This window comes from Thunnus albacares, chromosome 14, assembly GCF_914725855.1.
Source record: "Thunnus albacares chromosome 14, fThuAlb1.1, whole genome shotgun sequence".
Classification (NCBI taxonomy): Eukaryota; Metazoa; Chordata; class Actinopteri; order Scombriformes; family Scombridae; genus Thunnus; species Thunnus albacares.
The window spans coordinates 28,392,375-28,464,463 of NC_058119.1; the positions used below are offsets into that span (position 1 = coordinate 28,392,375).

General features: G+C 36.9%; 3 protein-coding genes across 3 annotated transcripts; all 3 read left to right on the plus strand.

The window, feature by feature from the left end:
• Positions 1–5,641: 5,641 nt before the first annotated feature.
• On the plus strand, positions 5,642–29,839 carry LOC122996496 (G-protein coupled receptor 4-like; the record flags this gene model as incomplete). The annotated part of the gene is made up of 4 exons (XM_044371966.1): positions 5,642–5,707; positions 14,938–15,122; positions 15,257–15,775; positions 29,479–29,839. Coding segments are annotated over 3 exons (759 nt in total), but the record flags the coding sequence as incomplete, so codon positions are not given.
• LOC122997389 lies at positions 27,632–31,745 on the plus strand. The gene is made up of 5 exons (XM_044373486.1): positions 27,632–28,008; positions 28,663–28,850; positions 28,985–29,218; positions 29,791–29,833; positions 31,509–31,745. The coding sequence occupies exons 1-5, from the start codon at positions 27,979–27,981 to the stop codon at positions 31,743–31,745; spliced, it is 732 nt and encodes a 243-aa protein (XP_044229421.1). The 5' UTR covers positions 27,632–27,978.
• Positions 31,746–54,942: 23,197 nt separating this feature from the next.
• On the plus strand, positions 54,943–60,889 carry LOC122996559 (5-hydroxytryptamine receptor 7-like). The gene is made up of 2 exons (XM_044372063.1): positions 54,943–55,959; positions 57,026–60,889. Exons 1-2 carry the CDS (start codon positions 55,379–55,381, stop codon positions 57,921–57,923), a joined length of 1,479 nt encoding a protein of 492 aa, XP_044227998.1. The 5' UTR covers positions 54,943–55,378; the 3' UTR covers positions 57,924–60,889.
• The last annotated feature ends 11,200 nt before the right edge of the window (positions 60,890–72,089 follow it).

Consider the following 72,089-nt stretch of genomic DNA (forward strand, 5'->3'; position numbering starts at 1 on the left):
GCCTTCTCAGCCTGACTCACCAACGGATTCACCGGCTACAAAGCAGGACACCACAAAGCATCTCTTCCTTCATGGACTGGTAACAACTGGGCATAGCCTAGCAACACAGTGAAGCATAGTACGGCTAAGCAAGAATATTTAACTCAAACAATGTACTGTACGTGTATTGATTTGGTTAAGGTTATACATTGAACTGTTGTTGTGATGTCCTTGTTGCTTATAGTCAGGTTACTGCATAGCCACACCGCTAGGTTAATGTTAGCATGCTTAACACATGTTACAGCCAGTAACTAGGCCTTGCATGCAACTAACCTCATCTTAACCTGGCACCTTTAGCATACACCAATTGGCCTTGAATAGAGAACCACACAGTTAAGAGGTTAAAACCTAGTTTGGCGAACTTTGGTTCAGGCAGCACATGTGGTTCAAGACACCACATGGTCTGGCCTTTTATCTCTGCAGTTCCCTTTATCAGCCAAATTGTCGGCATGCCATGTGCTCAGTCACCAGGTGACTGCAGCCATCTTGCTATTGTCTTCCCTACACACACACACACACACACACACACACTTGTATATAGGTACACTTAGCTAGATTAGTATTGTGTGTTGCTTTTACCCTTTGTTAAATAAATGCTTTTGGATATACCTGTTGTCTGTTTTAATGTTGCACAAGAATGAGTTTTGCCAACCTCTGCTCTGTGAAGAACTCCAAATCCTTCAACCATAACTAGCTATTGATATGGTGATTTTGTTTATAGTTATTAAATTAATTATTAATCAAAGTCCCAAATTCATAGATTAGTACACTTTGAGACTGAATTGGCTATCTTTTTCCCTGAGTCCAGGGTGGTGCCCCATTATTATTAATTCTTATTAATAATTTTATTGATTTTAATAATTAACGATTATCTTTGATAATCGTTAATTATTGCTGACAGCCAAACTTGTAGCCATGGCCCAACAATAAGCTGTTTATTCTGACTGAATTAACATCATTACATTCAGTCTTTAACCTTTCTAATTTAGTGTCCGCAGGTCAAATTTGACCCGTGTTTGAAGTCATGAACAAGCCCTGAAAAAAACATTAATCATCATCCAGTAAAATGTTGTATCTGCTGAGTGACTTGCGGTGAGATGTGAAGCATGAGATATATACTGCTATACAGCTGGGGAACAGGAGATGTGTATCTGTGTCTGAAACAAGCCCTGAAAGAAACACTTATTATCATCCAGTAAAATGTTGTATCTGCTGAGTGACGTATTATTCATCAATAACCATAATATATATATACTTACTTTGATATTTTATGTACCTTAGACCACCTTTAACTTACAATGTACAAATCATTTTTAGTCTAAAATAGGCACAATTTATCTATTTTATTGCTTATGATGAACAGAACAGGCAAACAAGACCATGAGATGATCTGATAAACAAAATAATTCCCCAAATAACTTGTTTATATTTTCTTACATGTTAAAAATGTGCATGCTGTGCCAGGTGTGCGGTGAGATGTGAGAAATAAAGCATGAGATATATACTGCTATACAGCTGGGGAACAGGAGATGTGTATCTGTGTCTGTGTGTGTTTGTCTGTCAAAGGCTACTTTTGGGGACAAATTTCAGATTAATTTTATTTTGAAGTCTGATTAACCAGACTGAACGGCATAAAATACTAACGACTCATTCATTACTTATCAGCTACTCTGCAGCTCTCCTCAGCTTTACGGAGCTTTATAGAGAGTTTCAGCTCATTGTTTATCTGTCACCCTCTTGGTTCACTCTCTGCGCTCTTATAGCTTCATTTTCAGCCACAGCAGGCAGCTGTTATCAGAGGAAAAGCCCTAAAAACCCACTGTACACTAGCTGCTCAGCACCAACAGACAGTTAGCTGTAGACTAGCTGGTGAACATAGTGGAGCATTTAGCAGCTAAAGAGCCAGATATTTCCCTCAGGAGTTGGTAGAGAACAAAAACAGAACTAAAAGAGAGTGAATATTGGACTTACATTCACCAGGTGAATGAGAATAACCTTTGTCCTAATATTCATGTCTTTTTAATTGCTCCTGCATGCTTTATAACAAGAATGCCAATAAAACAATCTTGAAATAGTACAACTTCTCTCTTCTTTAGAAGTCTAAGTAGAGGAACCTCCTGTGTCTCATACTCACCACTCAATCAGGTTGAGATCCTGCAGCTTTCAAAAGTAAATTTTGTGCGTTTCCTTTGTACTTTTTTTGTTTTACTGTCATACAGTGTAGAAGCAATAATGGTGTCACTCTATATATAATGTAGCACCTAAAAACTGTGAATTTAGTGATGCAAAACAAGAAAACCAACATGCAAACAGTGACAGTTTACTGCTGTCCAACCAGTAAGTTTCTCCCTCTCTTCCCTTCTATACAAATTTGACATGTGAGAAAAACAAGTATTTGTGTGTCATAAAATATACAGTAAAATATACAGTATTTGCAATAATAAAACTGTGGGACAGTAAGACGAGTAGAAATAGAGAAGAAGTGATGAAAGCTGAGTTTTGTAATATTTTCATTTGAAATGTTGAAATCTTTCTGAGTTACTTTCACAACAAAGTTCCAACTCTCAGAGGAAGATAAGACCACAACCCTGTATGTGACATCTTTGAGGATGTTACATATGCAGTGTGGTTTTGGCCAATCGGCCACATTCAAGGTGAACTCCTTTTATGAGACCACCTTGTTTGGTTATTGGTCCCGGTTTCCGGGTGGTGCCCCGTATTTGTTATTTCATATTAATAATTCTATTAATTGTCATAATTAGTTAATTATCCTTGATAAGTGATCATTATTGCAAATAATCAACTGTGTTCCTCACAGATCCAACAGTTGGTGCCCGAATTATTGATTAAGGTTAACAATATCTTATTTTCATAATTCATAATTATCTATGATAATTGTGAATTATTGCTAATAACCAACTACTGCTCGTCCATTTATATATACATATATGTACATTACATATTTATCATTACTTATATATAGCTAAAAACATACTCCTGCTGCTTTTCATTATGTGTTCACAGTACTTTTATTTGAGTTGAGTTTTTCATGATCAGGTTTTGCGTTCCTCTCTATGCCTCCATGTTTTCTCCAGTTCCATTTTGTGCATTGTCGGCATGTTTGTGTGAAACTTTGGGGAACATTGTAATAGTGGAAATAATGGTTTTGGTAGGAACAGAGATTAGTAGATGCTAACAAACCTGCTGCCTTTTGTTATTACAAACAACAGGTTGCACTGTGAAGAACGGCACCGTTCTACAGCGACTACATCTTTGACTACAATGACAACCTGTATGACTACGTGTTTGAAGAGTTTGTCTTTCTATAAAATGATTTTCCAACATTCTTACATGTGATTACATGGACTGTGATCTCAATACGTTTTCCTTTGACCTTACTGGCTATCTACACATTGTATTCACTAGTACGTAAAGAATTATCAAGTTTTCCTGTATGTAGAGATACAATAGTTCTGAGAGGAATTTAACTAATTAAACTAATAAATTTATAATAAATCAAATGATACACCAATTTTGGACCCCCAAGAAACGCTATCTCCTCCTAGGGCGTTAATGGTATCGGCTTCAAACTTGAATACATGACTTATCACACTGTGCTGAACAAAAGTTGTTTGTAAGAACTCAAACAGTTTAGATATTGTTAGCCCTGAAAGTTGTCGTGCCACATCACACCTTACAATGTAAACCTATGGGGAGGCCATCTCTAGGCATGGACTTTGTGTCAAACAAATGGTTCTGATGTCTAAACTATAAGTCTGACCACTTTGAAACCTGTATCAATGGATTCCCGACGAAATTTCCTACAAAAAATGTCATTTTTAATGTAAGATTTGGCCAAAGTCATGGGATTTATGAGGATATTTCACAAGAAGAGTGACATTCTCCTCTCCAACTGAGAGGGAGAGAGAGAGAATAGGAGGGGGAGGGGGGGTGGGTGTGGGGGCTGAATGGAGCTCATTGAGTGAGAGTGACAGTTTAGTGATAAAGTGCTGCAGAAAAATAAAATCAAAACTAAAATTTGTAGCTCTGTACTGCAGTTTTTCCTTTATTAGGGCCCAAGCACCTGCGGTTCACTCACACTCTCCATTCAAATATATGAGTATTTTTCTGTGTCCAGCTGCAGTTACTTATTGTCTCTACACACCTGACAGTACACATGTCAATCAAACTTTGACTAGGTCATGTGGGTTAAAAGTCTTTACTTTTCTAAAAATAAACTTGATGAAAATTAGGAAATAAATTTGTTTTACACACAAACTCATCAAAAGTTTTGTTTACCAATTGAAATTCAAGTGAATGGGCCCAAAACTTGCATAATTTTGATGCCACAGGTGTGAGCAAGACAGACATGTCTCACCCTGCAGAAAATTCTCATCCTCGCACCATTGAGATTTGATGCTTCACCATGACAGAGGAAGTTGCTATAATTTTATTGTAAATGCTCCAGTCTGCACCAAACTTTACATGTTTGATAAGAGTCCCGGCCTGAACACGTCTACATGACAATATTCCATCAGTGATGCAAACTGGCTGAATAGTGCCCCCTACGAAATTTCAGCAAAGCAGCCCCAGCAGCAGGCAAAACAGTGGACAAAGGAAGTGATGTTTATCTCCTTCTTGCATTTTCTGAAAACAGCCTGGGTCTGAAAACATCTACATGCCCGTGACAGAAGACCTTCGATTGCGTCATGGCCTGATGTGCATGGAGGCGCGAGGGCCCATTCAACGCTGCTTGCAGCTTTAATTTATTATTGACCTCATTGGAAAATGTTCTTTGGAGCCACGTCTCATATAGATGGCTACAAACTTTCTAAGAAAAACCTGTTTTCTTTTTCTTTTTCAAGGAATTTGAACATTATATTAAAAATACTGAATAATGTAGTAACCAGACACAAAATTGTCTATAAGTATTTGAAGTAAACAGGAAAAAGGGGAAGAGGTTAGATGTGCAATAAGTTTCCTGAAACTGCTGTACAGGGGCTTTTAAGAAACAGATAACAATCTGTGGTCGCTGATACATTTAACACATCATAGTGGTGGAACAGCAGCACGTAACCAGGAAGCTTTGAAGTATTTTACTATTTAGCATAAATACAATTTTAAGCAGGAACTTCTTGAACATGTTTATATATTCATATGTTAGTCCTGCTGTATTTCCCTACTTTAATTATCATTATTATTTGTAGTAGTAGTAGTAATGATAGCAGTAGTTGTACTCCTGCAGCTTTTCATTCTGTGTTCACAGTACTTTTATTTGTAAGTTGAGTTTTCATGATCAGGTTTTGCGTTCCTCTCCATGCCTCCATGTTTTCTCCAGTTCCATTTTGTGCATTGTCGGCATGTTTGTGTGAAACTTTGGGGAACATTGTAATAGTGGAAATAATGGTTTTGGTAGGAACAGAGATTATTAGATGCTAACAAACCTGCTGCCTTTTGTTATTACAAACAACAGGTTGCACTGTGAAGAACGGCACCGTTCTACAGCGACTACATCTTTGACTACAATGACACCCTGTATGACTACGTGTTTGAAGAGTTTGTCTTTCTATAAAATGATTTTCCAACATGCTTACACGTGATTACGTCGACTGTGATCTCAATAGGTTTTCCACTGACCTTACTGGCTATCTACACACTGTATTTACTGGTACGTAAAGAATTATTCCTGTATGTAGAGATACAATAGCCCTGAGAGGCATTTAACTAATTTAACTAATACATTTATAACAAATCAAATGATACATCTGAAGCTGAAAAAAATGACACTGCTGACATTAACATTCAATAATAAACTTTTTATTCTGACTGAATTAACATTATTACATTCAGTCTTTAACCTTCCTAATTTAGTTTTAGGTCAAATTTGACCTGTGTTTGAATTCATTAACAAGCCCTGAAAAAAACACTAATCATCATCCAGTAAAATGTTGTATCTGCTAAGTGACTTATTACTCATCAATAACCATAATATATATATACTAACTTTGATATTTTATGTACCTTAGACCACCTTTAACTTACAATGTACAAATCATTTTTAGTTTAAAATAGGCACAATTTATCTATTTTATTGCTTATGATGAACAGAACAGGAAAATAAGACCATGAGATGATCTGATAAACAAAATAATTCCCCAAATAACTTGTTTATATTTTCTTACATGTTAAAAATGTGCATGCTGTGCCAGGTGTGCAGTGAAATGTGAGAAATAAAGCATGAGATATATACTGCTATACAGCTGGGGAACAGGAGATGGGTATCTGTGTGTATGTGTGTGTGTTCATGTGTGTGTGTGTGTGTGTGTGTGTGTCTGTCAAAGGCTACTTTTGGGGACAAATTTCAGATTAATTTTATTTTGAAGTCTGATTAACCAAACTCTGAATGGCACAAAATACTAACGACTCATTCATTACTTATCAGCTACTCTGCAGCTCTCCTCGGCTTTACGGAGCTTTATAGAGAGTTTCAGCTCATTGTTTATCTGTCACCCTCTTGGTTTACTCTCTGCACTCTTATAGCTTCATTTTCAGCAACAGCAGGCAGCTGTTTTCAGAGAAAAAGCTCTAAAAACCCACTGTACACTACCTGCTCAGCACCAACAGACAGTTAGCTATAGACTAGCTGGTGAACATAGTGGAGCATTTAGCAGTCAAAGATCCAGATATTTCCCTCAGGAGTTGGTAGAGAACAAAAACAGAGCTAAAAGAGAGTGAATATTGGACTTACGTTCACCAGGTGAATGAGACTAACCTTTGTCCTAATGTTCATGCCTTTTTTAATGCTCCTGCATGCTTTATAGCAAGAATGCCAATAAAACAATCTTGAAATAGTACAACTTCTCTATTCTTTAGAAGTCTAAGTAGAGGAACCTCCTGTGTCTCATACTCACCACTCAATCAGGTTGAGATCCTGCAGCTTTCAAAAGTAAATTTTGTGCGTTTCCTTTGTACTTTTTTTGTTTTACTGTCATACAGTGTAGAAGCAATAATGGTGTCACTCTATATATAATGTAGCACATAAAAACTGTGAATTTAGTGATGCAAAACAAGGAAAAAAGAGATGCAAACAGTCATGAAAATGAACATGCAAACAGTAACAGTTTACTGCTGTCCAACCAGTAAGTTTCTCCCTCTCTTCCCTTCTATACAAATTTCACATGTCATGTCATTTTACTCTCCCCAGCCCAAAATACCTGTTTGGTTAGTCCACAGATACCTTTGTAACTGAAATATTGTATTTTAAGGTTTTCTCTCTGACTTTTTAGGCATTACTGTGACTGAATTTCATCAACTCTGCACACTTTATGTGCATAGCAATGACAGAACTGAAAAGGTTTTGGCTAACCTCAATCAATCAATCAATCAATCTTTATTTATATAGCGCCATATCACAACAGAAGTCATCTCAAGGCACTTTTCACATAGAGCAGGTCAAGACCGTACTCTTTAATTTACAGAGACCCAACAGTTCCCCCATGAGCAAGCACTTGGCGACAGCGGTAAGGAAAAACTCCCCTTTAACGGGTAGAAACCTCAAGCAGACCCCGGCTCTTGGTGGGCGGCCATCTGCTTTGACCGGTTGGGTTGAGAGAGAGAAAGGGAGAGGGAAAGGGGGAGGGGGGACAGAAGAAAAACAATAACCTGAAGAATAAAAACTCATTTACAGCAACAAACAGTCCTGATTGTCTGCTCGTACGAAAAAAAAAAAATCTAAAAAGCCACAAGCAGAACAGACTAATATGAGCTACATGACATATTTCCATCCAGCCTGAATGATACCTTCATATAACTGATTAGATGTATAGGTTAAAAGGTTATGGAGTGAGTTGTCCTATGACCAGCTTCTGTAATATTACACTGTATAAAATATTGCTCAGTAGGTCCAAGTGGACGAGATAAGACTTGTATCTGTACCAGTTTTGTTTGAGTATCTCTTGTAGTTTACATTCAGATTTGCATTTATTCATGTGGGAGACACTTTTATCCAAAGTGAGATACAAATGAGGTACATGGAAAAGTTCACCCCTACATGCTTTTCACAGTCTGTACAGTGAAAAACAGGAAATTGCTGCAGTAACTGAGTGTCAGCTTAACAAGATCTGCAAAACTTTGAGGGTGTTAACCAACAGCTTTTACAGATATGGACATGATGAAACCAAATATCAACTTCAAGGTGGGTCATATCTTACAAGTACAAGTTGTTATCTGTTCAGAGTGAGATTTAGATTAACAAGCAGCTAATGTGCATCATTAAGAGAAAAATAAGGTAACCACAATGTCCCGACATGTCAGTGACATGAGTCCATATATCTAGAAAATACTGTCTGAGGTTTTTATTAAAAGTTGTTCTTTCTGTTATGTCCTCAACAGCCTCTTTGGTAACAGCTAAGGCTATTAAAAAGAGTTGGTTGTGATGTGATAATATGTTTATTGATGAAAGGTTTCCTATTAGCAAAAGTATAGAGATGCTATGTCACCCATAAGTTATGATGAACAGCATCTGTGTTTATCAGTCCTTTATGAAACTTATAACATTTATTCTAAATAGTAATATATGGATAGTGTTAGTAAGACATGGTGAATGTGTCAGTACACATTCTACTCTACTCTTTTTAAACTTACATGTCAGGGTTTATTAATGATTGTTAATAACCTGTGTATCTTGAATGTCATTTTGTATCAGAACCAAAACATTTGTAACAGTTTTTAGCAGTTTCAGCTTGTTGTGTGTGACACTATTGCTACTGAGTAAAGTTAACATAATGTTGTATTGGTGCGATATTGAACCAAACTGGGTAAAATTTTGCCACAGTGATGTTTAGTGTGTAAAATCAATCTTATAAAAGTTCTTAAGCAACATAACTTAAGACAGGAGAAGGTGATATGATGAAAATGAACCTATAGAGGAGCTGATGGCGTTTTTTGTTGTTGTTTTTTAAAATTATGTTGATGTTTACATTTATACGTATTAGCCATAGCTTATATTTTTAACAACTGATATCATAAGAAATATAAATTATAAGAAATGACATTACAAAAAGTCATTTGTCAAATGAAAGAACTTAAAACGAAAACATCTCGTACTATTTACAACCTAAACAGAATATAAAAACAACAACATAAGAAATATCAAGTGTCACTTCTTCCTACCATCACCCAGCAGGTTTTCACTCCTGTAATACGTTGTGAAACACTTCATGGTCCTTTTTTCTCTTTCTTATCACACAACAAACTATTATTGACTTAATTATTTATCATTGACCTCATTGGAAAGAATTATTCTCTGTATTACCCAAATATGTTCTTTGGAGCCACGTTCCATATAGACGGTTACAAACTTTCTAAGATAAAACTGTTTTCTTTTTTTTTTTTCAAGGAAATTGAACATTATATTTGGAATTATTGAATAATGTAGTAACCAGACACAAAATTGTCTGACAGTAACACTTCTAATTTCATTATTTTGTTTTATTAACTATCATTATTTGTATTACCCCCACATGTTCTGCATTTTTTTCAAATTAAGCAAAAAAAAAAAAAGGGGGAAGAGGTTAAATTGTGCAATAACTTCTCCTGAAACTGATATAGTCGATGATATATTTAACACATCATAGTGGTGGAACAGCAGCACGTAACCAGGAAGCTTTGTGGTATTTTACTATTTAGCATGAATACAATTTTAAGCAGGAACTTCTTGAACATGTTTATATTTTCCTGTTAGGCCTTCTGTGTTTCCCTACTTTAATTATCATTATTATTTGTAATAGTAGTAGTAGTAATGATAGCAGTAGTAGTACTCCGGCTGCTTTTCATTATGTGTTCACAGTACTTTTATTTGTGAGTTGAGTTTTCATGATCAGGTTTTGCGTTCCTCTCCATGCCTCCATGTTTTCTCCAGTTCCATTTTGTGCATTCTCAGCATGTTTGTGCTAAACTTTTGGGAACATTGTAATCATGGAAATAATGGTTTTGGTAGGAACAGAGATTATTACATGCTAAAAAACCGTGTGAAATGTGAGAAATAAAGCACGAGATATATACTGCTATACAGCTGGGGAACAGGAGATGTGTATCTGTGTCTGTGTGTGTGTGTGTCTGTGTGTCTGTCAAAGGCTACTTTTGAGGACAAATTTCAGATTAATTTTATTTTGAAGTCTGATTAACCAGACTGAACGGCATAAAATACACAGGCAGATATGTTTTATGAAATCTTGATGTGAATAAACGTACTGAAACTTTGATTACGCTATACAGATATTGTGAATATCTGAAAAAAAACACTAATTATCATCCAGTAAAATGTTGTATCTGCTAAGTGACTTATTATTCATCAATAACCATAATATATATATACTTACTTTGATATTTTATGTACCTTAGACCACCTTTAACTTACAATGTACGAATCATTTTTAGTTTAAAATAGGCACAATTTATCTATTTTATTACTTATGATGAACAGAACAGGCAAACAAGACCATGATCTGATAAACAAAATAATAAAATAATTATAATTCCCAAAATAACTTGTTTATATTTTCTTACATGTTAAAAATGTGCATGCTGTGCCAGGTGTGCAGTGAAATGTGAGAAATAAAGCATGAGATATATACTGCTATACAGCTGGGGAACAGGAGATGTGTATCTGTGTCTGTGTGTGCATGCGTGTCTGTCAAAGGCTACTTTTGGGGACAAATTTCAGATTAATTTTATTTTGAAGTCTGATTAACCAGACTGAACGGCACAAAATGCTAACGACTCATTCATTACTTATCAGTTACTCTGCAGCTCTCCTCAGCTTTACGGAGCTTTATAGAGAGTTTCAGCTCATTGTTTATCTGTCACCCTCTTGGTTCACTCTCTGTGCTCTTGTAGCTTCATTTTCAGCCACAGCAGGCAGCTGTTATCAGAGGAAAAGCTCTAAAAACCCACTGTACACTACCTGCTCAGCACCAACAGACAGTTAGCTGTAGATTAGCTGGTGAACATAATGGAGCATTTAGCAGCTAAAGAGCCAGATATTTCCCTCAGGAGTTGGTAGAGAACAAAAACAGAGCTAAAAGAGAGTGAATATTGGACTTACATTCACCAAGTGAATGAGACTAACCTTTGTCCTAATATTCATGTCTTTTTTAATCCTCCTGCATGCTTTATAGCAAGAATGCCAATAAAACAATCTTGAAATAGTACAACTTCTCTCTTCTTTAGAAGTCTAAGTAGAGGAACCTCCTGTGTCTCATACTCACCACTCAATCAGGTTGAGATCCTGCAGCTTTCAAAAGTAAATTTTGTGCGTTTCCTTTGTACTTTTTTTGTTTTACTGTCATACAGTGTAGAAGCAATAATGGTGTCACTCTATATATAATGTAACACATAAAAACTGTGAATTTAGTGATGCAAAACAAGAAAACAGAGATGCAAACAGTCATGAAAATGAACATGCAAACGGTGACAGTTTACTGCTGTCCAACCAGTAAGTTTCTCCCTCTCTTCCCTTCTATACAAATTTGACAAGTGAGAAAAACAAGTATTTGTGTGTCATAAAATATACAGTAAAATATACAGTATTTGCAATAATAAAACTGTGGGAAAGTAAGACGAGTAGAAATAGAGAAGAAGTGATGAAAGCTGAGTTTTGTAATATTTTCATTTGAAATGTTGAAATTTTTCTGAGTTACTTTCACAACAAAGTTCAAACTCTCAAAGGAAGATAAAACCACAACCCTGTATGTGACATCTTTGAGGATGTTACATATTCTGTGTGGTTTTGGCCAATCAGAGAGTGATGTTATCTGAGATCAGTTGATTACAAATGTGTTTCAGTGCTTTCACTCACCATATTTACTGTAGACTGTTTGGATGCAGAGGACCAAACATCAACCTCTGTGTAGGGAACTCATCCAGGTGTGGTCTTGCAGCTTTCAAAAAGGTAAGAAAATGACTAAAAAGATAATAACATTCAGAACTTTTCACTATTTTGAATGAAATAAAATGAGCTAAATAAAGAAGAATGAAGAAACAAATGTTCATTATTATATTTCTGTATTTCTTGTATTTACTGTATGTTCTGAGCCAAAATTGATCCACATAGAGGTATTTATAGTGATATTTGCAGTTTTGATGACAGCTGAGATATAAAAGAGTTTCCTCTGCTGTGACGATATGAAAAGAAATAAAATAAGATAAAAAATAAAAGTCTAACAGAGGGATAGAGTTACACAAACCAAGATAGATTACAGTCAATTAATGATTCCATCCCATAAGTGTTTCTTTTGTTTGTTTGTTTTATTTGTTGGTTATTTTTGGTGATTTGGTACATTTTATCCTTTATTGAGAGGAGACAGTAGAGTCAGACAGGAAATGAGGAGAGAGAGAGAGAGATGGGGATGACATGCAACTAAGATCTGCTGGAATCAAACTGGGCATAAATGTTGTAGTTTTGTGGTATGAGTCTTAACCAGTACGCTACAGGGATGACCAGTATGTTAGTGTCGTTAAACATGGTGAATGTACCAGCCTGCAGTTGTTTCCTCTAATTTATTTTCATGCTAACTCCAAAACATAGTCAGAGTGCACAATTTATAAACAAAATATAAAATATGCAGATGATTCATAAAATGGTTTGGTCAGACATGCAAACCTCCTTGTCCAAAAACAGAGAGCACAGAGTTATTCAACTGGTGGGATGTCAAGTGCAGAAGACAAACCATCCTACACCAATGTCTCTGTACCTTAAATTACTGAAATAACTGTATGAAGTTCTGTAGTAATGACCTCACATCATCATGTAAAAATATTTATATACATCACAAGGACTTGTATTATCTGACAAGTTATTTTTTGATGAAATATAGAACTTCAGTGATTAGTCGATTATTCTCATTGCTACTTTATTGCTTTATTGTTTTTTCAAATTATTGTTTCAATCATTCTTCAAGCAAAAATATTAAATATTCTCTGGTTTCAACTTTTTAAACATTATGATTTGCTCCTTTTATTTGTCATATGCAACAGTACATTAAAAAATCTTTAGGATTTGGATTGTTGGTCAGAAAAAAATAGTAAACTGAAGACATCCCCGCAGGCTCAAAGAAATCACGAGTGCCATTTTTACAGTTTATAAAACACTACATTTTATAAACTAAAAGGTTAATCATTTAATCGGGAAAATAATCGTCAGCTTAATCAATGATGAAAATAATTTGTAGTTGCAGCCCTGAAGAAATATTATTAGGAGAAAATGTAACAAAGACACCTTTTTTATGGTTATAATATACACTGTATTTATGTGAACTTGCACCTCAAGACTTTAGTGATGTCACTTAACAATGTTATGTAGATATTAAAAAACTTCCATAACCTGATCTCTCATACAACAGGAAGAAGAAGAAGATTTCTACATCAACACCTCACAGATGAAAAGCAATAATTACAGCAATGTCACATCCCAATATAATGGTCATAACTGCACTGACTATGATTATAGGAATGAAACCTACTCCTATTATTTTTACCCATATACTGAGTATGTGATGACATACGTAATCATTAGTATCAGCATTCCTTTGACTCTAGTGGCCATCTACTCTCTTTATTCTCAGGTGAGTACTTTATGACCAAGATTTATTAATTTTAGGTCATGTGTCTGTCATACAGTCTGTCTGTAAAGAATCTTCATCCTGTTACAAACCTGGCTCAGGGCTTGCAACAAAGGAGAGAGTCCACACACTGATGAACGGTGCAAAACGATATTTATTTAACTAAACATAACAATTCATACTTAAATATGGGAATGTTAGGCATCAGTGGTGTAAAATGGGTGTATGGATGCATGAAATGTTCGCTGTAAAAGTAAAGAAACAGAAGTTCAACACAAATAATCTAAAGTGAAAGCCATGTGGACGGGGTGCTGCTGTTCAGCTGAAAAGAAAGAGAGAGACTCCTGGGCCAGCAGTCCTTTTATATCCTTTGGGCCACTCCCTCATCAGGTGCAGCCGATCAGCTATGACAGATCTCTTAGCCTACCACTCCTGGAAGAAAATAACAAGAGTGTAACTGGAGAGAACTAGAGGCAGATGAATAAAGAGAGAAAGAGAGAAAAAGAGAGAGGGCTGTCACAATCCTGCGTGGGGGCTGGAAGGAAGTCTTGTAATGACCTATAAATTTAAGCTACTTGGACCTTAAACACATGCAGTTAACATGTGTAGCTTCATTCCAGCTTCTCTTAAAGTGAAGTTAACAGCATCATTAACTTGTAGAGAAGAAATTGTCATCAGGTTTATCAGAATTTTTCACTCTGCTCCCATCTGGTTGCATATAAAGGACAACAAAGCGGTTTTAAATTCCATTGCAGACTAATCATCAGATTACGATATATATAAGTATTTTCCTCTGCTTGAAATCGTTGTATGTATGTGTATGTATGCATCTATATGTCTATGTTTTAGAGACACATATAATGCACAGTTTAAACAAATTTTCCCGTGAGGACAATCGATATCTATCACTCTGTCTTTAGCATGCTAACACGCTAAACTAAGATGGTCATTGTCATTGTGAGCATATTAGCATTTAGCTCAATGGACCACTGTGCCTAAGTACAGCCTCACAGAGCAGTTAGCATAGCTGTAGACTCTTGAGGTTGTTGAGTCTTGTAACATTTATTGGCCAATGTGTCATATTTGATGACACATTGGTCAATGCATGAATGTTTCTGACTGCAATTGTTGTGCAGAGCAAAATGACATATATGTCACTACGCAGAATTACATCCACTTGTATTTTTGCACATTTTGTGCAAAGGTTCTAAATGAAAATTAAAAAAAAAAGAAAATGTTTCCAGCTGCTTTTTATATTACTACCATTGTTTTCTTGCAGGTGCAAAATAACAATGTTGCTCCAATCTACATCATCAACCTCCTCATCTCTGACATCATTCAGCTCTGCTGCATGATCGTCAAAGTGGCAAAACTTAATGGCTGTATCAGATTTATCTTCTCAATAATTTACTGCTTTGGTTTGATGGTCAGTGTTGGCTTCATGGTCTGTATCGCCCTGGAAAGGTAGCTATCTGTCTATCATGTATGTTTTTAGCTACTTCCATGTGTATGACCATTATATTACCATATAAATCTGAAGCTCCTCAAAGTCATTAATATTCTGTATCTGATGATAGACTGTGTATCTTGTGTTTCAGGTATTTGATCATTGCATGGCCACTGTGGTACCGCTTCAGAAGAACCGCCAAGTTCTCTCTTGCAGTCTGTATTGTGGTCTGGACCCTTCCTCTTGTTCTTTTCCTTCTTTCCTCTTTCTTTTTTTTTTATATATCTCCATTGATCATTTACGGCATCTTCTTCCTCGTTCCTTTCCCGCTGCTCATATTCTTCCTGGGTGGGACCCTCAAATCGCTGTCTGCTGCCATCTCGGTCTCCTCTGATGAAAAACAACGAATTGTGGGAATTTTGGTCCTGGTGCTGCTCATCTACACGCTGCTGTTTCTACCCACCATCATCATTTGCCTGGTAAAGAAAGCCGAATATAATCAGATCTTCAGCTACCTGACTGTCATGTTTCTTCAGCTCAGTCCTCTTGCAGACTTGATTCTATATGTTTTCATGAGGAAAGGGGCCATAGACAAGCTTTTGGCCTCTCTGTGTTGTTGCAGAATGGACAGTGATGATAACAGCAGATCATCAGCATGAAAGACAACAACATGAGTTGGAAACATGGAACATGGAAACATTGTTTTGATTATGTTGTGAGAGAAGTGGTTAGTGGGAAATGTTTGTCCATGCAGGTTAACTTTTTCTGGTTCATTGTTAGGGCTTCAACAAATGTGCATTAAGTTGACGTCTATCATTAATTATCCTTTGAAAGGGACATAACATGCTTTTTGTGATTTTCTGTCATGTATATTCATAATTTAAGTCTACCAAGGGGCAGCTTCCTGGAGCTGGCCAATCAGAACGGAGGGGGCTCATCAGGAGGGGGGCCTTAAGGAGACAGGAGCTAAAACGACCTGATCAGACAGAGGCTGAACTGAGGGGCTGCATAAAGCGGCAGTATTAGATAAATAAGGAGTTTTTTGAACTGTAAGTCATGAAAAATATTCCAGTAGAGCCCCAGAATAAAAATATAGACCTAGAAATGTGCATGTTATGTCCCCTTTAATCAAGGAAGCAAACAAGATATTACTTGTTGATCAACTGAGCTATTCAACACCCTGATCACCCTGTTATTATAGCTGCCACTCCGTCTTATTTCTTCACGGAGAGCATCATATCATGTCTATAGACTTTTTTTTCTTTGGCCTCTCATTTACAGTATAATATGTTACTTTTTTCCTACCTATAACTGTGTATGTCTATTATTGTGTGGGGGGGGGTATTTTTATGCACACAAGTTAAACAACATATGATTTACTTCTTTTTCTTTAATATTAGTTATATTTTGAGGGGTTCTGTGGTTGGCATGCTATGGCTTGACAATACTGATAACATCTTATATTATTATATGCAGTACTTTTATAAGAAATTGTAAATTTTTTGGAAATTCTATAAAAATATGTTTCTAGAAAAAGATGAGAATGTTTCCTTTTTACTAATTATGTGAATTAAACCCTACAAATCAACAAAATCTCTGCTGATTGTTTCTTGTATATATTATCATATAGCACAACTGTACTGTTGTGTAATACCATGGAGGCATTTTGCTTTTTTTCAAATTACCAACGTATGTTTATTCATGTTAAGTTCTCATACTTTTTTAGATAATAATGTGGAGCAGAAATTATATCATATATTTCACTATAAGTTGCAGTAGTGAGGCCTACTGTACATTTCCCCCTTCTTAAACTTGTTGATTACCAACTGTTGCACTAATCAGCTGACACTGCAACAGCAGAGATCCAACAAAAACATATTTCCCACAATCTCTTTAAATACTTTGGCTTTCTGCAGGGTGACACTTTATAGAGAAAAATATGCATTTTCAGAAGATAACGTATGATTGCTAAGAGCTTAAGGTTACTACTTGATTAGTTATACAGTGTACACAAAAGATGATAAATTACAGTAGTTGTAATGTATTTAATCATATGTGATTAAAGAACAGTTTAAAAAACAAGTACTGAGTCATTTCAACTCCAGTCAGAGCACACATCTGTCATTTTATTCTCTCCAGCCCAAAATACCTGTTTGATTAGTCCACAGATACCTTTGGAACTGAAATCTTGTATTTTTAAGTTTTCTCTCTGACTTTTTAGGCATAACTGTGACTGAATTTCTCTGCACATATTATGTGCATTGCAATGGCAGAACTGAAAAAGTTTTGGTTAACCTGAAGGATAAAAACTCATTTAGAGCAACAAACAGTCCTGATTGTCTGCTCAAATGAAAAAAAACAACAACTAAAAAGCCACAAGCACAACAGACTAATGTGAGCTACATGACATATTTCCATCCAGCCTGAATGGTACCTTCATACACCTGATTAGATGTATAGGTTAAATGGCCATGGAGTGAGTTATCCTAAGTGATGTACAAATAAGGTACATGGGAAAGTTCAACCCTAAAAAGGCAGCTGTCTCATGCCATTGTTTAAGTGTATGCAGCAGCTGTTTCCTCCTGTCATGAGAGTTTTGGCTATAGACCTGTCTCTGCCCCCCAGTGGAATGTGCCGGTGGTGCACAAGGCCCTAGTGAGTGATCCCTATGAGCCTCTGGAGCGCTCTTCTCTGAAGGCGTTGTCATTCAAAACAGCTTTGCTGCTTGCGCTGACCTCAGCTATGAGAGTGAGCGAACTGTGCGCTCTGTCGGTTCACCCTAGCTGTTTCGTGGTGACCACAGCGGGGCTACTCAAAAACAAGAATTTAACTTAGATATGACAAGAATTAATTATCATTTATTATGCATGCTATTGTTATGCTAATATGTATCAAACCTGCTTTGACCCCTGAAGTGATGAAATGTATGGAAATAACTATGGTGAGCAACCTGCAGTCTGAGGAAGGCCCACAGTTAGACCCATTCCAATTTGCATACAGACACCACAGAGGAACTGATGATGTAATCACTAGTATAGTGCACATGGTCACTAAACACCTGGAGAATCCCAGGGCCTATGCCAGACTATTGTTTGTTGATTTTAGTTCAGCATGTAACATTTAATAACCCCATATATTACTTAAAGGATATGTTCACATTTTTTCAAGTCTTAAAACAACAGTCAGTTGCTCAAATGAACATTGAAATAGCTCGCTGTAATCATTCCTCCTGTTCACACTGACCATTAGAAGATCCCTTCCTAATGTGCTTTCAATGTAAGTAATGGGGGACAAAATCTACAGTCATTGATTTCTGCATGTTTTGTGCAAAAATGGATTCAAATGTTTATCTGAACCTACAGAGAGGTGCCAGCCATCCAAATTAATCAAATTGAGGGGATATCTTCATTTTAATATAAAGTTCCCTTGTTGTGTTTCCCTAGACTTTGACTCCCTTATGTTAAATAACTCTGATGTCCAGGACCAGATGTATAAGTCTAAAATACAGAACTTTTTACAGTGGTGTGATGAACATCATCTCACCCTCAACACAAAAAGTTGGACTTTTTCAAGTACCTGGGCATCCACATGGATAATAAACCAGTATGAAATGTATCTATCAGAGACATGAACTGTCTGATCTAGAGCACTCAGGGAGCAGAACTATGCACTCTAAAGCGGTTAGAGACTTTAATCATCCAATGTAGAGCCTGCATGGAGTGAAAACATGCCCTTTGAAGCAGTCATAGACATGAACTGTCATAAGTGTCATAGACATAATGCAGAAGAGGAGTGAGATGGTTAGGGTTAGGGTAAGAATATCAGGGTCAGAGCCAATCAGAGGCACAGTCGGGGCGGGTCTTCACAGAATGAGGGTGGGAAAAAAAATAACACAAACTAGAAAATTGTTTGAACTCTCTTCCTGGTTCTTTATTCCAAGAACTACAGTGGCCCCTAAGGACAAACCATATACAAGAGTGAAAACACAAACAATAAGAAGAACACGCTCCAAATCCTCCTAGCAGCCTGGAGCACTTCAGGTGTAGCGATTAGCTTTGTAGCATTTTTCTTGTTTCATGTGTTTTTCCTTTTTTAGATGTATTTTGGTATTTGTAGCATTTCTTGATTTGGAACATGCTTTTTTATTGTTTGTGCATTCACTCTTGTATGTGCTTTGTCCTCAGGGGCCACCGTACAAAACCCTTTCTAATGAATCAGGAGTCAAACCTGTTATTGTTGTTAGTTTGGAGGTGAGTGGATGAAGCCAGTGCAGCACTGCACTATCAGCAATGTGGCTTGGCAGCTTGCCAGTTATTCCATATGTAGGAGGTTATACAGATGGTTTTATGTTTGGCCACTAGATGGTAACATGAAACATGAAATGACACAGTGGTTACATGAGTCAGTGCTGAAACATCAATGTTGAGGTGCAGATGAAATGAAGATCACACTCAATGTCGGGAGTTCATCAGTTTAAATATGACAAAAGTTACAATTATCACCAAACACATTTAATGCCACTTAAAACTTAACAAACTACAAGATAATCTTAAACTGGACTGATATACTGTATATGCTTGGGAGTATATTATTGGCAGAAAGAATATTCCTGTTGATGTCAGTTGTTTTCTGCCTTATTCTCTTTGTTTATTTTTACCAGGCTGTGACTCAAATGTAATGCTAATAAATGAGAAGCACAAACTGTTAAGTTTGGTCATAACATTTATATTGAATAAGTTATGTGTTAATGTTGTTAGAAATGGAGACGTGTCAGCCTGCAGTTGTTTCTTCCAACCAACACTTTACAATATGGTACACAAAATTTAGTTACTAAGGGTGTGCCAGAATACAAATACCTTATTCAGCAAAGCACAAATAGTGATTTTTTAATTTTTTAATTTTTTTTTTTTTACGAATATTTGTTTCATAAAAATATTTTAAAACTATTGGTTTTTGGGAAGAGAAAAAACATGTCAAATATCAGCGTGCAGGTCGGTTACATCACTAGTGCCATCGTCCCATTTTAGCTTCCCCAAATTTGTAAATGGAACCACGTTCCAGCTAGTTGTACTAATGTACTTTACATATTCATGTCTGTCTACTTTTTCCTCTCTTCCGTAGTATCAGGAACCTACTGCATGTTATCACTCACCATATTTACTGTAGACTGTTTGGATGCAGAGGACCAAACATCAAACTTGGTGTAGGGAACTCATCCAGGTGTGGTCTTGCAACTTTCAGGGTAAATTTTGTGACATTATTTTTCACTTAAGAAGGAAGGGAGTGTAAAAATGACATTAGAACTGCAAACAGTCATGATAATGAGTATGCAAACTGTGACAAGCAGACAGCTTTAGACTGTAGGTGTACAGAATGCTGTGGTTAAACCAACTGTGTTTTATTTCATTTGCATTTTTTTCACCTAAGTGTAATTTTGATGTGGTTGTGGTTTCATCTTCTCTTTGAGAGTTTGAATTTTGTCATTAAAGTAACTCAGAAAATTTTGAACATTTCAAATGAAAATAGTATAAAACTCAGCTTTGCATACATAGTTGTTTGTTGTTTATTTTTTGGTGTTTAGTACATTTTATCCTTTATTGAGAGGAGACAGTAGAGTCAGGCAGGAAATGAGGAGAGAGAGAGAGAGATGGGGATGACATGCAACTAAGATCTGCTGGAATCAAACTGGAAACAAATGTTACAATTTTGTGGTATGAGTCTTAACCAGTACGCTACAGGGATGACCAGTATGTTAGTGTTGTTACACATGGTGAATGTACCAGCCTGCAGTTGTTTCCTCTAATTTATTTTCATGCTAACTCAAAAAGTTAGTCAGAGTGCACAATCTATAAACAAAATATAAAATATGTAGATGATTCAGCAGAGAGAGCACAGAGTTATTCAACTGGTGGGATGTCAAGTGCAGAAGACAAACCATCCTAGACCAATGTCTCTGAAATTCTGTAGTAATGACCTCAAATCATCATGGAAAATTATTTATATATAGTACATCACAAGGTCTTGTATTATATGAAAAAATATCATTTGATGAAATATAGATCTGCAACGATTAGTCAATTATATTTGCTTTAAAAAAAAGATGATAAATTAAAGTAGCTGTAATTTATTTAATTATAGGTGATTGAATAAAAAACAAGTATTGAGTCATTTCAACTCCACTGTGACTGAATTTCATCAACTCTTCATGTGCTTTGCAATGACAAAAATCACTGCTGAAACCAAGCTTTTGCAGAAAATGGTGGTTTGTTCACTTTGGGTTGGGAAAGACTTGTATAAGTAATAATGCAGACACATGACTGTATGAAGGGAGAAAATAAATAAATAAATAAATAAATAGATACCTGAACCATAAATCCATTGTCTAATTTCATGTAATACTGAACCTCAATCAAAGCATTTTGCATTCTTCTACCTGCCATTCCAACTGGCAACCTTTATCTAGACATACTTCTACTCTTTTAAGTTCCTACAAAATTACAGTCAGTTATGCTTCCATTATTAAATATCAGGGCTGATCTACTTTCCCTTCTCTAGTAGATCAAAATGTTTCAGCTCATTGTTTAGCTGTCACTCTCTTGGTTCACTGTCAGTACTCTAATAGCATCATTTTCATCCACATCAGGTAGCTGTTTACAGTGAAAAAGATCTAGAAATCCACTGTACACTACCTGCTCAGCACCAACAGACACAGTTAGCTGTAGACTAGCTGGTGAACATAGTGGAGCATTTATCAGCCAAAGATCCAGATATTTCCCTCAGGAGTTGGTAGAGAGCAAAAACAGAGCTAAAAGAGAGTGAATATTGGACTTACATTCACCAAGTGAATGAGACTAACCTTTGTCCTAATATTCATGCCTTTTTCAATGCTCCTGCATGCTTTATAGCAAGAATGCCAATTAAACAATCTACACAAAGTACAACTTCTCTCTTCTTTAGAAGACTAAGTAGAGGAACCTCCTGTGTCTCATTCTCACCACATTACTGCAGATTGCAGAGGACAAAGCATTCTCCGGTGTAAGGAACTCATTCAGCTTGGGATCTGCAGCTTTCAAAGGTAAATTTTGTGTATTTTGTATGTACTTTTTTGTTTTATCAACATCCAGTGTTGAGGCAATAATGGTGTCACTCTATGTTTAATGTAGCACATAAAATTGTAAATGTAGTGATACAAAACAAGGAAAACAGAGATGCAAACAGTCATGTAAATAAACATGCAAACAGTGACAGTTTACTGCTGTCCAACCAGTAAGTTTCTCCCTCTCTTCCCTTCTACACAAATTTGAAATGTGAGAAATACAAGTATCTGTCTGTGTCATAAACAAATAATATGAAAAACATGTGATGACAACACAGGAAATATACAGTATTTTAAAAAAACAAAAACAGGGAAGTAAAACGAATATAAACAGAGACGAATGAGAATAAAGGTTGTGGCACTGTCTGGAAATTCTTCCAAGAATTACTGAAAGTGATGAAAGCTGGTTTATAATATAATAAATATATAATATATAATTTTCATTTGATTTGTTCAAAATTTTCTAAAATACTTTCATGACAGAGTTCAGACTCTTAAAGAGAAGATAAAACTATAACTGGATGGAAAATCCTTGAGGGTGTTACATATTCTGTGTGGTTTTGGCCAAACAGAGAGTAATGTGATCTGTAATCAGTTCATTTTAAATGTGTTTCTCAGTGTTTTACAAGAAAAGTTACAATCCTCTACAGCCAGTGTGTCCTGGGCTTAGTCAAGCTGGCGCACATTGTACTGATGTACTCTACATATTCATGTCTGTCTACTTTTTCCTCTCTTCCTCTTTCTGCTTGTTACGCACACACAGACGCACAGCAGTGCACAAACATGCAAAAGATTACAAACAAAAAGATTACAATGTGAAAGATCATTATTTTGTAGTCTACATTAACATATTTTAAAAGATACGTATAACGGTAAGTCATATTATTTATCAGAATTAACTAATCGCAGTAATGATGGATGAAATTGTCAAATAATTTGACCAAATCGTGACAATACATGAAGGTAATTAAACAGACTCTTCAGGTTGTCTGTCAAGACCCAACAAACAGATATCAACAACAGATCAGACACGGATTGACTTTCCAGCTACATCAATACATGAGGACATGAGGAACACATGAGGAAATAAATAAGGAGAAAACAATTAAACTAAAGAAGGAAATAAATCTGCACAGCTTCTAGCTGCTGCCAACAGCAGGATCAGCACCTTGGAGAGCTGATCAAGTCCTGACAACTGTGTACGACGATTTTTTGCATGATTAAAATTAATGATTTAATTTTTGAACAATATTTAACAAATAATATTATTTTGAGATTACAGTGATCAGGTTTCCATACTTTCAGCAGTTAAAATCCCACTGACTTTACCTGTTACTCCCTGACTGAACAAAATGATTTTAAAGAGAACCACAGTTGAATTTTAAAAAAAGAAGAAAAAAAAACCCTTTTCAAAAAAAAAAAACATAAAGAAATTTGCACCAAAATAATGAGCAGAATCTTAAATTGATGGTCTGGGGGTGGCCACAGGAGGGTCCACGAGCATCAGAGGCCAGTGTGCTTGTAATAGATTGTGTGCTTTCACTTCCTGCACAAGCAGATCTGTTTCCTCTGCAGAGAGGCACTCCTTCTTACTACTTAGCAAATGTGCCATTATAATAGCAATTGGCCAAGGTGCAAGTGCACTGGCCTTTTAAAGGGAATGGGAGATGACACTATGATTGATTTATTGCATGTTACACCAAAAACAAACCAATGATTAATTAAGAGACTAAGGACAACCCTTTTGAACCATGCGTCTGGTGCTGCAACCATTTTCTTCACCATTAAATTATCAAAAATGGATTTGGACAGGACTTAGATACACTTGCACCATGCGCTTCAGACCATGTGCTTAAGTTTGTTAAAATAGGGCCCTCAGTGTTTTTCAGGATAGGTTACAATCCTCTACAGCCAGCGTGTCCTCGGCGTAGTCAAGGCTGTTGGCATGTCAAACACAAATTCACACACACAGCCAGCTAATTGTAAATACTGGAGCATCTGTATCTATTTAACTACAAGAAGTTTTCCTAAAGCATTATGCAAAATTCCCTCTCCCAGAAACTAAAGTAAGCATGTATACAAAAGTTGTTTTTTGTGGTAGCTTACCAGCTGCCGTACTAGACCAAGCCAATAGGTCCAAGTCACCTTCTACACAGTTAAAGCTGGTTCACCCCTGCTTGAATTGCACCTGAATAATGCTCTAAATATTAGCATTGAAGGATCGGAGGACCAAGGATGATGATGATAATGTGGCTTCTGCAATCAGCAAAAAGACCACTGATTTTCACTTTATTAGATCTGGATTTCTCATTAAACCCCATATCTCCAAATTGGGGTTTAATGATGATATAAGTAGCTAGAGACCATTTTTAGTGTGTGCTAGAGCCGAATGATTTTAATGTCTACACTTGAAATCTGTGTGGAATAGCTCACCATGGTGTAGAAGAGCAGAGAAGGTCAGATACCATTAAATAGCAGTGCCAAGTGGGAATATTTCAGTAATGAATGAATGGAACATCTCCTCATTTTTGTAGAGATCTTATAGAGTCAGTATGCTTCCACTTAAGTGTTTGTCAGATGGTCAAACAGTATTTGAAACCACTGGGTTGCAACTTTCCAAAATTGGTCATGCCAACTTAATGCTACAGGCCAGTGATGCAGAAGTGAGAAAGTATGTAAAACACCATAAATTCTTTCAAGGAGAGATTGTTTGAAAGTGTGCCCCATTATCCCCAAGATAATCTCAGCTAGCCCCTCCAGCTTTTCACCAAAGGTTGAGTGTGGTTGTTTAGAACAGCTATAAAAACTTTGACACACTGTACAAACTATTGTTTGTTTAAAGCATACCCCTGATTTCAATGCATCAATCTCAGATGGTGGTAATGTAAATGAACACAATTTAAAACTCAGAGGGCTCTTTTGTCTTCTAGTGTTGATTTTTTATTTGTTATTGTCAATTATTTATTTTTCCCGCGTCGATGGGCCCTACATTACCCTGGAGCTCCTGGCTTTTGCCTATACTGCCTATGCCAGCAGCCAAACTGAGTCTATTTTATTTCAGGGCCTGTTTGACAAAAGCGATTTGTGAGCACTGCTTACACACAGATGGTAAATAGTGTTACCATCCTGTTTCAGCTTCCCCTGGCCTGAACCCCTTCTTCACCCTCACCTGTCAATAAATACCTTATTTACCTTACCCCTGTCTCTTTGTCTGAGTCTGCACTTGTGTTCACCTGCTCCGCCCCATGTAACAGGTGGTGATATGTATCAAAACAAGCAAGCAAAGTTGTAAAGGGAACCACGTTCCTGCGTGTTGTACTGATGTACTTTGCATATTCATGTCTGTCTACTTTTTCCTCTCTTCCATAGTATCAGGAACCTACTGCATGTTATCACTCACCATATTTACTGTAGACTGTTTGGATGCAGAGGACAAAACATCAAACTTGGTGTAGGGAACTCATCCAGGTGTGGTCATGCAGCTTTTGAGGTAAATTTTGTGACATTACTTTTCACTTGCGTATGTAGAGATTGTAAAAGCGACATTAGAACTGCAAACAGTCATGATAATGAGTATGCAAACTGTGACAAGTGGACAGCTTTGGACTGTAGGTGTACAGAATACTGTGGTTAAACCAACTGTGTTTTATTTCATTTGCATTTTTTCACCTAAGTGTAATTTTGATGTTTAAAAGTTGCGTAACAAAGACAAAACAAAGGGTGAGAAAATAGCTAAAAAGATAATAACATTCAAAAAAAGTTGCACTATTTTGAATTAAATGAGCTGAATAAAGAAGAATGAAGAAACAAATGTTCTTTATTATATTTATGTATTTCTTGTATTTACTGTATGTTCTGAGCCAACATTGATCCACATAGAGGTATTTATAGTGATATTTGCAGTTTTGATGACAGCTGAGATATGAAAGAGTTTCCTGTGCTGTGACAATATGTTACTGATGAAAAGTCAAACAGAGGGATAGAGTTATACAACCCAAGATAGGTTAAAGTCAATTAATGATTCCATCCCAGAAGGAATAAGTGTTTCCCAGCTCTGTTGTTTTGGACAAATGTTGCAGTTTCGTCGTATGAGTCTTAACCAGTACGCTGCAGGGATGACCAGTATGTTAGTGTCGTTAAACATGGTGAATTTACCAGCCTGCAGTTGTTTCCTCCAATTAATTTTCATGTTAACTCCAAAAGATAGTCAGATTGCACAATCTGTAAACAAAATATAAAATATGCAGATGATTCATAAAATGGTTTGGTCAGACATGCAAACGTCCTTGTCCAAAATCAGAGAGCACAGAGTTATTCAACTGGTGGGATGTCAAGTGCAGAAGACAAACCATCCTAGACCAATGTCTCTGTACCTTAAATTACTGAAATAACTGTATGAAATTCTGTAGTAATGACCTCATATCATCATGGAAAAATATTTATATACATCACAAGGACTTGTATTATCTTTATTGCTCATTTTTTCAAATTATTGTTTCAATCATTCTTCAAGCAAAAAGGCCAAATATTCTCTGGTTTCAGCTTCTTAAATGTTGTGATTTACTCCTTTTCTTTGTCATATGCAACAGTACATTGAAAAATCTTTAGGATTTGGATTGTTGGTCAGAAAAAAATAGCAAACTGAAGACATCCCCGCAGGCTCAAAGATATTGTGAGTGTCATTTTTTTACAGTGTATAAAACACTACATTTTATAAACACAAAGGTTAATCATTTAATCGGGAAAATAATTGGCAGCTTAATCAATGATGAAAATAATTTTTAGTTGCAGCCCTGAAGAAATATTATTAGGAGAAAATGTAACAAAGACACTTTTTTTATGGCTATAATATACACTGTATTTGTGTGAACTTGCACCTCAAGACTTTAGTGATGTCACTTAACAATGTTATGTAGATATTAAAAAACTTCCATAACCTGATCTCTCATACAACAGGAAGAAGAAGAAGATTTCTACATCAACACCTCACAGATGAAAAGCAATAATTACAGCAATGTCACATCCCAATATAATGGTCATAACTGCACTGGCTATGATTATAGGAATGAAACCTACTCCTATTATTTTAACTCATATACTGAGTATGTGATGACATACGTAATCATTAGTATCAGCATTCCTTTGACTCTAGTGGCCATCTACTCTCTTTATTCTCAGGTGAGTACTTTATGACCAAGATTTATTAATTTTAGGTCATGTGTCTGTCATACAGTCTGTCTGTAAAGAATCTTCATCCTGTTACAAACCTGGCTCAGGGCTTGCAACAAAGGAGAGAGTCCACACACTGATGAACGGTGCAAAACGATATTTATTTAACTAAACATAACAATTCATACTTAAATATGGGAATGTTAGGCATCAGTGGTGTAAAGTGGGTGTGTGGATGCATGAAATGTTCGCTGCAAAAGTAAAGAAACAGAAGTTCAACACAAACTAATCTAAAGTGAAAGCCATGTGGACGGGGTGCTGCTGTTCAGCCGAAAAGAAAGAGAGAGACTCCTGGGCCAGCAGTCCTTTTATATCCTTTGGGCCACTCCCTCCTCAGGTGCAGCTGATCAGCTATGACAGACCTCTTAGCCTACCACTCCTGGAAGAAAATAACAAGAGTGTAACTGGAGAGAACTAGAGGCAGATAAATAAAGAGAGAAAGAGAGAAAAAGAGAGAGGGCTGTCACAATCCTGCTTGGGGGCTGGAAGGAAGTCTTGTAATGACCTATAAATTTAAGCTACTTGGACCTTAAACACATGCAGTTAACATGTGTAGCTCCATTCCAGCTTCTCTTAAGGTGAAGTTAACAGCATTATTAACTTGTAGAGAAGAAATTGTCATCAGGTTTTTCAGAATTTTTCACTCCGCTCCCATCTGGTTGCATATAAAGGACAAAAAAGCGGTTTTAAATTCCATTGCAGACTAATCATCAGATTACGATATATATATAAGTATTTTCCTCTGCTTGAAATCGTTGTATGTATGTGTATGTATGCATCTATATGTCTATGTTTTAGAGGCACATATAATGCACAGTTTAAACAAATTTCCTCATGAGGACAATCAATATCTATCACTCTGTCTTTAGCATGCTAACACGCTAGACTAAGATGGTCATTGTCATTGTGAGCATATTAGCATTTAGCTCAATGGACCCTTGTGCCTAAGTACAGCCTCACAGAGCAGTTAGCATAGCTGTAGACTCTTGAGGTTGTTGAGTCTTGTAACATTGATTGGCCAGTGTGTCATATTTGATGACACATTGGCCAGTTCATGAATATTTCTGACTGCAATTGCTGTGCAGAGCAAAATGACATATTTATCACTACGCAGAATTCAATCCACTTGTATTTTTGCACATTTTGTTCAGAGATCCTAAATGAAAACACCAGAAAATTGAAAAAAAATGTTTCCAGCTGCTTTGTTTATTTCTACCATTGTTTTCTTGCAGGTGCAAAAGAACAATGTTGCTCCAATCTACATCATCAACCTCCTCATCTCTGAAATCATTCAGCTCTGCTGCATGATCGTCGAAGTGGCAAATCCTGTGGACTGGAAGATCTGTAAAATCTTATATTATATTTACTCCTTTGGTGTGGTTACCAGTGTTGGCTTCATGGTCTGTGTCGCCCTGGAAAGGTAGCTATTTGTCTATCTTGTATGTTTTTAGCTACTTCCATGTGCATGACCTTTATATTACCATATAAATCTGAAGCTCCTCAAAGTCAGGAATATTCTGTATCTGATGATAGACTGTGTATCTTGTGTTTCAGGTATTTGCTCATCGCATGGCCACTGTGGTACCGCTTCAGAAGAACCATCAAGATCTCTCTTGCAGTCTGTGTCGTGGTCTGGACCCTTCCTCTTGTTTTTGTCCTTCCTTTCTATTTCCAGGTTGAAATTAAGGTCTTAAAAACCATTGCCGCTGGCTGTCTCCTTGTTCCTTTACCACTGCTCATATTCTGTCTTCTGCCATCTCGGTCTCCTCTGATGAAAAACGACGAATTGTGGGAATGTTGGTCCTGGTGGTGCTCATCTACACACTGCTGTTTCTACCCAGCATCATCTGCTACCTGGTAGAAGAAGCCAGAGATAATTATACCTTCAGAAACCTGACTTTCATGCTTCTTAGATTCAGTCCTTTTGCAGACTTGATTCTGTATTTTTTCATGAGGAAAGGGGTCATAGACAAGCTTTTGGCCTCTCTGTGTTGTTGCAGAATGGACAGTGATGATAACAGCAGATCATCAGCATGAAAGACAACAACATGTACACAGTCAGCTCCATGCAGGCAGAGAAAGAGGGAGAAAGAAAAAGGAAAAGACAACAAAACTAATAACGCTGTTTGTTGTCAGCCAGTGGTGTGACCATCACAAGTAGATGAAAAGAAATCATTGTTTTGATTATGTTGTGAGAGAAGTGGTTAGTGGGAAATGTTTGTCCATGTAGGTTAACTTTTTCTGGCTCATTGTTAGGGCTTCAACAAATGTGCATTAAATTGATGTCTATCATTATTATCCTTTGAAGGGGACATAGCATGCTTTTTGTGATTTTCTGTCATTTATATTCATAATTTAAGTCTGCCAAGGAGCAGCTTCCTGGAGCTGGCCAATCAGAACAGAGTGGGCTCATCAAGGGGGGGCTTTAAAGAGACAGAAGCTAAAACGACCTGTTTCAGTCAGAGGCTGAACTGAGAGGCTGCATAAAGGGGCAGTATTAGATAAATAAGGAGTTTTTTGAACTGTAAGTCATGCAGAAATATTCCAGTAGAGCCCCAGAATAAAACTATAGACCTGGAAATGTGCATGTTATGTCCCCTTTAATCAAAGAAGCAAACCAGATATTACTTGTTGATCAACTGAGCTGTTCAACACCATGATCACCCTGTTATTATAGCTGCCACTCCGTCTTATTTCTACAGGGAGATCATCATATCAAGTCTATTGACTTTTTTTTTTCTTTGGCCTCTCACACACATTATAATTTGTTACTTTTTAAAAACTTTTTTCCTACTTATAATTATGTATGTCTATTATTGTGTGTGGGGGGTATTTTTATGCACACAAGTTAAACAACATATGATTTACTTCTTTTTATCTAATGTAAGTTATATTTTGGGGGGGTTTGTCGTCGGCATGCTATAGCTTGACAATATAGATACAATCTTATATCACAGTACTTTTATAAGAAATTGTAAATTTCCTGGAAATTCAATAAAAACATGTTTCCAGACAAAAATATTTGCTTTTGATTAACTCTGTGAATTAAACCTGACAAATCATCAAAATATCTGCTGGTTGTCTCTGGTATATATCATCATATAGCACAACTCTACTGTGTAATACTATGGAGGCATTTTGTTTTCTTTTTTTTTTCCAAATTACTGAATTATGTTCTCATATTTTTTTCGATAATAATTTGGGGCAGAAATTATATCATATTTTTCACTGTAAGTTGCAGTAGTGAGGCCTTCTGTACATTTCCCCCTTCTCAAACTTGTTGATTACCAACTTTTGCACTAATCAGCTGACACTGCAACAGCAGAGATCCAACAAAAACATATTTCCCACAATCTCCTTAAATACTTTGGCTTTCTGCAGGGTGACACTTTATAAAGAAGAACCTGCATTTTCAGAAGATAATGTATGATTGCTAAGAGCTTAAGGTTACTACTTGATAAGTTGTGTAATGTACAAAAAAAGATGATTAATTATAGTTGTTGTAATGTATTTAATCACATGTGATTAAAGAACAAGTATTGAGTCATTTCAACTCCATTCAGAGCACAAATCTGTCATTTTACTCTCTCCAGCCCAAAATACTTGTTTGATTAGTCCACAGATACCTTTGGAACTGAAATCTTGTATTTTAAAGTTTTCTCTCTGACTTTTTAGGCATTACTGTGACTGAATTTCTCTGCACAATTTATGTGCATTGCAATGGCAGAACTGAAAAAGTTTTGGCTAACCTGAAGGATAAAAACTCATTTAGAGGAACAAACAGTCCTGATTGTCTGCTCATACGAAAAAAACAACAACTAAAAAGCCACAAGCACAGCAGACTAATGTGAGCTACATGACATATTTCCATCCAGCCTGAATGATACCTTCATATAACTGATTAGATGTATAGGTTAAATGGCCATGGAGTGAGTTATCCTAAGTGATGTACAAATGAGGTACATGGAAAAGTTCAACCCTAAAAAGGCAGCTGTCTCATGCCATTGTTAAAGTGTATGCAGCAGCTGTTTCCTCCTGTCATGAGAGTTTTGGCTATAGACCTGTCTCTGCCCCCCAGTGGAATGTGCCGGTGGTGCACGAGGCCCTAGTGATTGATCCCTATGAGCCTCTGGAGCGCTCCTCTCTGAAGGCGTTGTCATTCAAAACAGCTTTGCCGCTTGCGCTGACCTCAGCTATGAGAGTGAGCGAACTGTGCACCCTGTCGGTTCACCCTAGCTGTTTCGTGGTGACCACAGCGGGGCTACTCTCAGACCGCCTGACTGATTTTTATAACTATCAGATTTATAGTTTCTAACCCTCTGACACTGCAGAGATCCAACAGGACACTCATACAAGTCAAGAGGTTATTTTGAAAGCCATGATCGTGTAAAAGGCCACAAGGCTGCTAAATGTCAGTTTTATTCCTTTTCAGTGTCTAATACAGATATCCAGCGTCCATTGTTGGCTTTCATCGTACTCTTCCAATATCAAACTAACAAGTGGCAGTTTTTGCTCTGAGCAAAATATTGTGAGGTTTATTTGAGTGATATTCCTGTCTGCTAACATCAGTGTTGAGCTGAATATTAAAAGAAAAAACAAGAATTTAACTTAGATATGACAAGAATTAATTATCATCTTTTATGCATGCTATTGTTATGCTAATATGTATCAAACCTGCTTTGACCCCCAAAGTGATGAAATGTATGGAAATAACTATGGTGAGCAACCTGCAGTCTGAGGAAGGCCCATAGTAAAAAAAAATAACACAAACTGGAAAATTGTTTGAACTCTCTTCGTGGTTCTGTAGTCCAAAACTATGGTTGCCCCTAAGGACAAAGCATAAACAAGAGTGAAAGCACAAACATTAAGAAGAACACGCTCCAAATCCTCCTAGCAGCCTGGAGCACTTCAGGTGTAGCGATTAGCTTTGTAGCATTTTTCTTGTTTCATGTGTTTTTCCTTTCTTATATGTATTTGTAGCATTTCTTGATTTGGAGCATGCTTTTTTATTAATGTTTGTTTGCATTCACACTTGTGTGTGCTTTGTCCTCAGGGGCCACCGTACAAAACCCTTTCTAATGAATCAGGAGTCAAACCTGTTATTGTTGTTAGTTTGGAGATGAGTAGATAAAGCCAGTGCAGCACTGCACCATCAGCAATGTGGCTTGGCAGCTTGCCAGTTATTCCATATGTAAGAGATTGTACAGATGGTTTTATGTTTGGCCACTAGATGGTAGCATGAAACATGAAATGACACAGTGGTTGCATGAGTCAGTGCTGAGACATCAATGTTGAGGTGCAGATAAAATAAAGATCACACTCAATGTCGGGAGTTCATCAATTTAAATATGACAAAAGTTAAATTAGGTAATTACCAAACACATTTAATGCCACTTAAAACTTAACAAACTACATAATAATCTTAAACTGGACTGATATACTGTATATGCTTGGGAGTATATTATTGGCAGAAAGAATATTCCTGTTGATGTCAGTTGTTTTCTGCCTTATTCTCTTTGTTTATTATTACCAGACTGTGACTCGAATGTAATGCTAATAAATGAGAAGCACAAACTGGGTCTAAGTTTGGTCATAACATTTATATTGAAGAAGTTATGTGTTAATGTTGTTGGAAATGGAGATGTGTCAGCCTGCAGTTGTTTCTTCCAACCAACACTTTACAATACAGTACACAAAATGTAACTAAGTTACTAGGGGTGTGCCCAAATACAAATATCTTATTCAGCAAAGCACAAATATATATATATGTTTTTATATTTATATTTGTTTCATACAAATATTTTAAAAATTATTTGTTTTCGGGGAAAAAAAACAAAAAATCCCCAACATGTCAAATACCAGCGTGCAGGTCGGCTACATCGCTATCTCAGTCTCTCTCCTCTGCTCTGCTGTTACATCTGTCAGCAGGTCTCAACGAGGGGAGTCACATCCACCTGCTACAGGAAGCACATTTTCTTATATGGACATCACTCCTGGAGTTGGAGGTGTTCCCCAGAGATAAAGCTGAGCTGCTGACACACACAAAGTGCTCCCAAGGACTCAACAAATACAGATGCAAATACAAATACTGAGCCCTCTACACATCCCTAGTGGGTACCCATCTACCCTGTCTATGAGCATTCATTGGTTTCGAGCCTTTCGATTATCATTACTCAATATTTAGTCAGAGCAGACCATACTCATGCTCTTAGATTCTTCCTCGTAGCAAACATTTTAGTAACTTTGCATAATTTTGAGTCTGCATATTTTTGGAGCATCCCAATACGATGTCTTTGCAGTGGACTTTGACTAGCTGCCTATCGTGATTACTACAACTAAGGAGGACAGTTTACTAGTTTCTCAATAAGCAAACTCATCAGTCAAATGTATCAGCACGTTCATCAGTACATGACTGCATCACTGTCAGTGTATTAACTACGCTCATCAGCAGTGAATGCATCATTCTTCATATGGTCTGACACTGTCAGCTCACTCTGTCTCAGCAATAGCTATGTTAAGTATTGTGCTTCAAGAGCTGTACATTCAGTCATATCAAAGCTTTCTCATATTAGCATTGCTCATAGGGTAATAGCTCAGCAGCTGTATTTGTACAGAGTTGGGAGTATGATTATTCCGTAGCTGGAGTCTTTAATATGCTTTTATCAAGGGAGCTATGTACTGCTAACTGTGTTTCTCTTCCACATTATGGGGAGCTATACTTCTACAAACTGTTTTGTCAGTGACAATGGTGTCTGGGTTTAGTCTTTCAGCTAATATCTGTTTATTAGATTCATTCATACATGTTAACACCTCGTTTTATCGACCTTAATGAGTCTAAGGTGGGTGTTTTGTCAACTCTAATTCATTCAATCCCGAAATTTCAGTGTTATTTCTGTCTTACATTTAATTTCATATTCTGCAGTCCCTAAGCAATTTAAACAAAAGTACTCTTCATATATTAAACTATGACTCAGTATTGTTAGTTTTGCAGGTCAGTGCTGACCTAGTCAATACAGGGGGTGTTTGTCTCTGTTGATTTTAATCTCTTTAGCTGAAAAGAATTTATTTCTTGTGTCATGTCCAATATTATGTTTCATCTCTTAGCAAAATATACCATCTTCATGATTAAATGTGGCCCATTTCTCTCCTGCTTGGTAAGTAGGCATTCTGTAAGGGAAAACATTAAGCTGTGTATTTCTTTTAACGATGGGGGCTTGCGCTCTTTATTTTTGGGGATTTGTGTTGCTGCTGCTCAGGGCGACGCCCCTCGCCTCAAAATCTCCTGTAGCATCTATTACTTCAATACTTAATCATCTCTTATCATCCGGTAGAATAAACATTATCTTTGCTTCATTCACTTGTTGTTCTCCTATGTATGGAGCTTTAGATAAGTTCAGTCAGGAAGACTATCTTTGCACGCGTAGGCCATAGTTTTATATCTCATATCATTCTGCATTCACATCTCACACATTTTTACTCATTATTCCTTGGTTGTCTTTGCCAGGGCTGTCAATCGAGATATCAGTTGCTTACATCAGCTAGTCACATCTGTCCAATAGCAGTAGCAGCACACCTTCATCATAGTCTATCATCTGCTGCTGTCTTTCATGTAAGTTAGCATTATTCAGGGCATTCTTTTAGGATAGGTACAGCTGCTTCTGCTGCCAACAAGGCATTTCATCTGCCTCCCTGCAACAACTGGGATGGTAGTCGACCTCCGCCTACACTTCCTACATTCAGCACAGTTCTCACAATCAAAGTTCTCTGAAGCCTTAATCTTGGTAAGTCATGCATATAACTGGTGGTGGTGTCCCGGTGTATGGGTGTCTCTCAGCTACTATCATTGCTGATCATGGCTAGTATATTCGCACTTCTTATAACATCAAAGACTTTCACATTCTCATCATATGTGCGTGACAAAAGACATGGCACGTGTGTGTATAGCCTATTGGGCATCATGTCACTCTGCTTTCAGTCTATCATGACCTCTCACTTTTCTCTTCACATGCACGTGCAAAACAGGGTCTTCAGAACCTCACACATAGGCTCATGGTCTTCGGGACCTCTAGTCACCCACCACATAGTAATGGTGATCCCAAGCTCACTCTTGGTCTTTCAGCTCATTTATCTCATATATTAAATATATAACAGTATAACTTATTATTAATACTGCTATTCCTTGTCTAATTTTTCCATTGCATATTTTACTAGAAATCCATTGTCATCTGGTCTAAGTATTTAAAGACATTCTGGGAAATATGTTTTTATTGGATCTTTGCTGTTGCAGTGTCAGCTGATAAAAGAAGAATATGAGCAGTGGGAAAGGAACAAGGAGGAGGACGCCAAAACTGGCGTTGTGGACATCAAAGTCAACCAAGAAATGCTCAGAAAGGACACGTACAAGAGAAAGAGTCCAGACCACGACACAGACCACAAGAGAGCTCTTGATGGTTCTTCTGACGTGGTACCACAGTGGCCATGCGATGACCAAATACCTGAAACACAAGATACACAGTCTATTATCAGATACAGAATGTTCCTGACTTTAAGGAGTTTCAGATTTATATGGTAATATAATGGTCATACACATGGAATTAGCTAAAAGCATACAGTATAGCCAGATAGCTACCTTTCCAGGGTGATACAGACCATGAAGCCAACACTGGCCAGCACACCAAAGCAGTAAATATAATAGAAGATTCGATAGATCTTCAAATCCACAGGTTCTGTCACTTTTACGATCATGTAGCAGAGCTGAATGATGTCAGAGATGAGGAGGTTGATGATGTAGATTGGAGCAACATTGTTATTTTGCACCTGCAAGAAATCAATGGTAGAAATAAAAAAAGCAGCTGGAAACATTTTTTTTTCAGTTGTCATTTAGGACCTTTGCACAAAATGTGCAAAAATACAAGTGGGTGGAATTCTAAGTAATGATAAATATGTCATCTTGCTCTGCTCAGCAATTGCAGTCAGAAACATTCGTGCATCTATATATATATATATATATATATATATATAGATGCTATATATATATATATATATATATATATAGATGCATGAATGTCTGAATGAATGCATGTCTTTGTAATTCGTTGTGAAACACTTCTTGGTCCTTTTTTCTCTTTCTTGTCACACAAGAAACTATTATTGACTTAATTATTTATTATTGACCACATTATTCAGAATTATTCTCTGTATTACCCAAATATGTTCTTTGGAGCCACGTTTCATATAGACGGTTACAAACTTTCTAAAAAAAAGCTGTTTTCTTTTTTTTTTTTTTTTTTCCCAAGGAATTTGAACATTATATTAGAATTATTGAATAATGTAGTAACCAGACACTAAATTGTCCGACAGTAACACTTCTAATTTCATTATTTTGTTTTATTAATTATCATTTTTTGTATTACCCCCACATTTTCTGCATTTTTGCAAATTAAGGAAAAAAAAAAGGGGGAAGAAGTTAGATGTGCAATAAGTTTCCTTGAAACTGCTGTACAGGGGCTGTTCAGAAGCAGATAACAATCTGTGGTCACTGATACATTTAACACATCATAGTGGTGGAACAGCAGCACGTAACCAGGAAGCTTTGTGGTATTTTACTATTTAGCATGAATACTATTTTAAGCAGGAACTTCTTGAACATGTTTATATTTTCCTGTTAGGCCTTCTGTGTTTCCCTACTTTAATTATCATTATTATTTGTAGTAGTGGTAGTAATGATAGCAGTAGTTGTACTCCTGCTGCTTTTCATTATGTGCTCACAGTACTTTTATTTGTGAGTTGAGTTTTCATGATCAGGTTTTGCGTTCCTCTCCATGCCTCCATGTTTTCTTCAGTTCCATTTTGCGCATTGTCGGCATGTTTGTGTGAAACATTGTAATAGTGGAAATAATTGCATTGTTATGAACAGAGATTAGTAGATGCTAAAAACCATGTGAAATGTGAGAAATAAAGCATGAGATATATACTGATATACAGCTGGAGAACAGGAGATGTGTATCTGTGTGTGTGTGTGTGTGTGTGTGTGTGCGTGTCTGTCAAAGGCTACTTTTGGGGACAAATTTCAGATTAATTTTATTTTGAAGTCTGATTAACCAGACTGAACGGCATAAAATACTAACGACTCATTCATTACTTATCAGCTACTCTGCAGCTCTCCTCTGCTTTATGGAGCTTTATAGAGAGTTTCAGCTCATTGTTTATCTGTCACCCTCTTGGTTCACTCTCTGCACTCTTATAGCTTCATTTTCAGCCACAGCAGGCAGCTGTTTCAGAGGAAAAGCTCTAAAAACCCACTGTACACTACCTGCTCAGCACCAACAGACAGTTAGCTGTAGACTAGCTGGTGAACATAGTGGAGCATTTAGCAGCTAAAGAGCCAGATATTTCCCTCAGGAGTTGGTAGAGAGCAAAAACAGAGCTAAAAGAGAGTGAATATTGGACTTACATTCACCAGGTGAATGAGACTAACCTTTGTCCTAATATTCATGTCCTTTTTAAAGCTCCTGCATGCTTTATAGCAAGAATGCCAATCGCAACAATCTTGAAAAAGTACAACTTCTCTATTCTTTAGAAGTCTAATTAGAGGAACCTCCTGTGTCTCATACTCACCACTCAATCAGGTTGAGATCCTGCAGCTTTCAAAAGTAAATTTTGTGTGTTTCCTTTGTACTTTTTTTGTTTTACTGTCATCCAGTGTAGAAGCAATAATGGTGTCACTCTATATATAATGTAGCACATAAAAACTGTGAATTTAGTGATGCAAAACAAGAAAAACAGAGATGCAAACAGTCATGAAAACCAACATGCAAACAGTGACAGTTTACTGCTGTCCAACCAGTAAGTTTCTCCCTCTCTTCCCTTCTATACAAATTTGACATGTGAGAAAAACAAGTATTTGTGTATCATAAAATGTACAGTAAAATATACAGTATTTTGAATAATAAAACTGAGGGAAAGTAAGACACATAATATAGAAACATAGAAACAGGGAAGAATGAGAATAAAGGTTATGGCACTGCTTAGAAATGTCTTCCAGGAATTCCTGGAAATGATGAAAGTTGAGTTTTATATTTTCATTGGAAATATTCACATGAAGTTACTTTCATGACAAAGTTCAAACTCTCAAAGGAAGATAAAACCACAACCCTGTATGTGACATCTTTGAGGAAGTTACATATCCTGTGTGGTTTTGGCCAATCAGAGAGTGATGTGATCTGAGATCAGTTAATCACAAATGTGTTTCAGTGCTTTCACTCACCATATTTACTGTAGACTGTTTGGATGCAGATGACCAAACATCAACCTCTGTGTAGGGAACTCATCCAGGTGTGGTCTTGCAGCTTTCGAGGTAAGTTTTATGACATTTTTCACTTGTAGAGATTGTAAAAGTGACATTAGAACTGCAAACAGTCATGATAATGAGTATGCAAACTGTGACAAGCAGATAGCTTTGGACTGTAGGTGTACAGAATACTGTGGTTAAACCAACTGTGTTTTATTTCATTTGCGTTTTTTTTTCGGAAATACCATTTTGATGTGTAAAAGTTGTGTAACGAAGACAAAAAAAGGTGAGAAAATAACTAAAAAGATACAGAACATTCAGAACTTTTCACTATTTTGAATGAAATAAAATGAGCTAAATAAAGAAGAATGAAGAAACAAATGTTGTTTATTATATTTCTGTATTTCTTGTATTTAGTGTATGTCCTGAGCCAACATTGATCCACATAGAGGTATTTATAGTGATATTTGCAGTTTTGATGACAGCTGAGATATAAAAGAGTTTCCTCTGCTGTGACGATATGAAAAGAAATAAAATAAGATAAAAAATAAAAGTCTAACAGAGGGATAGAGTTACACAAACCAAGATAGGTTACAGTCAATTAATGATTCCATCCCATAAGTGTTTCTTTTGTTTGTTTGTTTCATTTGTTGGTTATTTTTGGTGTTTGGTACATTTTATCCTTTATTGAGAGGAGACAGTAGAGTCAGACAGGAAATGAGGAAAGAGAGAGAGAGATGGGGATGACATGCAACTAAGATCTGCTGGAATCAAACTGGACATAAATGTTGTAGTTTTGTGGTATGAGTCTTAACCAGTACGCTACAGGGATGACCAGTATGTTAGTGTTGTTAAACATGGTGAATGTACCAACCTGCAGTTGTTTCCTCTAATTTATTTTCACTCCAAAACATAGTCAGAGTGCACAACCTGTAAACAAAATGTAAAATATGCAGATGATTCATAAAATGGTTTAGTCAGACATGCAAACCTCCTTGTCCAAAATCAGAGAGCACAGATTTATTCAACTGGTGGGATGTCAAGTGCAGAAGACAAACCATCGTAGACCAATGTCTCTGTACCTTAAATTACTGAAAGAACTATATGAAATTCTGTAGTAATGACCTCACATCATCATGTAAAAATATTTATATACATAACAAGGACTTGTATTATTTGAAAAATTATTCTTTGGTGAAATATATATCTGCAACGATTAGTCGATTATTCTCATTGCTACTTTATTGCTTTATTGTTTTTTCAAATTATTGTTTCAATCATTCTTCAAGCAAAAAGACCAAATATTCTCTGGTTTCAGCTTCTTAAACATTATGATTTGCTCCTTTTCTTTGTCATATGCAACAGTACATTGAAAAATCTTTAGGATTTGCATTGTTGGTGAGAAACAAACAGTAAGCTGAAGACATCCCCGCAGGCTGAAAGAAATTGTGAGTGTCATTTTTTTACAGTGTATAAAACACTACATTTTATAAACTCAAAGGTTAATAATTTAATCGAGAATATAATCAGCAGCTTAATCTGTAATGAAAACAAATGTTAGTTGCAGCCTTGAAGAAATATTATTAGGAGAAAATGTAACAAAGACACCTTTTTTATGGCTATAATATACACTGTATTTATGTGAACTTGCACCTCAAGACTTTAGTGATGTCACTTAACAATGTTATGTAGATATTAAAAAACTTCCATAACCTGATCTCTCATACAACAGGTTTCACTCTGAAGAAGAAGAAGATTTCTACATCAACACCTCAAGGATGGAAAGCAATGATTACAGCAATGTCACATCCCAATATGATGATCATAACTACACTGACTATGATTATAGGAATGAAACCTACTCCTATAATTTTGGCTCATATACTGAGTATGTGATGACATGCGTAATCATTAGTATCGGCCTTCCTTTGTCTCTAGTGGCCATCTACTCTCTTTATTCTCAGGTGAGTACTTTATGACTAAGATATATTAATTTTAGGTCATGTGTCTGTCATACAGTCTGTCTGTGAAGAATCTTCATCCTGCTTGGGGGCTGGAAGGAAGTCTTGTAATGACCTAAAATTTTAATTTAATTTAAATTTAATTTAATTAATGTGCATGTTATGTCCCCTTTAATCAAAGAAGCAAATCAACACCATGATCACCCTGTTATTATAGCTGCCACTCCGTCTTATTTCTACAGGGAGATCATCATATCAAGTCTAAAGACTTTCTTCTTCTTTTGTTGCCTCTCATACACATTATAATATGTTACTTTTTTCCTACTTATAACTATATATGTCTATTATTGTGTGTGTGTGTGTGTGTGTGGGGGGGGGGGGGGGGGGGGGGGGGGGGGGTATTTTTATGCGTAAAAGTTAAACAACATATGATTTATTTCTTTTTATTTAATATAAGTTATATTTTAGGAGGTTTTGTGGTTGGCATGCTATGGCTTGGCAATACTGTTAACATCTTATATTATTATATGCAGTACTTATATAAGGAATTATAAATTTTCTAGAAAGTCTATAAAAATATGTTTCTAGTCAAAAACAAGAATGTTTCCTTTTTACTAATTATGTGAATTAAACCCTACAAATCAACAAAATATCTGCTGATTGTTTCTTTAGTATATCATCATATAGCACAACTCTACTGTTGTGTAATACCATGGAGGCATTTTGCTTCTTTTTTTTCAAATTACCAACGTATGTTTATTCATGTTAAGTTCTCATACTTTTTTAGATAATAATGTGGAGCAGAAATTATATCATATTTTTCAATATAAGTTACAGTAGTGAGGCCTACTGTACATTTCCCCCTTCTTAAACTTGTTGATTACCAACTGTTGCACTAATCAGCTGACACTGCAACAGCAGAGATCCAACAAAAACATATTTCCCAGAATCTCTTTAAATACTTTGGCTTTCTGCAGGGTGACACTTTATAGAGAAAAACATACATTTTCAGAAGATAACGTATGATTGCTAAGAGCTTAAGGTTACTACTTGATAAGTTGTATAGTGTACACAAAAGATGATAAATTACAGTAGTTGTAATGTATTTAATCATATGTGATTAAAGAACAGTTTAAAAAAACAAGTACTGAGTCATTTCAACTCCATTCAGAGCACACATCTGTCATTTTACTCTCCCCAGCCCAAAATACCTGTTTGGTTAGTCCACAGATACCTTTGGAACTGAAATCTTGTATTTTTAAGTTTTCTCTCTGACTTTTTAGGCATTACTGTGACTGAATTTCTCTGCACACTTTATGTGCATTGCAATGGCAGAACTGAAAAAGTTTTGGCTAACCTGAAGGATAAAAACTCATTTAGAGCAACAAACAGTCTTGATTGTCTGCTCATATGAAAAAAAAACAACTAAAAAGCCACAAGCACAGCAGACTAATGTGAGCTACATGACATATTTCCATCCAGCCTGAATGATACCTTCATATAACTGATTAGATGTATAGGTTAAATGGCCATGGAGTGAGTTATCCTAAGTGATGTACAAATAAGGTACATGGAAAAGTTCAACCCTAAAAAGGCAGCTGTCTCATGTCATTGTTAAAGTGTATGCAGCAGCTGTTTCCTCCTGTCATGAGAGTTTTGGCTATAGACCTGTCTCTGCCCCCCAGTGGAATGTGCCGGTGGTGCACGAGGCCCTAGTGAGTGATCCCTATGAGCCTCTGGAGCGCTACTCTCTGAAGGCGTTGTCATTCAAAACAGCTTTGCCGCTTGCGCTGACCTCAGCTATGAGAGTGAGCGAACTGTGCACCCTGTCGTTTCACCCTAGCTGTTTCGTGGTGACCACAGCGGGGCTACTCTCAGACCGCCTGACTGATTTTTATAACTATCAGATTTATAGTTTCTAACCCTCTGACACTGCAGAAATCCAACAGGACACTCATACAAGTCAAGAGGTTATTATGAAAGCCAGGATCCTGTATGGCTGCTAAATGTCAGTTTTATTCCTTTTCAGTGTCTAATACAGATATCCAGCGTCCATTGTTGGCTTTCATCGTACTCTTCCAATATCAAACTAACAAGTGGCAGTTTTTTCTCTGAGCAAAATATTGTGAGGTTTATTTGAGTGATATTCCTGTCTGCTAACTTCAGAGTTGAGATGAATATTAAAAGAAAAAACAAGAATTTAACTTAGATATGACAAGAATTAATTATCATCTATTATGCATGCTATTGTTATGCTAATATGTATCAAACCTGCTTTGACCCCCAAAGTGATGAAATGTATGGAAATAACTATGGTGAGCAACCTGCAATCTGAGGAAGGCCCACAGTAAAAAAAAATAACACAAACTGGAAAATAAACAAGAGTGAAAGCACAAACAATAAGAAGAACACGCTCCAAATCCTCCTAGCAGCCAGGAGCACGTCAGGTGTAGCGAATAGCTTTGTAGCATTTTTCTTGTTTCATGTGTTTTTTTCCTTTTTTATATGTATTTGTAGCATTTCTTGATTTGGAGCATGCTTTTTTATTAATGTTTGTGCATTCACTCTTGTATGTGCTTTGTCCTTAGGGGCCACCGTACAAAACCCTTTCTAATGAATCAGGAGTCAAACCTGTTATTGTTGTTAGTTTGGAGATGAGTGGATGAAGCCAGTGCAGCACTGCACCATCAGCAATGTGGCTTGGCAGCTTGCCAGTTATTCCATATGTAGGAGATTATACAGATGGTTTTATGTTTGGCCACTAGATGGTAGCATGAAACATGAAATGACACAGTGGTTGCATGAGTCAGTGCTGAAACGTCAATGTTGAGGTGCAGATAAAATGAAGATCACACTCAATGTCGGGAGTTCATCAATTTAAATATGACAAAAGTTACAATTATCACCAAACACATTTAATGTCACTTAAAACTTAAAAAACTACAAGATAATCTTAAACTGGACTGATATACTATATATGCTTGGGAGTATATTATTGGCAGAAAGAATATTCCTGTTGATGTCAGTTGTTTTCTGCTTCATTCTCTTTGTTTATTTTTACCAGGCTGTGACTCAAATGTAATGCTAATAAATGAGAGGCACAAAATGTTAAGTGTGGTCATAACATTTATATTGAAGAAGTTGTGTGTTAATGTTGTTAGAAATGGAGATGTGTCAGCCTGCAGTTGTTGGTTTCTTCCAACCAACACTTTACAATACAGTACACAAAATTTAGCAAAGTTACTAAGGGTGTGCCTGAAATCATCAAAATATCTGCTGGTTGTCTCTGGTATATATCATCATATAGCACAACTCTACTGTTGTGTAATACTATGGAGGCATTTTGTTTTCTTTTTTTTTTTTCCAAATTACTGAATTATGTTCTTATACTTTTTTAGATAATAATTTGGGGCAGAAATTATATCATATTTTTCACTATAAGTTGCAGTAGTGAGGCCTACTGTACATTTCCCCCTTCTCAAACTTGTTGATTACCAACTGTTGCACTAATCAGCTGACACTGCAACAGCAGAGATCCAACAAAAGCATATTTCCCAGAATGTCTTTAAATACTTTGGCTTTCTGCAGGGTGACACTTTATAAAGAAAAACATGCATATTTAGATGATAATGTGCGATTGCTAAGAGCTTAAGGTTCCTACTTGATAAGTTGTATAGTGTACAAAAAAGATGATAAATTATAGTAGTTGTAATTTATTTAATCATATGTGATTGAATAAAAAACAAGTATTGAGTCATTTCAACTCCATTCAGTGCACACATCTGTCATTTTCCTCTCCCAAGCCCAAAACACCTGTTTGATTAGTCCACAGATACATGTGGAACTGAAATCTTGTATTTTAAAGTTTCCTCTGACTTTTTAGGCATAACTGTGACTGAATTTCATCAACTCTTCGTGTGCATTGCAATGACAAAAATCACTGCTGAAACCAAGCTTTTCCAGAAAATGGTGGTTTGTTCACTTTGGGTTGGGAAAGACTTGTATAAGTAATAATGCAGACACATGACTGTATGAAGGGAAAAAATAAATAAATAAATAAATAAATAAATAGATAACTGAACCATAAATCCATTGTCCAGTTTCATGTTATACTGAACCTAAATCAAAGCATTTTGCATTCTTCTACCTGCCATTCCAACTGGCAACCTTTATCTAGACATACTTCTACTCTTTTAAGTTCCCACAAAATTACAGTCAGTTATGCTTCCATTATTAAATATTAGGGCTGATCTACTTTCCCTTCTCTTGTAGATCAAAATGTTTCAGCTCATTGTTTAGCTGTCACTCTCTTGGTTCACTCTCAGCGCTCTCAAAGTGTCATTTTCAACTGCAGCAGGTGGCTGTTTTACAGAGAAAAAAGCTCTAAAACCCCACTGTACACTACCAACTCAGAACAGCAAACAGACACAGTTAGTTACTAACTGTTGAACATAGTCGAGCATTTAGAGGGTAAAGATCCAGACATTTCCCTCAGGAGTTGGTAGAGAGCAAAAACAGAACCAAAAGAGAGTGAATATTGGACTTACATTCACCAGGTGAATGAGACTAACCTTTGTCCTAATATTCATGCCTTTTTCAATGCTCCTGCATGCTTTATAGCAAGAATGCCAATAAAACAATTTTCACAAAGTACAACTTCTCTCTTTCTTAGAAGCCTAAGTAGAGGAACCTCCTGTGTGTCATTCTCACCACATTACTGCAGATTGCAGAGGACAAAGCATTAATTTTGGTGTGAGGAACTCATTCAGCTTGGGATCTGCAGCTTTCAAAGGTAAATTTTGTGTATTTTGTGTGTACTTTTTTGGTTTTAATGACATCCAGTGTAGAGGCAATAATGGTGTCACTCTATGTATAATGTAGCACATAAAAACTGTGAATGTAGTGATATAAAACAAGGAAAACAGACACAAACATTCATGAAAGTGAACATGCAAACAGTGACAGCTTACTGCTGTCCAACTAGTAAGTTTCTCCCTCTCTTCCCTTCAATACAAATTTGTTATTATTTATTATTAACCATGATCATCATCATTCATCATTATTAAATTGTGCAATATTAATAATATTCCTATCAGATCAATATTTTACACATAAAAATAAAAATAAAAATTTGATCAGTTTGTTATATATGTATTGTTATAGATTAGACTATTCAACAGTATAAGGTGTTAAAATTCGCTCCACCTGGAAAGCATTAAAATGCTTTAGTGACAGAGACTGACTGAAAAATGTTTGTCTGCTCTGAACATGAACTCTGTACTTTGTGGTGTTTCAGGAGGAAAACTCTCATTCTGGATTCACATTTTCTCCTGAAGCTTGAATGAGATCCTGAGATGAAGAAAGAAGAAAACATTTTGCTCAATCATGTCTTGCATTGTTTTCTAGGTCTTGCTAGACACTGTCTTTAAAGCCTGGGTTGCACACGCTTCACTAGAAGCCATCCTTTCATGTCTCAAAACGTTAGGTGTTCATGCTCAATATATACAATAATGCAAATAGACGATTCAGCTAAATAAAAACTGTCAAGTCTTTTCGAGTCATCTGCCTCAAGTCAAAGTCAAGTCGAGTCTTATAAGTGTTAGTCAACCAAGTCACGAGTCCTCAAAATTGCGACTCGTGTCAAGTCATGCGACTTGAGTCCCTCACCTCTAACAAATATTTATTGAACTGTCCTTGGCCATGGAAATAGGTGAATCTGCATGCTAAAAAAAGCCTCAAGTTCATGGGACAGATTGAAAGTCACCCACTTCCTTTCAGAATTCCAACAATGGCTATGATCCTGTGCAATTAGCCTCAGCAAGCCTTGTCCTGAGAATACATAAGCAGAAAATATGTATCATGCTCTTAAAAGTACCTGCCACCAACAGGTGTCAACGTTGTTGCCTGTATTTTTTTCAATGTACACACAATGGCAACTTTGCCTCTGACCCTCACAGCAGCTGCAGAATTAAATTAGGTAATTTTAAAGTATTTCTTCAATGGCTTTAATTTGTTTGTGCAGATTTATACATTTCTTTAACATTCTAGCAATATTTTATAGCATAAGGCTCGAAGGGGCCACGGCTGGGGAACCGGAACAGGGGCCTCAACGGGTGCCCCGAGAGCCTGTGTTGTTGTTGTTGTTGCTGTTGTTGTTCTGCTTCTCTGACCCACTGTGTACAGTATTGTAAATAACTTTGTAAACATATTTAACAGCCCAGTTTCCGTAGGGGTGGATGGCATTTTCTTTTAATATCTTTCTTCCTGTTTCTGTTACGTTAGGAGTTATGTCAGTGATTTGTATTTTTGTTTCTTTATGTTTAAATAGGTAATTTTAGGTTGATTAGTTTTAGTTCCCTTTTGTTTGTTGTTTTGCTTTTAACTCACCCTAAAACCACAACTATGAAATAAACATTAAAGGCTGCAAAATCCCTTGTTGCTGCTTTTTTTTTTGGCAGCTGGAAAGAGGGAGTGTCATCTTCATGTTGCGCCAGGGTTTCTCCTAGGCTGGGTCATAACAATATATTTTTTAATTCTTTTGCTTCTCCCAGTTTAAAGGCCCCTCTACTTAGCAGTGTGTGGGCCTGTATAGACTGTCTTTGATTGACATCTCCCCTAAAGAAGTAAAACACATTTCCAATCCACTGGAGATAGAAGTATGAACGTATATTCAGACTATACAATATATATCTAAAAAACACAGCAGTAGAGTGGACAAAAGAGTCATTAAGTTTCATTCAGCGTATTCTGCTCATTCGTCATTCACCACAGTTGGATCACTCATTCAGTATACAGCAGGTTTAAATGTTTAGTGTGTTCATATTGGAAAAATGACAAAATTGACTTTTGATTTATTTTTGTGTGTGCTATTGATGGATAATATTCTCCCACAATGCAATGCCCAAAACAAATTGAGGGAGCTACAGTACTCACAGCTGTGGCAGGTTCTGAAGAATGATGGCAGTGTACACACAATATATAAAAAATATCACTCTGAAGAAGAGTGTCAGATGGATATATTGGATAGTTGCTTGTAATTACTGTCAAATACTGTTTATATGCAGTAAATCTCATACATTAATTGGAAAAGTCTGTAGATCTATTGGATAGTTGCTTGTAATTACTTTCAGATAATGTTTATATAAGGTAATGATTATTAAAATTATGTTTTTGTAAGCCATTTTCGCATGATCCTATTTTTTGTACAGTATCAAACCAATATTTCTACCAGGAATTTACTGTAAATAGATAAGAAAATCACATACAATTAAAGCCTAAAGCTCTCAAGATACCATTAATGGGTGTTAAAGGAGGATAACTTGAATATAATTTTACATATTTTGTTTTGTGTTTTACATCCAGAAATTTGTGCTTTGATGGGGCAGTTTTAAGGATAAACTGGATAATTCTATGAATTTACAAAAGAATACTGTAAAAAACAAGCCATTATTTAAATTAGGGAATTTTAAGGTATTTCTGCAATGTTTTTTATTTTTTTGTGCACATTTATTTAGCATTCTAGCAATATTTTATATATTTTTTGTTTTTATTTTACAACAGTTGGACTGTAAAAATGCAGATAATGTCTACAGTAAATATCTGTATTTTAAAAAAAAAATTCTTTGTGGAATAACTAAAGATTTTTTACAGTATTTTTTTTAAACTTTTTTAACTTTTTTTTTTTTTACATGAAATTTAAAGTAAAAAAAACAGAAAGTTGCCTTAATTTTACATTCAGTAATAGGATGTGTATTATTTGTATTTTTACATAGAATTCAATGTAATGTAACATTCAAGACCATTAAGTAATTGAAAAATCCTGTGAAAAAACTATAATATTCCATTATATTAATTTACAGATTACAGCCTTTATTTTACGGTGAATATTTTAAATAAAAATAATTCACTGTGTTTTAATGGCATTTACACTTAATGTATGGGGGTGAGGTGATGTAAGACCTTAAAATAGTTGAAAAAAGATATAAATGTAAACATAGAAAATGTCTCTATAGTCTCTGTGCTTCAGACAGATCAAGAACGTGCACGCAGATTCAATGACTGCTGTACAATCACTGGACGGATTACACAAGCTTCTATTCTGTCCTGCAAACATTAAATAAAAGGCTGTGACAAGGTGTGACCTGAGAAAGACTTAAAGTGACAGCTAAATACATTACCAGTAACCTGCTGCCTACCAACTAAGTTAGTGTTTGTGTGTGTGTTCCTCAACTTTGCAGCAGCAACAATTAGCAATAATAAAAGTAAAACAGCAATATAACAGCACAGTAACAGCAATATAGCACTTAGAAAAGAAACACAATGCAGTAAGATTTACAGTGTGGTAGTGAAATGATAGTGTAGTGTGTGTAAAGTGCTGTGTAAGTATGTGTAATGTGCAGATAGTGTTCATTTTTCATAAGCCTGGTTGTCTAGTGGAAAAAATCTCGGAGGCTGCGGTACCCTGCGGAACACCTAAAAATATGTATGTTTTAATGTAATGTTAGTATATCAATATGTCAAAAATTTATTGATAAAATAAATATTTTAATCATGATAATTATTTGAACTTTGCATCCCCCAGCCTCTTCCTGAGTTGTTTTGCATCACTGGCATGATTTTCCTAGGCCTGCATGGTTATTGGAAAGTTCCGGGCCTCAACATCCCCATGGCCATACCCAGCCTCACCACCCTGCAGGAGGGCGTTCTCAGCCAGGGGAAAGCCAAGTGGAGTTTAAGGAACTGCTTCTGGGTGCTACACTGCATGACTCAGGCCTACTATCTGTTTACCAGGTGTGTGTACTAGCTCACTCATTATATAGATCAGTGGCTAAACCGCACTGTCATGCTGGAACTATTGCATGATATAGGGCTATGTAGAGAGAGCGTGATGAAAACTGAAGGGAATTCTGATTATATCAACACTAACGCACCTCAGAAGCGCTGTACGTAAGTATTTTGGATTTTACTCCATCAATGGCAAAAATATCGATAAGGCTGTTTGCTGACTTTGTATGAAGCAACTACTTTACAGTAACATCACCACAACAACAAATGAAGTCACCTGTTAGCTTCTCACCCAAGCGAGGCTAAAGAATCAGAGCACCAGCGGCGACACAACCTCACCTAACTTCCTATTTTTTGCCTATAAATTACATAATGCTAATGTTCTATATAATTTGAATGAATTCCATAGCACTGTGAATTCATTCAAAGTGACAGCCGTAGCGCGTATGCTGCACGGGAGATGGACCTGCTTTTTCGCTGCTCCATTCATTTAAGCTTCAAGTCTATTTTTTCCCAACCCTACGCGTCAGTGAAGCATGGATATACATACTTTGACTGCTATGTAAATAAATTATATATTCACAATAAAGAAATCCATACATTATGTTAAACTAATTTTGCACCAAGATTTCAGTTTCTACTGATAGGCTAGATGATAGTAATTTAGAGAATTTTCACTGTATTGATGATAGGGATTTAATCACGTTGTTTTATATATAATGTATATATTTGTTGTTGTTGTTTTGTTTTTTTTAAACTGTATATTCTGCATAATTCAATCACTGTATTGCAAATAAAAAACTGAAAATCACTCTCTTTCCTAAAGCTTGTGCAAAATACTGCAGAGTTTTAACTGGTTCCAAATGTAGAGACTACTACATCACTCCAAATTAAGCATCACAACACAGGATACCAGTCAGTTCTACAAAAATTAAGATTTTGTTGATCACATTTAAAGAACAGCATTATCTGGCCCAAACATTAATTTCAGACCTTTTTAAACCTGCAATGTCCCTGCACTAAAAGAGGCAATGTTTGATCATGCTCAATTTCTGTTCAAGCAGCAAACTGCACTCCTTAAGAGCGGCAGCCTCATGGCTCCCTTCTGCTGCTGCTGTGAGGGTAGGAGGCAAAGTTGCCATTGTGTGTACATTGAAAAAAATACAGGCAACAATAACACTTTTAAGAGCATGATACATATTTTCTGTTTTTGTATTCTCAGGACAAGGCTTGCTGCAGCTAATTGCAGAGGATCATAGCCATCGTTGGAATTCTGAAAGGAAGTGGGTGACTTTTAATCTGCCATATGAACTTGAGGCTTTTTTTAGCATGCAGATTCACATCTGTATGTTAATACTGATGATGTATGAGTTTATTTGTTTGTGTCTGGAAGGAATTTAGCTCCTGATTTTGAACTTAGCCCCTATTTCCATGGCCAAGGAAAGTTCAATCAATATTTGTCAGAGGTGGGGGACTCAAGTCGCATGACGCGAGTTGCAAATTTGAGGATTTGCGACTTGGTTGACTAACACTGATAAGACTCAACTTGACTTTGACTTGAGGCAGATGACTCAAAAAGACTTGACAGTTTTTATTTAGCTGAATCGCCTATTTGCATTATTATAGATACTGAGCATGAGCAGTTAAAGTTTTGAGACATGATAGGGTGGCTACTAGTGTAGTGTGCATAACCCAGGCTTTAAAGACAGTGTCTAGTAAGACCTAGAAAACAATGCAAGACAGGATTGAGCTGAAAGCTTGTTGAAAGCATTTTCCCATACCTGCGCTGATTTTCTCTCAAGCTTAATATTACCAGACCGTTTCTGATTCAGACAAGACAGCTTATGAATTTACAGCTTTTCATGCCAGAGCTTCATTATTCTGCTCACAGTCCCTCACTAGTTGAAAGTCAATGTAACTCAACTCTCAGCAGAATGGTCTCTTTCTCTTTAATCAACTGTGAGACAAATGTAATCCTTCAACATCAGGTACACCAGATGGTATTTTTCCTTGATGATGCTTGATGTTTGAACAATTTCAGTGTTCTAAATTAATGGATGTATTAGTCTACACATTCCACAGCAGAAAAAAAAAATCATCAGATATAATACTATGTTTCATTGTCCAAGCTCCAAATACGGGTAAATTTTCCATTTGGCGAGTAAATATACCAAAATAGTCATGTGTTGCAGACAAAGACTCAGTCCAATGCTGGGCTATAGTATAACTTGTAGTTTTTTTTTTTATCTGGGCACTTTACAACCACAACAGAGCAGTATGTATAGCTTACAGTCCATCAGCATATTTTTGCTGCTGTTAAAACCCACTAGCTTTGTGCTTACTACTGCAACTAGAGGAAGTTCCTCTTCTTCTACTAGTGCTGCTTCAAAACTCTCACCTTACTCAAAAGCACAACCTGGTGGCAGACTGGTAGAAGTCATACAACATATCCATAAACATTAATATGGCAAAAAATACAAAATTATGAACACTAGATTCTTGAAAACATGTTAGATCAGATTATTTATTTTTGTTTACTTAGTTAATTAATGTGAAGTTAATTTATAAAGTTAATCAATCTGCATAATATTCTTTAGTATTATGTTGACATTCCAAATTGTAGTTGATTTAAAAAGCCAACAACAAAAAACAAGCTATGAACCGAACCATGGATTTGGAGAATCATTATACCCCTAATCAATAGTTGTATTTATGAATCCTAACCATAGCCATCCCTAGTTGTAGAGACTAACTAACATGTGCAGTTTTCTCATGACATGGCTTGCCATTGTAACCTTTTCTCTCGTGTTTTAAGTGCTTCTTTCATGGTGACTTGACTTGTGACTTACTTGACTTGTCTTGCTTGGCGTCTAGCAGTGACTTGACTTGGCTTACTTGAGTCTAAGTCACAGTGACTTAGGACTTGCTTGAGCCTTTATAGTTGAGACTTGAGACTTGCTTGTGACTTGCACATGTGTAAATTACTCCCACTGATATTTGTGAACATGAACTACTCTTTTCCAAAGCCACAAACCAGAGACGTAAGACTCAAATTTGTGATACCATCAGGAATAATGTCTGGAGCTGCTTCATATACAATGAATGTGAAACTAATTTTGTAGTAATTTTTTAATACCCAAATAAGCTTTATTCTATAGTAACCTTTCATATCTGATACAGAAAATGTACCTGTATACTAGGCTTGGGCGATGTGTACATGATTGTGATTTGTACATGTTCACTAACATTTTTAAATATCTTAGAGCATGGGAATAACATGTATGAATTTCTAAATTGGCCGTAGTTTCCCTTTTGCTATAATGCAACGTTCAAGACATTGTACTGATACAATGTGCAAAACTGTTTTTGCTTTCATTGATGTTTGTTGAAGTAATCTGAATGAGAAAAAAATAAATATATTCTAGTAAAGTATTCTGTTTGAGCTCTTATTGGGTTGATCAGCTTCAGATCCACATCATAATTCAATATGTCTGTTTATTGGTTTATTAATTCTGAAACTTTAAGGATCACACTGTAAAAATAGTTGTAAGGCAAGCAGTAAAAGGTAATTTTATGATACATTCTGGTTATTAAACATCTTGAAATCTCATACATCTCAAATGGGGGTCTGCAGTAAATGGATTTCGCAATATTGTAAAATGTCAGCAGAAAAATGTATATATTTATTCAGTGTAAAAGAAGTTGATATAAAGGTACTTTTACATAGACCTTCTGGTTTTTATACATTCAGAACCTCATACATTAATGTAAAATGTCTGTAGATATATTGGGGAGTTGCTTGCAATGACTGTCAAATAATATTTATATAAAGTAAACCCCATACATTAAATAGAAAAGCCTGTAAATACATATGTCAAATAATGTTTATATAAAGTAAACCCCATACATTTATGGGAAAAGCCTGTAAATATATTGGAAAGCTGCTTGTAATTACTATCAAATAATGTCGATATAAAGTAAACCCCATACATTAAATGTAAAAGCCTGTAAATATATTGGAGAGTTGATTTTAATTACTGTTGACAAATGTTTATATAATGTATACCCCATACATTTATGGGAAAACCTGTAAATATATTAGGGAGTTGCTTGTAATTACTGTCAAATAATATTTATATAGAGTAATGATTTACTGTAGATTGGATAATCACATAAAATAAAAGCCTAAAGCTCTCAAGATAGCATTAATGGGTGTTAAAGGAGGGTAATTTGAATGTAATTTTACATCATTTTTGTGTTTTACATCCAGTAATCTGTACTTTGATGTGGAGTTCATGTGGATGGATTGGATAATCCTATGAATTTACCAAAGATTACTCAAAAATTTGTCAAATGCAAAAATCTGAAATGGACAAATTCGTGTCCGCATGAAATGCATAACCTGTAATTAAGGAGTCACAAGTGCACAGTGCTTCATTTTACAGTATCACACATCTAAAATACTGGAAAGCTCTGATTTGTAGTTAAACTGATGAGAGATTTTTTAAATGTTGTGATAATTAGTCCCTTCTGAAACATAACTCTATAGGTGTCAACATTGTCATTTATATGTCTTATAAGAGAAATGCAGCTGAAAATAAAGACTTGATTATTAAACACATGATCTCAGAGAATTCCTGCAATCACCAGCTTTAACATGCAGTAAAGGCTTATGTCCGCTTGGTGGTGCAGCTATCCAAGGTTACATACTGCATTAGTATCATACCCACGTACAGGGTTATCATACAATAATTGGTCTCAGTCAGATTAGAAAATGATGAAAAGGCTTCGGGAGCAGTTTGAGTTCCTGCTCTCGCCTCCAGCAACATAAATCTCATAAGTTTTAGAATCGAGATGAAGGCAGATCGCACCTCTTGTCCTAACAATCATAATTTAATGCCTCCACCTGAACTGTGAATAGCAAAATGATTGAAGGGGGGATTGGGGGGGAAATCAGCACTTCAGCTTCCTCACCTTGGTGACATGACTAGCAACTTTAAAATTAATTTTAAAATTAAACCTGTCTTTGGGGGGGGGGGGGGGGGGGGGGGGCAGCCACTTAACCATTTTGTGTCTTTTCCCCATATAGCCCAAAACTCAAAATATGACAGAATGTTCATCAGTTTATTTTGGATGGATTATTTATATTATAAGAAATATTTTTCTTAAAAACCAGGTAACAGCTCACTCTTTCACACCATGATTTTTTGTCTATTCACATTCTGTGTAATCTCAGCCTTTGTCTCTCTTTCTGCTCCGTGTACAGCTGTTTGTGTGTGTGTGTGTGTGTGTGTGTATGTGTGTGCTTAATAACACAGCCGAGACCAAAATGCATTTGAAATTGACATAACAAGTCTTAATTCTGCGTACAGTACACAAGTACACACATGGTCGTTTGTCTTTGCCAAGAAATGTTCGGTAGGCTGAACTCCAAAAGGCCCATGAGATTTTATTTTCTGTTCCATTTGTGTGAATGTTTAGACAGTGAAAGCATTCGGCAGCCCATAGGCTATTTAACATGTCTCTTGACGTCACAAGGCAACTTTTGTGATATATATATGCGCGCACTGCGGTTCTGAAGTTTCTGTCTTTTGCACATCAGACTGAAAAGCGGGATGGTAGCCAGGGTGGCCACAGACAACAGGAAATAAAATCCTATTTTATAGGTCAGGTATTTTGGGAATATGCCTGCGGCGCGCCACGTGCGTAATGACGAGTATGCCTCTAAATAGAAGAATTAAAGCGTCGAGGCTTTGTGAAGGAAAAGAGAACATGTCAGAATAGTTTACCCTGAGGGGAGCTGTGGGAAAGGAATTACTCATTTCCCACACCAACGCCGGCACATCTGTGCGTCTATGTCACCACAGGACGGGTCTCCAAGTCCATGGATAAAAAGGAACAGAAGGCAGCAGAATGGTTGCTGTGGGAGCGAATAACGGAACCTACGGTAGTGACAACATGAGGTCGTCGTTCATGATAGATAATAGAGCCGGTGGCGGAGATCCCGGGGGCTCCACAGACATGATGATCTCGGAGGCTCTTGCGCCCCGGCTGCTGAAGATTGCGCAGGGCGCCGCAGAGGCTGCGGCAGCAGCGGCAGCAGCGACTTCTCCGTCCACCTCCAGTCAGCCGCAGGTCATGGAGACGAACGGGACCAGGTGCGGCGAGCAAATCCTGAGCTACGGCCGGGTGGAGAAAGTCCTGATCGGCGGGGTCCTCACGATGCTCACGCTGTCCACCATCTGTGGGAACTTACTGGTGGTCATCTCCGTGTGCTTCGTCAAGAAGCTGCGGCAGCCGTCTAACTATTTGATCGTTTCTCTGGCTGTGGCGGACCTGTCAGTAGCTCTGGCCGTGATGCCGTTCGTCAGTATCACTGACCTAATTGGCGGTCAGTGGATTTTCGGACAGTTCTTCTGTAACGTTTTTATCGCCATGGATGTGATGTGCTGCACCGCGTCCATCATGAGTCTGTGCGTAATCAGCATTGACAGGTGAGATAAACTTCTTCTACGCCTTGAACAAAGTGCTTTTTTATTCCTAAACGCAGTTAAACAGTCTGTCAAACGATCATACACCATAAAGCTACATTATCATTATTTAGGCAGCTGTAAAACTTTCTATAAAATATTAATACTTATTTTTATATCATTGTTTTATTCATCTCATCGCAGTTCTGGAGCCAGACTCTCCACATTTAGAATTCTTCAGAAGGAGACACATTTTTATCCTTCTCCTATTCTTTAATCCCACGTTTGATAGTCTTACCAAAATCCCATTACACAGTCTAGTAAGGTGGTTTGTCTCTCAGTGTTTTTCAGACACTGAAACATGGGATTTGGGAGGTCAGAGCGTGGAGGCTCACAGCTCATTGTCTCGCTGCTCAAGGGCACTTTTACATTAAATTGGTGAGACAAAGTGGCTGCTGTGGGGATCGAACTAGTGATCTTTCGGTTTGTTTCTTTCTACAACCTGCCACCAGATTCCTTTTTCCATTTAAATGGAATAAAAGGGTCAGAATTGAAGCTGGAAGCATTCAGAATGAACATGCTGCAAATTACTGAAAAAAGGAAATTACTCTTACTAATAATTGATTTCTATATTTTTGGTGGCATCTATAGTTTTATTAGTTTAATCAGTTTAACAACATTATTAAATATTGTCTTGAATACCACACATGCCCGCATATCTGCTGTAGGTTGGTCCAGTATGAAATCCAGTGTGTGATGCAAATATGAAATTATTTTTATTTCATTCATTTTTCCAGCGAGGGTTTTGAATATGAATGTAAATAGGTTAATACTGTAGGTGTTTTCTGTGGTCAAACTGGCCAAATTTAACACCAGTTTCACACCTTGAGGCTGCATATGGAAACCACAGATTGTCGTTAATCCTTACTTAAGGGCACCTTGCTCAAGGTGGGGAGAGCATCACTGACTCAGGGTGGATTTAGGCACAAAAATAGCTCAGTGTGTTGAAATTGAAAAAAAGAACATATATTGGGTTAATTCTGTCTACCTTCTAATGAAATATATCAATTCGACATATCTTTCTCTGTAGGTATCTGGGCATCACCAAACCCCTGACGTATCCTGTTCGGCAGAACGGCTGCTGCATGGCTAAGATGGTCCTGTCAGTGTGGCTCCTCTCTGCCTCCATCACTCTCCCCCCTCTGTTCGGCTGGGCGCAGAATGTCAACGATGGCAGAGTCTGCCTCATCAGTCAGGACTTTGGATACACTGTCTACTCTACAGCTGTGGCGTTCTACATCCCCATGTCAGTGATGCTGATCATGTACTACAGGATCTACCGAGCAGCCAAACTCAGCGCTGCAAAGCACACCATCACCGGCTTCCCCAGGGAAGAGGACTACAGTGGAGGGGTGGCTGTTCGAGGGGGAAGAGGAGGGCAGGAGCTTCAGCAGCCAGCAGAGTCAGGAGAGGCAGGAAGTGTGAGGGGGGTGGGGGCTGAGCAGGAGGAGGAAGAGGAGGAGAGTTTGGACTGCGTGTCAGCGGCGTTGAAGCTCCAGCGTGAGGTGGAGGAGGAGTGCAGTACACGTGTCTCTCGCCTCCTCAAGACTGGTGAACACCATCAACGCCGGAAGAGGAAAAACCAGTCCATCTTCAAACGAGAGCAGAAGGCTGCGGCCACTCTGGGCATCGTGGTCGGCGCCTTCAGCTTCTGCTGGCTGCCTTTCTTCTTGGTGTCCACCGCCAGGCCGTTTGTGTGCGGCGTGGAGTGCAGCTGTGTTCCCCTCTGGCTGGAGAGAACTCTGTTGTGGCTCGGGTATGCCAACTCCCTCATTAATCCCTTCATTTATGCTTTTTTCAACCGTGATCTGAGGACCACCTACAGTAACCTCCTGCGGTGCCGCTACAGGAACATCAATCGGAAGCTGTCGGCGGCTGGCATGCACGAGGCTCTGAAACTTGTGGAGAAGCCAGACACTGATGTGTAAAGCTACGGGTCTGCCAATCAGTGGTGCTACAGAGACCAACAGAGACAACTGCCAGAGAAAACATGCAGCAGGGCTCAGTCTGCGGCACAAGACCACCATGCTGCCAGACTGGTAGGATGATTGCTGAGGCATGATGAGGCAGGACACTGTGATTAAATGGATGCACACAAAGCCGCACAGAGGAAGCCTAATACTTTTTTTTTTTTCCGGGGATGGAGAAAAATGGATGAAAAGTTTCACTTGCTGGTGATTAATTCAGACTGACTGAATAGTGGTTCACCACTACTAAACAATGATTGCCTCCATGGTGAAGTCCAACAATTGTAATGATGGTGCATTAAAAATGGGTTGATAACCTGCTGAACAGTCTTTTGCACATGGTATTACTAGAAAGTTTAGTGGAGCTACAGACTGACTCAGTAACCACCATGGATGGACATCTAGCCGGTGTCTTGTATTTTCAGTTTGAGACAAGAAAACCTGCCTTCACAAACACAAGTGGAGGAGTTCTTGGAGCTCAATTGGCCGACAAGGCTAGAAACACCAAATGTTTTCACTGCAATCTCTGTTCATCATGAGGACCCTGTTTTTCATTGCTTCTAAATGTTGAGTTTTGCTTCAGTGGACAAGCATGACAAAAAGTGGACAAGTTATGATTAAAACTCAAATGATATGTAAAAAAAAAAAAAAATGTTGTACACAAGTCTGTTTGTGGGATAAACCTGATTTCAGAGATCAAAATGGCTCCCTCTGACTAACTGTTGTACCTGTATGAGTTTGTTCTAGAAAATGCATTTTTGTCATTATCACTATGTGTTGAATGTGCCAAAACGTTCTCCTTTCCCCTAAACTCAAGTCATGACTTTCTTGAAAAACCTTTTATTGAACAATGTGTTTTGTAATCAGGCAGCTCACTTATGAACAAACAAACATTTTTAGGGAAAGAAGATAAAGACATATGACCATTTGGGACACTTTTTTTTGAATGTGCCTTTTCCTCAGTTACCATTAAGGGTTTCGGTTGCAGCACACAAGAGTCTCCTCTAAAACTATGCACCTCGTGTTTTAGATCAGACACAATGCGGATTGTTCAATTAAAGCCTTGTTTTGCATTAACATCACAGTTGAAGTAGCTCTTGAAACATGCAGTAAAACCCATGGAGGTGTGGATCATTGCTACCACTCTGAGCTTTAAGAATGGGCTACCTTTCTCTTAGTCATTCAGGGCCATTCTTACTTTCAGTGATACTGTCCCACTACAGATATATTTCTTTAGGTCTGCTATAGGGCTGCAACTAATACTTGGTTTGATTATCAGTTAGCCTTGATATTTCTTTAGATGAACAATTATTTGTTTAGTATCAGGTGATAGTAAAAATACCCATCACAATGTCTCACTCAAAAGTGAAAATTACTTGTATGGTTTGACTAACAGCTCAAAACCCAACGATAATCAGTGTTACAGTGATAACAGACAAAACAAGCAAATCCTCACATTTGAGAGGTTCATACCTGCAAATGTTTGCTTGATAAATGACCTTAAGCCCTTGAAAACAAACCCTAAATATTCCTCTATATTAAATATTAATGAGTAAACAAGCATCAAACGGTTCATAAGGACTGTGTTGGTGTGGTTTGATCAAATCTGATTGACAGTGTTGGCAACATAAACAAACAACCCACCAGCTATTATCAGATTTGAATTCAAATGTTGCTTAACTCTGATTGGTGCATGGAAATATATGTCATCACCCTTTTCCAAATGAGAAAACAGTGAGAAGGACGCAAGAACGAAAACGCAAATTATTAAAACTTTGGCAAAAAATGTGCTCATCACTCAAAAACTAATCGGGCTCATAAACAATTAATCAACTATTGAAATAGTTGTCAGTCAATTACCAAATTATTAATCGACTACTCATTTAAGCACTAGTCAGCTACCAACATTAATTAGATATCTTCCAAGGTGTCCATTTTTAGGAACAAGCATATCTTGTACTTTTGGATACAAGAGGCGAAGAGAGAAGATAAAAGCAGGTATTTCATGGGTGTTTTCAAGCACCTCCCACAGAGATTAGGAGACTCATCTTAGAGTTTCATTATTGTAAAGCACAGGTTCAGCTCCGGGGGATGTAAACTGGAGCAACAGCAGGAAGAGAGCATACACTCTATATGCACATTAATATTTCAATTAATTTAATGTTAATGCCATCCTGTGTACAATAACAAGAGTAAGCTCTTACTGTAAGTACCCTGAATATGACAGCTGGGACATGCTGAGTCCTGTTTCTACAGTTATGTTTCTGTCAGCATTTAGCATTTTTAACATTGTTTTATTCCCCCCTCCCCAGAGATTAATAACAAAGAGATTTTAATTTTTAATAGTGCAATATTGTGTTCTCAAATTCTGCTAGGATATGGATTTGACTTTTTACTACCCTACCTGTATTAGTACATTCTGTGCCCTTGAAATGTGTCGTCATTAAGTTGAATTTGTACAGTAATTAATTGAGATGGAGCAACAGAGGGCAATTAGTCAGTCTGAGGTAAAATCTCTTTTACACTGTGAACACTGTAATTGCCGCCTTTATTCTCTTTCTAGTCATTAATTAAAGCTGCTCTGTGCAAGGTTTTTTTTAAAAAAAATGCAAAAATACACCCAGCTTCTGAGCCTTAATCACAAAGAGGGACTTTAACAGAGATGTTAGATTCCCCAGTTTGGGAAACTTAACATTCTGGTATTGGCTTTGATCACTGGTGCAAAATATTACCCTTACTGGAAGATACAAACTTCCAGAGAGGAACTGGACTCACAAATGTATTTTCTTTTACCCTTTTCATCTCATTTTGTATCAGTTTGGTTAATCTGATTGTGCAGGATATGTGGGTACAATAGTTCTTTTATTGTTTATGTTTTTATTTAAACGTGAACTGTTGTGGCCATGTGGGATCATCACCTTAGTGAATTTGCCTGAAGTCACCCAGGCTGATGTGGGTAAATAAAATCTTTTGCTGTCATAGTTCATGGTTCTGCACATTCATGCCTTCAGCCTTATAATTAAAGGAATTAGTTCACTTTGGAGGCTGTGAACTGAAAAGGTTGAGAACCACTGAACTGTACTCGTTCTGGGCTTGGTGCCGCCATGGCGCGACTCCACTTCCTGTCATTCCTGTCAAAGAATATACAGAGGGCGACTGCCAGTGGAAATGAGCAGGGTGCACATGTTTCTAAAAGTGCAACAGTGCTAAACATCCACATCCACAAACTAATGGACAGCTGAGTCAGGTGCTACATTTATTCCAGGGGTGTGAACTCTTTTGTGGATGGAGCTGAAAAACTGACGAACCAAGAGGGTAATATCACAAAAGCAAAACTACAATTAAACCTTGTTTTATTGTATCTGACAGAGCACTTTATGGCATACAGAGGGCTTGATATTATTGTCCAGGTGCTGGCGGCATCGCTGAGAGGGGAAGAAAAAAGGAAACTTAAAGATAGAAGCATACCTAGCTGTGGCATTCAGTGGTTGTCAACTGCATCTCAGCCTCTGACACGTTGACAAGGTGTGACCGAATGGGCCCTCCAATTGAAAAGAGAAGAGGTAAAAGCCTTTCAACCTGCCTGCACTTTCCTGGGTGAACAGCCTCTAAAACACTCTGATAGCCACATAAATGTATCTGATCAAATTAGTCACCTTTACTGATAACAGCACCGAACTGAACAACGCCAGCTGCAGAGTGATCAATCTTGTTCAGGTTTCTCTCCTCCTTATCTGTTACCCAGTTATACATACACACATATTATTTTTGCACAGCTAAAAATCTCAATGAAGGTGCCGGACTTTGCTGCTAAGACATTTAAAGTGCAACTGGAAGGCCTTTGTCACAAAAATGATGTGACCACATATTTCATTAATTATATAATCATTAGATGTTTGTTCTTTCTTAAGTCACAAAACATTTATTAGCTCACAACATTTCAGTCTGTCCAATCTGATGAAGGTCGGACAGACCGAAACGTTGTGAATTAATAAATATTCCAGCAGGAAATGAGACGCTGAGTGTTTTTCTCATTGTTTTCAAGTTGCACTTTCCTCCGAAGCACCTGTCACATTTTCAGTTGTGCAGAGATTTTTATTTTTTAGTCACAAAACACAAAATATTCAAGTTATTAGTAGAATATATAACAGTGGTTCTCAACCTGGGAATTGATACCAATGATAAATCTAAGGGGTCATGAGATAAGTAACAGGATAAGGAAGTAGAAAAAGCACATTTTGCTACATAAATTTGGGTTTATCTTCCCCGGAATTTGTTATAAACTTAGCTTTTTTCATGTGAAAGATAAAAAAGAAGTAAAGAAGGAGAAAGAAAAACAATCAGTCACAACTGGTAGTCGTATGTAGAGGTCACAGGTTAAAAAGTTCGGTAACCACTGATATACAGTTTCTAAGATGTGGAGATCCATCCAGAATATCATCCATTTGAAAAAAGTGACTTACCGAAAAATGCTCAAAACATAATGAAAATGTTGGAGCTTTTAAAGGGTAATGAATAATATAAGACCTAAGATGATAAAGTAGAAATATTTTTTTCATCCTGGATCTTCAGTATTAGTTGATAAACTAGAAGAAGAACTCTAGAAGTGTGAGATTAATGTTTGAAATTTAGATTTTTATTGAGAATGTCCTGATCATGAGCTGTTTTTGACCAGAGAGGCTGAACTGAACTATGTTGGAGTCCTGTTTCAGAGCATTTAATCACCTTTTTTTATATAGCAGTTGTAACAAAGAGGATGTTCTTTACCGGGATTATAAATACAACACTGATCCTGCAGGACCTTGTACTGTCAGCAGCATACAGCAGAGTTCACACAACAAGGAACAGTCCTCAGGGGGGCAATACTGCTTTTATATGCTGTTTACCAACACATGTCCTGTGTGAAGAATGCTGCACATATATTATGATAAAACAGCAGAGAGAAAAGGGAGGTGACTCCATTGCTCCCCGGTGATCACAACAGTTGGGCTTAACGAACCATAAAGCTTGGCTTTCCGTGCTTTATGGGGTTTATCTGCTCGGGTGCAATGCGTCTTGGACCAATCAAATAGCCAGATTCCTTGTATAATTATTGACAAATGATTTCCTGTGGACAAGACTGTAAAATATGTTGATGCTGCCGTCAACCTCGTTGTCCCAGTTGCAGAAAATATATTTTTACTTGAACAGCATTTTTTCCATGATCTTTCATGAGCATATGGCCCGTGAAAAATATTCAAATCTTAACCCTAAAGCTGAAAAATTCAGATAAATTAAACGTTTTCAAAAAACAACTGGGCTGTTATCACATTATAATTATGTGATACATTTTATGTTTTGAGGTCAAGCTGGTCTAACATCCACACTGTGGTGAATGGACAGCAGGCAATAATTCACGCTACAATAGAAGTATTTGATTGTCCAATGAAAAGGCTTCAGACCTTTTTCAAATGTAAATATATTTAACATATTTGTACAGATTTATAAGTGAGTGATTACAAGCAAACGTGGTGAAGTGACATTGGCTCAAACTAATCATTAAAGGGGACATCTCGTGCTTTTTGTGATTTTCTGTTATTTTTATACTGTTACGATGTTAAACATGGTCAAGCTGAAACTTGAGGTGAACGTATGTGAAATGCTCCCTGCAAGTCAAAAGTCAGGGCATCAACCTGCTCTGAACGCTCCGTTTGCAAAGTTACCTCTACTTCCTCCTCGTGATGATATCAGCTTGTTTGCACATGACCACAAACAGCCATCCGTTCTCTGTTACTAAGGTTGTTTCAATGTGTTGTTTGCATTGTCCACTCATATATTTTGGATCAAATTCTGTGCTCAAACATGTACGAATGTATTTGAGAAGAAACAATAGTTTATGTAGCCTCCAGAACACAGTGGGCTTGTTTCAGACAAAGGTTGAACTGTACTTTTTTTGAACTGTAAATGATGCAAAGATATTCCAGTAGAGCCCCAGAATATGAATATAGTCCTGAAATGTGCATGTTATGTCTGCTTCAAACATACAGATATGAAACAGGTTTGATGTCTGTCAGTGTGAATACCTTCTTGGCTGTTCTGATGAGCACCTGAGGAGGGCACATACACAAGCTAATAGACAGCTGTCACCACACAGGCACACCATCTTTACATTTGTACAGAAGTAAATCACAATCTTGGGTTGTTATTTTCTAACTGTAAAATCATTTCTGTATAGAAATTTAATTCTAAAAAAAACTAAAACTTGTCCTCACTGTAACATCTGTATGCTAAACTCAGACCTTTAACAGAGACAACAAAACTCTGCTTTGACTTTTCATGATAGATCTTTGGCTTTGTGACTTTGTGACCAGAAAAAGTGAACGTTTTTGAAAAATGTTACTGTTTTCATCAGATATTAAATACCACACTGCTTTGTGTAAAAATAAGACTTGAAACTGAAAAAAAGCATTAGTTTTTTCTATTTCTGCAGCCCACATCACTGCACTTTATTTGATTAAACAGAACCAAGAATAATACTGTTCAAGGCTGTTGTCAGCCTTTCTAAAAATATAAGCAAAGTGTCTGCCAAAAACCCTGTATACCCACTATATTACAACATTTATTAGTGATACTTTAAAGATGCAGACGGTATTAATTGAGTGCCTTGCTCTTGGACAGTTAGGATGATGTAGAAATTAACCTGAATCTGTCCTTTAGAAGACGGCTACCGCTGTCATTACAGCAGCTGTATTTGAAAACTTTGGCTGTCATGTTGTCATGTAGAGGATGTATGGCTATCCTGCAACCAGCATGTATACAAGATACACAGTAGTCAGCAGGAAAACTGAAACTGTGGGAGTTTTCTGCCTGACAAAAAGGACAGATGGCGTGCTGTTTGAATTTTGCAGATTGGAATTTTAGTTGTACAAATATTTATGCGAAGCAGAGCTGCACTCAAGGCAGAAATAATTAACAATCATGGGAAAAACTAACATATGATTAATTGGTTGAGTAAAACCTAAATGAGTGGAACCGAGGAAACAGTTTTACACATTTCTGATGTGAAGTAGTCAGTGAGGCCAAATGGCTAATACTGTTAACAACATAGTGAATTAGTCTGGAAATCATTTGAAACAGTCATGAAAATGAATAAAAATACATAATGACAATGACCTCTTTTCATGAATTTATGTTATACAGCATTTATGATGATGAAATGTAAGCAGACTGCGAGCTAACATGCTTATTAAATGGCTAATCAGCATAGAGGCTAACAGTACAACCGCTACTACAACCACACAATATACCACAATACACTATGTACTAATGTTAACAGGGCACTATTTTGGCAGGTAAACAGGAAGTTGAAATATATGTATGAAAAAGAAAATGATAAAAGACCCTGACATCAGTTAAACAGAAACATTAAGCTACAGTTCAGCTAAGCTAAGTTTTCTGAGATGTTCATGTAGCATTCAAACTACTTTCCACCACTGTTTCACTTTGGCGGTGGGCTGCTTCACTATAGATCCTTTTAACGGCAGACATTTTGACTTGTGGGAAGTAGGAAATGCACAGGTGGAGTGAGTAACATTAATGACGGCTGCATTGCATTTGGGTGAGCCAGTTCCAGGGCTCCATATTTCGGTTACACGAAGAAGAAACGTGAGGTGCTGACAAAAGTACCTCACTCAAAAAAAGAGGGATTTTAGTTTGTATGTTGGCCTTTAAGTTCACCTCATTGTATAATTTGAAGAACATACACAAAACATGCTTAGTGTGTGTAATTTTTGCATAATTTGAAGCGTTTGAGTCACAACTATAAGGAAAAACTAAATTAAAAAAAAAAATGACTGTAGGAAAAACATCCCTTCGGTTAATACTGTTAGTCACTAGTGATAGTTCAGGGTTCATGGTGCCTTTGAAGGAGGTTTTGGGAACCATAATAATAATAATGATGATAATATACCTTTATTTACACTTGGAGAGAACACATTGAGGTACAGGAGTCCTGTTTTACAAGTGCTGAGTGATTGAATTTGCATCATAAAAACAGACAGCGTTAAATATATAAATAATACCTAGCAATAAAACATTAACATAGTCATAATAAGCATAGTACATCAGATATAAATATTCATCCAGGCATCAATGTATCATTCAAAAGCAACAAAGATATATGACATATATTAATAATGCCTTTAATGAGTTCTCTGAAAGTACTCAGAGACGCCAGAGTATTGAGCTTTAGGATATGTTGTAATGAGAATGGAGCAGCATGTCTGAAAGCTCAGTATCTACAGGTGGAAACTGTAACTGAAGCCAATAACAGTAACTGCAGAAGATAAGTGTTTGATAAGTTCCACATCTCCAGGTGAGAATAAGATAAAATGGTAACCTATCTCATAAGATCTTTGTAAATAAACAGGAGACAATGATAATCTCTTCTTAAACCCTGTTCTGTTCTGATAAATAGTGCAATGATGTGTAGTGTGAGTGTGTTTCCTCATATTCAGGAAGAAATTTCATTTGAAAGATTTGCCATCGTGATATTCACGACTTGAATTCTTAGGTGGGCTCCGTCTTTCTATCATACTTTTGAATGTCAAGCACATCACTCACTTAACTTCCCATGTCAGAAACAAAAAATCAAACATCATTTTGCCGGGAGCGTGAGATTTAACATTTGACTCTGTAGGCAGCTGTGACCTATTAGCTGGCTCGCTGCCAGGTTGCAAAGTGCACTCTAAAAAAGTTTTTTTTTTTTTTTTGGCTCCACCCACAGAGATTTCTGCCTCTAAAGCTTCTGAGAAATGTTTGTAAAACTTAAACTCATGTGGCTGAGACTTGAGTCTGTTTTTATATTTATTGATTAATTTATGCCCTGTTGAATCACAGTTATCAGTTTTGTAAACCTGTAAATTTATCCAATAAAAGCAGATCCCTCTTATGAGGTCTCTGTGAAACATGATTAGTTTATGATAACAAATATGTGAGTACAACCATTTACACAGGTGAGATGATTTGTAATGTTTTGTGCTTGTTCACCATATAACAAACTGGGAAATTAAAGGAAATTCATTCAATGTTATTAAAAGAGCAGGCAGGCCTTATTATTTTCTCCCCTCAGTGTGACAGCTATGATCAATACACGTTTCTTTGCAAATACATCAATACTATTCATTTGCATGTGCCTGCCAAAACTGAATTGTCAACAAAAATACCTTATTTTGTCATTTCCCAACACACATCAAGATGTTATGGGAGAATTTTAGCCTAAATTATCATTTAAAAAATAAAAAATAAAATGTAATTTTGGTGCTATATTGTTATTACTTTGTCCAATAGTTTAAAATGTTTAGTGAAGATATTCATTGTTTCTTAAACCATGTAAATTATGCATATGTGTATATATAATAAAAAATGAATTAAAACATGTCTTATGGATCAAAATTTTCATTATGATGATAATTTAAAGGTACTAGATAAAGATTAAAATGTGCTTGTTTTAATCATTATTACTGATATAAGCAAAAAATTAGACATAAATAAACTAGATTTTCATGGACCTGCCAGTCAAATTACAGTAAGAGTGATGTGTTGTGCTTTACATTTTAGTGCTGATGTGACATTTTCATTTGCATTTGGATCACATATAATCCCTAAATAGTAGTAATAGTAGTAGTTAAATAATCATTTATGATAAACAATGTATTTAGAATTTTTGTCAAACAAATCTTACACTCGTGATCTCAACTGAAGCTTGTTTATGTGTACCTTTAATGTATAACATTTCCTCAAGTCTTTCTCAGAAAAGAACTAAGACTCAATCAGTGATCATATTGATTCTGTCGAAGATGAGACCTATTATGTGAAAATAACAAAACATTTTCCTCTGTCAGCAGTGATATGAATGAATCCCAGATACTATTGAAGATTTTCATGCCAGCATCTCTGAAAAGACAGTTTTTTCTCTAAAAGACTGATGAGTCACCTCTCTGACGTATAAATGCGAAAAAATAATTAATTCTCTTTGGTATTATTACATCAAATGAGATTAGATTCAAATTGTATGTGTGTGTAATTTTGGTGAAAGGCCCACAAAATGTATTAGTAATGGACAGAGAGAGAGAGAAGGGTGACTCAAGTCATTACTATGAACATTATTTGTAACAAACTGTCATCCTCATGTGGAGCAAGGTACACAATAACATCATGTCCAAAAACTGGGACATCACCCAAACTTTAAAATTTGACACTGACCTGCTGAAAACTGCTCCACAGAGCTGCTGGTGCAGATACCTGAAAAAAACTTTTATTAGGCATGAGGTTACTTTTCATTTTCTTTTTGACATTCACACCAACTGATAATAAACTGCTTAAAATATTAAATGTCACACGGCAACACATAACTATATTGCTGTTGGTAAGTGTGTAATAATTCTGAGCAGTGATATAAATCAGAAATATGATTGTTGCATCATCAGCCCAAGTGGTTTAGATATACTCAAGAAGTAACATTGGCTGCATGCTTATTATACTTTATTTTATGACAAACATGAGGGTCAAATCACACTGTGGACCATTTTTACTGGAGCTATTTATTCTGTAGAAAGTAGTTCCTATGAAAATGGTCCACAGTGACGTCTGCAGATTATCCAGAATGATCAAGACTTTGCTCTGGAACAATGTGATGTTATTGAGTTTTTTACAAATGTGTTTAAGCAAAACAAAGAAAGTTGTATTCCTTTTTATTGTACTCGTTTGGTAGCAGAGCATTGAGAAGCGGATATCTCAGAACCAGACCAAATAAAACCTAAAAATATATATATATATTTTGTTTCATCATTCGCATATTCTATGTCTAATCTATATTTGTTGATGATGAATGCATTCTGTAACCCTGACAAAGGCTATTGTGGTTTTGGTTTTATTACAGAAGCTGTGTGAAACAGTTCTGCAGCAGACGCTGAATCATTTTCAGTCCTTTGGTTCATCTTTGTGCGCAATTCATAGCTTTTACTTCATAACACACTGCAAAATCACTGTGCAGCTGTGGTTGGTGGTGCATTCAGACTGAATACAACATGGCCTTTTGTATTGCTTTCTTTTTGTTAAAGTGAACACTAGAGTATTTTTCTTTTAATTTTTTGCAGGAAGTGTATTCAGCGTGTGCCTTTGTGTGGATGACACAACAGACTCAGACTGATCTCAGAAATTCCCAGAAACTCCAGATCTTTATGTTAGTATGGCCAAAAGTAAGTGGACACTCTTGTTCATATACTTTTGCTAGCTTTTGGTCTCGGGCTGGTTTCCATGGTTTGATCTGCAGGCTCTAATGAAAAGAAATCTTAAAGGATAAGGCTGACAAATTCATTATTGGTTTGGTTCTGCACATGAGATTTGTTGTTCTAGAGAAAAATATAGACAATGATCTACTTATAAGCATCGTGTGTGTATCCAAAATCTGATATATTGTATTCCTCTGTTCTGTAGACCTCCATTGTTGTCCTAAAACTATTTAAAACACATCAGTGAGTCACACTGCTGCACTGGGTGACATGTTCCTTTGTCCCTGAACTCAACTTTTCTGGCTGAATGGGATCTGCTGCCAGCCTCCAACGTCTAATGGAAAGAAAGAAACCAAAAGAGTGGAGGTTGTTATAGTGGCATGCGGTATTAACATCAATGGTTTCGGAATTACATGTCCAACTATCACATATACAGTGTGGGTGTAATGTCGTGGTGTCCACATACTTTTCCTGTTGTTGTTTTCCAGTGGAGCTGCAGGATTATTGTGAAGGACATTTTACTGACTCCAGAGTTCAAACCAGCAACCGTCTACATAGTGGGCAGTCCGTCATGCCGCTCGGTGTCTTGTTCAAGGACATCTGAGCTGGCCAAAAGGACACAGCTGCCCACCAAAGCAGTGGAAAATGTAATTGATGGAAATCACATACAGCAGCAGTTTCACACAGTTCAGCTTTGTGTGTAACTGTGACAGAAAGTTGCATCGATTTTGTGTTTTTATTGATCAGAGTGCACTTGTGATTGATGTCTGCAGTGACGTAGTTTGTTGTGTGACTCATTTTACTTTGCTGCCCAGGGCAACATTTACATGAGCAGCCGCTATTGATTCAGCCCTCCCACATTCATGTTCAGAAATATTATGAGGAAAAAATTCTGCTTTCTTCAAACCACGGCGGACAGCAGAGGAGAAGCTGAAATACCCGGAGAACTTAACACCTACTGTACTGTACTTTTTCACAAAAGTAAAAGAAGTTGATTCTGTGATTTTTGCACTTCGTTTCCCCGTCAAAGTTTGGCATCGTGAGCTACGAAGTGAGAGGTTTGTTTTCCTTGAGTCAAAAAAGAAAGCAGAGCTGCATGCCTAGTGAGAGAGAGAGAAGGAGGAGAGAGAAATAGTGAAGGAGAGAGAGACAGAGAGGAAGAGATTGAGATCGGAAGAAAAAGAGAGGAGGAAGCAATGGGAATGAGAAAGGAGTGGGAAGAATGGAAAGTAGGATTGATGAGGAAGAGGATGAGGAGAGGTGCCGAGCGAAAGTGGAGAGAAAAAGATGGGAAAGGGATGAATTGTGAAAGAAAATGGAGAGAAAAGGGAAGGGGCGTGGAGGATAAATGAAGCTGTGAGAGGGGCTGCAAATGAATGAACGATGGAAAGATGAAGAGGGGAAATGCGGCGGTTGGTGGATGGGCTGTCAAACTCACTCAACACGAAATCATTAGCTTTTACTGTTATTACTATGATGTGAGACAACTAGCCATGTTAATGTAATGAGTCAAAGACATGTTGATTATGATGAGTCAGTGTGTGAGGAGGCGGCAGAAAAATCGCAGTGACTTCATCTGGACGGTCATCACACTGATTATGTCCTCAAGTCAGTGGCAGCCAGAATAAATCTTTAATTTATTGTCGGTGGAAGCAAAGATCGACCCCGTCTGCTCTCTGTCAGCAATGCCCTGCCAATCAATCACACAGATGGTTGAGTCCATTTAGTTCTCATCGAGCTTTAAAACGTTTAACCATTTAAAGTCCAACTAAAAACTCATTTAATCAGCCCTCTTTGCAGTCAAAAGGAAAGGAAGACAAAGGATCTTTAGGAAAATATTAGAAATGCTCCTTTTCTCAGCCAGTTGGAGGAGGGAGGAGTGTGTCGGTGTCTGTGTTTGATTGACAGCAGCTAGTAGGCTGACAGAGTGACGGTGTTACATTGTAAGGAATGAGCGACCAAATACAAAACTTGCATGTAGCTACAACGGTGTGTCGGAATTTTGAAGAGCAACGACCAAACCAGCCTCTGTTTAAAGTGCTGCAGTTGAGCAGCTAATTAGCTATCTAGTTGCTAACTCACAGTAGCGGTGCACATTTCCCTGGTGAATGTTTGTTTGGTGGCTTGTTGAACAAGCTAAGGTGCAGGACAAAGATGTTCATGTTTGTAATTTAGATAAGAAGGAGACTTTAGCAGTAAAGCTAATGTGGGTTGTTGTTCAGAGTTTGTGGCTCTCATGTTGTGTAGCAGGATGCAGTCAGGCTCAGTGTGACCGTCTACTCTGCCAATGATAGAACAACATGTTATCACTTTATGCAAAGATTTGATTTGTTGTATTGAAGTAGAGACTCGATGTAAGTGGATGATGTGAAGTATTTAATCAAAACTAGTGTAAAACCAAAAAATATAAAATCCGAATTTCTCCCTTTTGGTGTCTGTGTTTTTCTCAAAGGAGAACATACAAGACACAATCTCTGGTGTCAAAGTCAGATGTTTTCTATGCAACTCTCACCTCCTTCCAAAGAAGTAAGCAATATGATGACATTACGCTTCAACCATTACTTTAAAGAGACAACACTTAATATGTCCATGTAAAGAGCTCACTTCACATGAAAGTGTTTTTCTTCTGGTCAAACCTGAAATATGCTTTGAACAAAAGGTTTTGGCGCATTGAAAGGAAAGATATTTCTGCTTTTGTTAGATGACTTTTTACTCTTGAGAGCAAGCGATCTGGTGCATGGTTGTTGGTGGGTTGTAATTTTGGCTGGTGGCTCCATAAACTATCAACTTTCTGGAGCCTTGTAGCTTCTTTGGCTCATAGTTTCTTTTGTTACAGTATGATTCAGTCTCTGACTAA

Excerpts from the sequence above, each read along its gene's own strand:
- LOC122997389 (XM_044373486.1), top strand. The coding sequence starts at position 27,979 with ATGTGTAGCTCCATTCCAGCTTCTCTTAAG. Across the intron at positions 28,009-28,662 it reads CCATTCCAGCTTCTCTTAAG|GTGCAAAAGAACAATGTTGC; the intron begins GTGAAGTTAACA and ends GTTTTCTTGCAG. Across the intron at positions 29,219-29,790 it reads CTGATGAAAAACGACGAATT|TCTGCCAAGGAGCAGCTTCC; the intron begins GTGGGAATGTTG and ends TCATAATTTAAG.
- LOC122996559 (XM_044372063.1), top strand. The coding sequence starts at position 55,379 with ATGGTTGCTGTGGGAGCGAATAACGGAACCTACGGTAGTGACAACATG. Across the intron at positions 55,960-57,025 it reads TGCGTAATCAGCATTGACAG|GTATCTGGGCATCACCAAAC; the intron begins GTGAGATAAACT and ends CTTTCTCTGTAG.